The 72,089-nt window shown below is 44.7% G+C and overlaps 3 pseudogenes; all 3 read right to left on the reverse strand.

The window, feature by feature from the left end:
• Positions 1 to 9,577, reverse strand: part of LOC148007138 (sperm motility kinase Y pseudogene) — a 22,489-nt pseudogene extending 12,912 nt beyond the window's left edge.
• Positions 9,578 to 29,901: 20,324 nt separating this feature from the next.
• On the reverse strand, positions 29,902 to 30,504 carry LOC148007139 (sperm motility kinase Y pseudogene; annotated as a pseudogene).
• A 12,320-nt stretch (positions 30,505 to 42,824) lies between these two features.
• Positions 42,825 to 44,366, reverse strand: LOC148007140 (sperm motility kinase Y pseudogene; annotated as a pseudogene).
• Positions 44,367 to 72,089: the final 27,723 nt, after the last annotated feature.

Here is a 72,089-nt window from a genome sequence, read left to right on the forward strand (position 1 = left end):
TTCACAGGATCTGCACTGTTGCAGCAACTGTAATTTCAATTTTTCAAAGTCATTGCTGGTTATTAGATTTGAGGCTGAATGAAATGTGATGCTACTTTTGACAGCATAAGAATTTGTTCTATAGCTCTTGTGATAAATGCCGTGTGTGCTAGGACCAGTAACCTATGGAAGACTTCATGAGCTCATACCACTCTCCACCTCACTTTGTGGAAGCTGGTGTTTTTAGAGTGTGATAAACTTCAGGTGCATGGATTCATTCAGCTGCACCACGCTCTATAGTGTGCTACACAGCAGTCATATTGAGTCCTTGCTGGGAAGAGAAGAAATCCAGAAGAGGGAGAAGGCTTGGGTTGGGGGAAGAATCATAAAATACTTAGAGGATATAAGAAGGTAAGAATTATGGGGAACTGGAAAACAGAGCCAGAGGAAGAATGAGCACAGAGCAAACTGGGAAGGACAAAGTACAAAGGCACATGGGTTTTGCCATCTGCGTGTTCTCTGGACAATCTCCCTTGGCCTCATTTCTGGGAGAAAACTCTTCCTCCACCCCCTTGTAATGTTTCATTCTTGAAGGAAAGCAGCAACACAACTTCATCAGTGAATTTCCCCATTGGAATTGGTTCATCCTTTAATGCCTCTGGGAAATCCCCAGCTGGGGATTGTCCTGCTCTCTGCTGAGAGACAGCAGGAAAGTAGGTTGTCCTCTGTTTTCTCGTTGCTACAGCTCTTCTAAGTGTGGATGATTGTTGAGTGAAGACACAGGACACTTCTGGTTTGTATGTATGCTTTGTTCACTGTGGGTGTTGTCGGGAGTGTCCTGAAAAGAAGAAGGGCATGCCCAATGGCTCTTTGCTTCCTCTTTGACTAGCCTTATGATCATAGAGATACACTAGGCCATTGGAAGATGAGGAGAACAATGTGTCTATGTTGTGTTCACTTCTATTCCTATTTAGTCCTAGAGGGAAATCAGCAAGGGTAGAGAATGGGACCGTAACTGGACAAAGCTGCTGAGCCTGTGTTGTGAAGCAATTCCTGTGAATAACTTGCTGTTACATTAAGCAATAGGATGCCATGTTCTGGTTATACCTTTTTGATGCAATGAATCTATAATATTTTACCTAAAACCTCAATATATTACGTTTCTTCCTCTTTAGAGTATCTGGCATGGGAGGGATCACTTCTTCATAAGGATTTGTGAACCTCTTCCAGTTTTCATTGACCAGGGGTACATCATCACCTCTGAGACTGTCAGCCCATAGTTTGGATTGACTTTTATTAAGAGGCTAAGCTGCCTCTTCTGACACCCCACAGTGAGCAGGGTACACACCTGCTACAACCTGTCTTCTGAACTGTTGTATGACAACAGAGTCAAATACAACAGTGAAATATAAGCCTACTCCTAAGATGCATACGTTGTTGTTTTTTTGTTTTTTTTTTTTTTTGCACCATCATAAAGTTGTCCTAGGAAGAGATCAGGTGCACCAATAGGGTAAGCACCATGCTGCCAGTTCAGCATTTGCCCAGGTTTGTCTTGAGTTGAAGGCCAAAGTCGATGCACTGAATTTTCCGTTCTTCTCTAACAAAATATAATCTGGTTTCAGGTCACTGTGAACTTATACAGTGCCCATAGCCATAGATAAAGCCTGCTAACATTTGCCTAAATATTTCCTTGGCTCCTTCCTCCTCCCCTGGAAAGATTTTCAGATGTATTTGTAAAGCTCTAAAATTTCAACCAGTTTCACGATAAGTTATTAGAATTGTCTCAGACTCAATTGGAGAAGCAAGATGATGTTGGGGTGGATGAAAAACTTCACTATATTTGCCATGGTCATGTTTGGCTGACACCATTGCTTCTTCTTTGCATGCACTTTGATAACTCCTGTAGCAGAACTTCCACTCTCCCAGCACCTGAACTATCCCAAGACCTCCACAGTCAAAGGACCAATATTGTGGTAGGGCGTCTGTGGTCAGGCAACTCCTCTGTCTCAGACCCTCCAAATTGCAAGACCTTTACGGGCACTGGAAGTCACTGTCCCTAAACTTCCACTGTTGGAGTACCTCAACTATAACAAGGACCTCTACTATTGTACAACCCCCTTGTCATAGCACGTCTATTGTTACAAAGTAGTCCACTGTCAAAGGACCTCCAGGGTCTCAGCTCTCCACTGTTACAGGATCTCTACTGTCTTAGGACCACTGCTGTTGGAGGACCTCCTGTCTCTCAGCAACTTCAGTTTGTTGGAGCTCCTCTATCAGAGGACATTTACATTTTCTGTACTTCCAGTGTCACAGCTGTTATAGAACCTCCATTCTCACAGGACATCCAGTGCGTCAGTACCTCCACTGTCCAAGGACTTTTATATTGTAGGACCTCTACTGTCCTACAGAATGTCCACTGTCGCTAGATTTCCACTGTCACAACACCGCAACCATTACAAGAACTGCAATTTTGGCATGACCTCCAGTGTTCCAGCCCATCCAGTGTCATAGGACCTCCACTATCACAGGACGTCCACTGTCTCAACAAGGCCAATTTAAAGGACCTCTACTATAACAGGATTTCCACTGTAGCTGGACTTACACTGTTGCAGTACCTCAACTGTTGCAGGACCAACAAGGTTGCAGGACATAGACCCTCTCAGCAGCTAGAATTTGCAGGACCTCTACTGGCACAAAAATTCCACAGTTGCTGGAGCTCCACTGTCACTGCAAATGCACTGTCTCATGATATTCACTGTTGCTGGACCAGTAGTGTGGCAGCACATCCATTTTTGCCAAGCCCCTCCACTGACGCAAGACTTCCACTTTTGTAGCACCTTCACGGTCCAAACAAACCAACTCCTGCAGGATCTCCATTGTCTCAGGGCATTCACTAATGCCAGCTCTCCAATGTTGTAGGATATCCACTTTCACAACAGCTAGAATCTTGCAGGACCTCTACTGGCAAAGACAGTCCACTGCTGCTGGCTCTCTACGGTCAGTGCCAATGCATCGATTCATGACCTCCATTGTCACAGGACCTCCACTTTTGTAGGACCTTCACTGTCCAGGCAAACTGCAGGATCTCCAGTGTCTCAGGACATTTACTGGTGCAGAGCCTCCCTTTATTCCAGACTTCAACTATTCCAAGGTCATCTACACTGTCTTAGGACCTCCAATATTGCAGGACCTCAAATGTCCCAGGACCTCAGGTGACATAGCACCTCCATTGTCCCAACACCCTTACTGTCTCAGAACCTCAATTTTCCCACGACCTGTTCAGTTGCATGACCTCCAAAGTTGGAAGAACTGCACGGTATGAGAGCCTCAACTGTTGCAGGACCTCCAATGTTGTAGGAACACAATATTCCTACACTGGACCTACACTGTCCATCACCTTCACTTTCCTAGCACCTCCACTCTCACAGGACCTACACTGTTGCAGGAACTCCATTGTCTGAGCACCTGCATGTCTCAGGACCTCGAATGATCCAGAACCTCTAATGGTGCAGGACCTCCACTGTCACCAGACTTCCACTGTCTCAGGACATCCACTCTATCACCAACTAGACTTTTGCAGAACTTCTACTGGAACAGGATCTCCATTGTGGCTGGTCTTACATTGTCTAAGGCCTCCACTATCACAGACTTTCAGATGAATTTGTAAAGCTGTAGAACTTCAAAGAGCTCCATGAGAAGGTATAGACGTGTCTCAGACTCAATTCCTTGGTGAAGCAATATGATGTTGGGGTGGATTAATATCTTCATTATATTTGCCATGGTCTGGTCTGGGTGGCATCCTTGCTGCTTCTTTCCATGCATTTTGATAACCATTGTAGCAGTACTTTCACTGTCCCAGAACCTGCACTACCCTAAGAACTCCCTTGTCACAGGACATCCACTGTGGTAGTACCTCGGCTGTCAGGAAACTCCACAGACTCAGTACCTCCAAACTGCAAGATCTCTACTGGCACAGGAATTCTACTGTCCCTGAACATCCACTGTCACAGCACTTCAACTGTTTCAAGGACCTCTATTGTCGCAAGACCTCCTATATCACGGTTATAAGGACCTGCATTGTCAAAAGACCTCCATTGTCTCAGCCCTTCCACTTTCTCAGGACCTCCAAGCTGCAGGAACTCTACTGGCACAGGTTATCCATTCACACTGCTTTTCCACTGTTGCAGGACCTCAACTGTTATAAGGACCTCCGCTGTGGCAGGACTTTCAGTGTCTCATCAACTTCATGGTGAGCAACACCAATGTGCAAGACCTCTACTAGCACAGGATATGCACAGTATCTATACTTAGACTGTTGCAGTACCTTAACTGTTGCAGGACCTCCAATTTAGAAAATGCACTCTTTTAGCAGCCAGACTTTTGCAGGACCTCTACTGGCACAATAATTCCTCTGTTGTTGGACCTCCACCATCAGTTCAATGGCACTGACTCATGACATCCACTGTTGCAGGACCTCCAATGTTGAAGGATGTTCACTGTTGCAGGGCATTCCCTGTCAAAGGACCTCTGTTGATGCGGGATCTCCACTTTCACTGTTCTAGCAAACCAACTATTGCAGAACCTACAGTGTTGGAACAACTGCATTCTATCAGGACATTTACTGTTGCATGACCTGTATTGTGGAAACACCCCCATTTTTACCAGATCTCAGCTGTCCCAGGCCCATCTCCACTGACTGAGGACCTCCAATAATGCAGGACATCCAATATTTCAGGACCTCAAATGTGCCAGGACCTCAACTGATGAAGGATCTCCAATATCGCAGCACCAAAACGGTCACAGGACCTCCATTGTCCCATCACCTTTACTGTCCCAGCACCTCCACTCTCACATGACCTACAATGGTGCATAAACTCCAATGTCCGAGCAACTGCACTGTCTCAGGACCTCGATTGTTCCAGAACCTCCAATGGTGCAGGACCTCCACTGTCACCAGATCTCCACTGTCTTAGAACATCCACTCTATCACCAACTCGACTTGTGTAGAACCTCTCCTGGCACAGCATCTCCATTGTGCCTGGTTTGACATTGTCTCAAAACTTCAGCTATCACAGGAATTCCACTGTAGCAGGGCCTCCTCTGTCTAAAGACAACCCCTATTGCAGGACCTTTACTGTGCAAGGAACTCCACTGTTGCAGGACATCCATTCTTGCAACACCTGCATTGTCTCAGGACCTCCACTGTACCAATCCCATCTCCAATGTCTCAGGACGCCCACTCTTTCAGGACCTCCACTGTTGCATGATCTTGAATGTAAAAGGACCTTCGCTATCTCAGTGCCTCCACTGTTGCACGAACTACAATGTCTCTCAGTGCCTCCACTGTTGAAGGACCTACAATGTCACGGGTGCTGCACTGTTTTATCAACACCACTATCACTTATTACAAGGCTTTGCTGGTTATTTATTTTGAAGCTTAATGGAGAATGATGTTACTTTTGACAAAATAAGAATTTGTTCCAAACCGCTTGTGATTAATTGCCATATGTGCAAGGATCAGTTGCCCCTAGAAGATTGCATGAATCCACAGGCCTCTAGACCTCACCTTGTGTGAACCGTTTCCTTTTGGTGGTGATACCGTCCTGGTAAAGGCATGGGGTAACAGGACAACTCTGACGTCTGGGGTACACATCAGTCATATTGAGTCCTTGTTCGGAAGAGGAGAAATCTAGAAGAGGGAGAAGAATTGGCGGAAGAATCATACAGTACTTAAAAAGTTAAGACAGAAACAATTTTGCAGAAATGGATACCAGAGACAGAGCTAAGCAACACAGAGCAAACTGGGTAGAACAAAGCACAAAGGTACCTGTCCTTGCCTGCCTGCCGCTTATTTTTTGGATGCTGTCTCCAGCCCTCATTTCTCAGGAGAGATACTGTCCTGTCCCAGGAGAGTTTTCTTGCTTGATTGAGCACAGGAACACTGCTTCATTTGGATATTCCTAATTTCTTGGACCATCCCTTGAATCCTCTTAGCCAGCCACTGATGGGGACAGACTCGCCCTCTCCTCATGCACAGAGAGATAATAGGTTGTCTTCTGTGTTCTCATTGATGCTCCTGTTCGGCCTGAGGCTGCTTGTTGAATGAAAGAAGAAGACACTCTGGCATGTATGTTTTGTCCAGGTCATCTGTAGTGGCCTGAGAAGAAAGCCAGTCCCAGTGGTTCTTCAGAAAGCTCTATGACTAGAATATGGACAAAGGCATAAATGAGGCCATGGGGTTGACAAGTCCAATGTGTCAATGGTGGGTTGGTTTCCACTCCTCTGCAGTCCAGTCCTAGAGGGACAGCAGCATAATCATTAAGGGTAGGGAATGGAGCCATTACAAGACTCACTGTCTGAGCCTGGGTATGAAGCCAGGCATCAGAATAGCCTGTCCTTCCAGTAAGCAGTTGGATGCCATGATCCGCTTAGACTTTCTTTGATGTAAAGAATCTTTATGTCTTGTGTTTTGAATGGAACATGTTGCACTACATCCAAAATTCCAGGGTGTGGCCTGAGAGGTATCATTTCTTCATAGGGATTTGGGAAACGCTCCCAATCTTCTTTGAAACAGGGGTGCATTATCATGTCTGTGACTGCTATTTCTGGGTTTGACTGTTATTAAATGCTAAGCAGGTCATCTAGCTCTCTTGAAACCCCACAGTGGTCAAGATGCACACCTGCCACAACCAGTCTTTTCAGCTCTTATATTAAAACAGAGGTAACTTTTTCAGCTACCATAAAATGTAAGACTAACATTCATATGTGGTTCTTTGGACCATCATAAGTATAACACAGGAAGAGTTCAGGGGCATCAAAAGTGTTAGCACTGTAGTACAGGTTCAGCATTTGCTCTGGTTTGTCTTGGGTACTAAGGCCAATGTCGATGATTTTGACTTTATTGTTCTTATCCAACATTTTATTTGTTTTGAAGTCCTGTATTTATTCTGTGCCCCTGACAGTAGATCCAGGCTGCTAATATCTGCATAAGTATTTCCCATGCCTTGTCTTTCACTATGTAGCCATACTTTCAGATACAGTTATGAAGACATTGAGCCTCACACAGCTCCATGACAAGGTATCTACTTGTTATCGTCTCAATTATTGAAGATGATGTTGGAGTGGTTAACCACAATTGTCATCATTGCCATGATCATTATTGGATGGCATAAGTGCTTCTTCCTAACAACGACTTGGAGGCCACTGTAGCAGGACATCCACTGTCTTAGCACCTGCTTTTTCCCCACACCTCCACTGTGCTGACTGTCCAAGCCTATTTTGTGCTGTCTTGCCTGGGAACTTCCTGCCTTTGCAGAAGGAAGTAGGATGCCATGGTCTGGTTATAATTTTGTTCAGTTGAAGTGTCCTTAGTTTCCGGCACTTGGAATCCTATATATTCCATTGCTCTTATACTTACAGGGTCTGGCCTGAGGGGGATCAGTTGCTCATAGGGATTTGGGAACTGCGTCTAGCCTTAGTTGAACTAGGGTTGCATCATGACCACAGTGACTTTTGGCCTATATCTAGGGTTGACTGTCATTAGGAGGCTAAGTAGGTCCTTCTGACACCACACCAGAGGCACCACACACTCCTGCTACAACCTGTCTTCTCAACTCTAGAATGAAGAGAGAGTCAAATGGAAACTTTCTGACTGCCATGAAATATAAAACTCCACATAAGCGTCAAATTTAGTTCTTTGGAACGTCATAAAATTTGCCAAAGAAGAGTTCAGGAACACAAAAAGTATAAGTACTGCAGTGCTGGTTCATCATTTACCCTGATTGGAATGGGATACTAAGGCCAAAGTTGGTAATTTTGACTTTCCCATTGATGTACAACACAATATTCTTTGGCTTTAGGTGCCTGTGAAATATTGTGTGCCCAAAGTAGTAGCTCATCACAGCTATTATTTACACAATATTTTGCTGGCCTTGCCTTGCTCTAGGTAGCCATACTTTTGGGTGTATTTGTAAAGCTGTTGCCCTTCAACCAGCTCCATTATTAGATGTATTGTTTTGGTCTAAATTACTTGAAGAATCGAGATGATGTTGCGGTGATCAACCATCATCATCACTTCCATGGTCATTGCTGGCTGGCATTATTTCTTCTCTAATACAAGGACTTTGTTGGACACTGTCACAGAAACACCAGTGTGGTAGAAACTCTGTTGTCAAATCAACTCCACATTCTCAGGGCCTCCAAATTGCAGGGCCTCTCCTGGCACAGGACATACACTTCCCCTGTACTTCTACTCTCACAGAGTCTCAACTTTTCAGGACCTGCACTATTGTAGGACCTTCTCTGTTGCAGAAAATTGATTCTCTCAGCAACTAGTATGTTGCAGGACCTCAGCTCGCAGAGAAATTCCACTGCCGCAGGACCTGCAATGTCAATGTAAATCTAGAGTCTCAAGACCTCCACTGTTGCAGGAGCTCCAGTGTTGTAGGATGTCCAATTTTGCAGGGCCATCACTGTCAAAGGACCTCCTCTGTCACAGCCTAGACCTTCAGACTTAACTCTAAAACTAGTGGCATTCAAGTAGCACCATGACAAGGTATTATCTTGTCTCAGACTCAATTCCTTGCGTAGTGAAATGAAGTTAGAGTGGTCAAAAATTATCATCGTTACAAGCACTTTGATGTGCACTGTAGCAGGACATCCACTGTTCCAGTGTGGCTTCTGTCCCAGTACCTCCACTATCACTGGACCTCCAGTGTCATAGGACCTTCTCACTAACAGCGGCTGCATTGTCAGGACCCTCAATTTTCAGGACATCTACTGTCACAGTATGTGTACTGTTGCTGGACTTTCATTGTCACTGCACCTAAACTGTCACAAGGTCATCCAATGTCACAGAGCAGTGTCACAGCACCTCTACTCTCCCAGGACCCCACAGTCACAGGACCTCCAATAACTTAGGAAATCCAAGTTCCATTACCTCAACTGGCACAGCGTGTCCACCCACTGATGTTGGACTTTCACTGTGGTAGCACCTCAACTATCACATGAAGCCCACTATTGAACGACCTCCACTTTTCAGGACATCTATTTCCTCTGAAACTAGAATTGGCAGGACCTCCTCTGTCACAGTACGTCTACTGTCGAAGCACTTCCACTATCACAGGACCTCTAGTGCTGCAAGGCTTTCACTATTATAGCATTTCTATTGTCGCCACACCTCTACTGGCTCTCCTACACCTGTACTGTCCCATCACCTCCTAGGTCAAAGATCCTGACTCGTGCATCAATTGAAGTTTTTCAAGACCTCCACTGTAGCAGCATATCCACTGTCCCAGCTGCTACTCCACTGTCAAAGAACCTGAAATGTCTTAGGAACTCCACTGTTACAGGACCTCAACTGATGAAGCACCTCAACTGTCACAGTACCTCCACTCTTGCAGTACCTCCAAAAACTCAGCCACTCCACTGTCACAAGTCTTCCAATTTGAAGGAACTCGACTGTTGCAGCACCTCCACAGTTGTCGAAGCACCATTGATATGGCACTGGGACCTCCATAGCTTCTACTCTATATTCTGAGGACCTCAACAGTTGAAACACATCCACTGTCCCAGGACCTCCATTGACAATGGACCTCATTGTGTCAGGAACACCACTTTTGCTTGGTCTGTCCCTAAAGCCTCTGGGTTGGCACTAGCTGAGGACAGACTTTCTCCCTACTGAGGCATACAGGGGAGTAGATTGGCTTCTGTGTTCTTATTGCCATTGTTCTTCTCAGTGAGGCTGATTATTTAGTGTATTCAGGCGACACTGGAGGCATGGATGCATGTTTCTCCAGTGTGGGTGTCATCTGGGGTGGCCTGAAGAGAGAAGGGCAGCACCAGGTGCTCTTATGCCTAATCATGGACTAGTTTATGGCCGCAGGGAAACAGAAAGCCATTGGAGGATGATGAGACCAGTGTGCTTAGGGTGGGGTAGCTTCCACTCCTCTTGAGCCCAAAGGGAATGAATCATTTTCATCAAGGGTAGGGAATAACTGAACTCAATGTGTGAGCCTCTGTTGTTCAGCCTTGCACCTGGAGAACTTGCCAGGACAGTAAGCAACATGATCCCACGGGTTGATTATACATTGTAATATCTTAGGCTCTGGACTCAGTATGTTCCATGTTGTCCACAATTACAGGGTCTTGTGTGATGGAGCTCAGTCCTCATAGGGATTTGAGAAGGCCTTCCGGTCTTCCTTTAACCAGCGGTACATCATCACATCAGTGACTGTCATCCTATATTTCATGTTGAGTATCATTAAGAGGCTAAGCAGGTTATCCATCTCTTCTAACACCCAACAGGTGGCAGAATACAATTGCCACAACAAGTCTTTTCAAATCTAGTATGAATACAGAGTAAAGATCTTAACTTTTTAAGTACCATGTAAAACTAAGGTCCAAATGTCATTTTGTGGACTATCATAAAGTTTGCTGGGCAAGAGTTCAGGAATTCCAAATGACAAAGCACTACAGTGCCAGTTCAGCATTGCCCTGGTTCAACTTGTGTTCTAAGGCGAAAGAAAGTCTATGATTTTAACTTACCCATTTATGTCCAACATAATCTTATATGGTTTGAGTTCCCTGTGTACTATACCGTGCTCATGGCATTAGCTCACAGTTGCTCTAATTTGCCTAAATATTTGCCTGACTTTATCCTCCTCTACCTTACCCCCATTTTCTGGTGTTTTCATAAAACTGTTGTCCTTCAATGAGCTCTTACTTGGGGAAATAAGATGCTGTTCAGGTGGTCGACCATCATCATTGTCTCTGCCTTGGTCATGAGTGGCTGGCACCATTGCTTCTTTAGAAGCAGTTTGATGGTCATGGGGCTGCCAGGGAGCTGATGGTGTGGTATTGGGACCTTGGTGTTGCTCCTGTGTCCCATGGTCCTTAAGTCTTTGTATTGACAGTGGAAGTATACCTCCTCAGAGATTCTGCTCAGGTCTAGGGTGTTGTAACTCCTCCTTACTATGTGTAAGCATTGTAGTTAAAAACTACAAATATTCCCTAGAAATAACTTAATAAGAATAGAATAAAAATGATGAAAAAGATGTAGTGAAATTACTATATGTGTTAACTCAAAATGAGCAAAATGTCTTGTGGATTGCTCTTTGTATTTTTGCTTTCCCAACAGGGTGGACCTGTAGTGCAATAGATCACATATTCAGATGATGTCAGGTGAAATAGTAATTAGCCAAATAAAGGTTACTTCCTCTGATTGGACAATGGAAGGAAAAGGTAGAGCAGAATGCATTGGAAAAGGGAGAGAAAAAAATAGAGATGGAGGATGTGGGCAAGAAGGAGATGGAGGAGGAAGAGGTTGAAAATGGAGCAGACCCCTGTGGCCTGGAGGAGCCACAAATAGCTAGAGATTTCATAAATGGGCAACAGAGTAGTGTAGAGGTGTATTTGTCCAATCTTATCGTACACTTTGTCGTTATATTTTTGAGTTTTCTGTTCCTTCCATTGGCGTTTTTGGTTTGGAGATTTACCCATGTAAATCTGGTTAGTATAAACCTCTGGTATTTTCATTTCAAATGACAAAGGCAAGTCCTGTGAGAGGAACTTTACCCAGCCTTCTGCAGGCCAGCCAGAGGGTGTGGGTGGGATGAGAAATGCAACAGCACTCCAGGCACTTCAGTTAAAATTTGTTTGGTTAAAGTAGCAAACTAACAGCAGGAACCAAGACAAGATGGCTGCATAGAACTAGCCATGTAGGGTGAACCTAACCACTGATACCAGAGCATAGAATGAATTAGCATGGGTTTAATTTAAAACTACATGCAATAGATGACGTCGAGTGTGGTAGTCAACAATCCACTAGGGAGTTAGGATTCTTGTCCTAGGGATGAGAGAATTAGATTCCTGAATGAGCAGAGATGAGTCAAGGGACTCCAGCACATGGGAATCTTAAACACAGGGATAGACAGACCCAAATCAGGCTCTGAGTTCTCCTCCTGTAAAAAGAATCAGTATAATGAATGGCTCCAGGCAGAGAGGGAAAGTAAAGGGTGCCTGCTTTTAATAAAGTTTGGTTTAGTTGTTGCTAATTTGGTTTAATTGGATAGAAGAGGACACAATTTTGGCCTCAGTCACCTGGGGAATTCCTCCTGAGGTTCAGAGCTAACTCAGGGAAAATGGGCCCAGATTATCTGGGAGCTCCTGCTGTGCAGGGAGAAGCTGAGCTAACAGAAAAACTAAAACCTGCAAAGCAGACAACAGAGATTGGATGAGGATAAAATCCTCTAGGAAAGTCTCAGTTTCTCACAGGATGCTCCTGTTCTCTCAAAAGTGGGTTCAATATCCTGGCCTGGCAGATTAGAAAAGGCCAGAAAGAAAGGTTTCTACTGTGCTTGTTTGGTTTAGTTACTTTGTTGAGAAGTTAATTTTCAAAATGTGTGTGATTTTGAATTTTCTGGTTATTTTACTATTTTTCTGGGAAAGATGTCAAGCTAAAAATCTTTCTGGTTACTGGCTAAAGGACATGCTAGTTTGGGAGAAAGACCTTATGTTTCTGCTTATAGGAAAAGTAATTAGGCCCTGGACTCCTTCCAGAGTTCTCTGGATCAGAAAGGGCAGAGGGAGCCACCCTGAAGAACTAGAAAATTCTAGAGAACCAAACAAGAAAGGTAAAGATTCCTTATGCCATCCTTCACAAGGCATGAGCAAAGACTTAGGATTGGTTATTATTAAATTTGGCTCATAAAAAGACTATCTTTTCACATGCTCAAACAAAGAGCAATTTCATCTTGAGTAGTCAAGGTATTTTATGTTAAACTGGTTCACAATCAGCTTAGCAATCAAGCCTTAGGATGCAGAGTAACAAGTGCATAGAAGTAGCCATGGAGGCTGCATGAAACTCTGATGCCTGTGTTTAGCCAGACTTAGTGCTGGGTTATTTTAAAATTGCATGTAGCATAATGTGCTTGAAATGAACTAAAATCAAAGTTAGAAAAATAGAATATATATCATGGAAAGATATCAGGGAAAAGGCTAAAAACAAAAATCCCAAGTAAAATCCAAACAAATAACCAACTTTATAATCTGTTCAGCAGAGTCATGAAGCTCTCTAGAAGGAGACAAGAGAGGATGCAGCTGTTGGGCTATCTCAGGCAAACTCTGCACCAGAGCACCTGTTCAAAGAGATTGGGGCATCATTCCTGTATCATGGATGTTTACTGGGAGAATTGAATGAATTAACAGCTGAGTTGTGGAATTCTATAGATCTATAAAATAATCCGCAGTGGATAATACAAAGTTATGAAATATCTTCCAGCTTCTTAATCAGAACTATAAATTTTCAATGTAGCCCATGGATGCTGAGGGTAACTGTGATTTCAAGGTCATTTCCAATCATCTATGTTAAGTGTTTTGACTCAAGGAAAGTGGCATTGCCATAGATGAAATCAGTTAAAGGCATATTTATTTCGGCTTTGCCAAGTAACTGGACAAAAGTCAGTTCAAAAAGTTGCCATTATTGAGTGTACTTTTTTCCTCTCAGTTACTTCATGTATTTTCTCACTTATTTAAATTTCCATACATCTATACAGTAAAATATGGTCTTATCAACCCTAACTTCTCTCCTCCAAATTCTAAAAGATTCCTCTCAGAATCCCCCTTTTGACTCTATAGCCCTGGTTAGTCTGGGACTGGCTGTGTAAATCAGATTAGTCTAGAACTCACAGAGGTCCACCTGAATCAGATCCTGGGTTAAAAGTCAGCACCACTAAACCACCCCTCTGTGTGTGTGTGTGTGTGTGTGTGTGTGTGTGTGTGTGTGTGTGTGTACAGAAATACACATAAACACATTTTTTTGTATCTCATTAAGCCCTGTTAGACCTGGTCAGGCTTGCATACTGTGTGTACAGCTGTTCACTGGGAGTCGTACCAATGGCCTTCCCCCAAGGAAGAATGAATTTCTATCAGCTGCTGTTAACTGCAGCTCCTCATTTGATGCAAGGGCTTATAATTACTTCTCCCACCCATGCATGATGTGCAGACAAATGCCACATCTGTCACTTTACTCGGTTAACATGTACTAATAAAATGTTGTGGTGTTTTCAAATTTATACGTATATATATACGTATATATATATGTATGTATATATATTGTGCATGTATAATGACACATCGTATATACTCGTAGTGGCTATTCCTGGTTGTGAACTTGACTATAAGTGGAATGAACTACAACCCAGAATTGTAAAGCTCACCTTTGATCCTGATGTTGAGGCTGGGAGATACAAGTTTCTGAACTGCATCTTGGCATGGAGATCATGAGGCAAAGTGGCTAGGAATCTCAGGAGCTTAAGGCAAGGAGGTCTCTGAGTTCAAGGTCACCTGGGACAAAGCAAGTCCCAGATCCAGCTGTGGTGGTACGCACCTTTAACCTGGGACGCACCTTCTGCTGGGGATTTACATGAGGACATTGGAAGAAGGAAGAATCTCTCTTTTTCACCTGCCTGTCTGCCTGCCTTGTGGGACTGAGCCACTGCTAGATCCTTGGACTCCCATTCATACCTGCTGCTGATCATGGTTGGGGAGTTGGACTACAGACTGCAAGTCATCAACAAATTGTCTCTCTGTACAGAGATTACCCATAAGTTCTGTGACTCTAAAGAACCCTATATAAGACAATTCTCTTTTATAATATATAATTTCTATTTATATATTAATGTACAATGTAATTTATTATTTTATTCATAATTTTATTACATACATCCATATATTTATATGTAAATAAAACACAGGTTGTATGCCTATGAAACAGTAACACGCTGCATACTTGATGACTGCTGCCTTGTCCCTACTCCCTACTGCAGGGGAGAAAATGGACCAGTCTCACCAATGAAAAAGGTAAACTAAAATGTTAACTACTGGGTGGAAATACAGATGGTGTGCATATAATTAACATCTTCTTGATTCCTTCTTTAGAAATTTTTCTTCATTTCTTGAAGTCACTTTTTATGATACATTATTATATGATATACTATCTCACAGTTATTATGGTAAGTTATTTTTATTGTTAGTACAACAGTATACACATAATGTTTGCTAATTCCAGTAATGTCCGGGTAAGGCTTCATGCACATGACTGCATTGTATAATATTTCCCTATGTGATCCAAAAACTCTTTTGTTGTTATATTATGATCTCTAAGCAGAATATTGATGATCCTGAAATTATATACCATACCTAAGATTTTTCTCAAACATTTCATTAGCTTTCCATAGAATGCTATTGTAAGTGCATTTGACTGTTCAGTTCCAGGGTATGAATTCCAGTAGAGTACTTTCTGGATAATATTTCCTTACAAAATGCTGTTAACTGCTTCCTCCAAGAAGTTAATTTCTTGTTTTAAAATTTATAAATTATGTTTAAATGGAAGATAGAGAAGGCAGATGCTGGATTATTTAGTACCAAGCTGGTTTTCTGTCCTGATGTGGGTAAGGGCTGGTCACTTGTTATGTTTCTCATTCCTTTAGATTTGTAGCTGTTTTAGACTTTATAAATAATCATTTTGAGTATTCCAAGTCCATAGGCATTCTGACCCAATTGTCCATTTTACAGGAGTATTTTTCTTAGAAGTTTGGAACCATAAAATAGAAATTTTCCTAACTAGTCAAGATTCCAGGGTATATGTGGGTAGGATTTTGCTCATTTCCTGCTGTGTGATTTCATTGTGCTGTTCTGACCTTGTTTTTGCATAGGGTGCTGGCCGGTATAAACTGGAAATGTATGTTAAGTCGTTGTCCAAGGCAGTGTTGCAGATGTGGCCAGTATTTGTTTTAAAGGAATCAGTGAAGGGCATTCTGCACTCGAGCTTTGTGAAAAAGTGTGCAGATGCTCATGGCTGTGGATGCTGTGTGGTGTGAAGAACACTGCAGTTCATTGAATATGGTGTGAGGAATGCTGCTGTGCACTGACTGTGTGGTGTGAGGAATGCTGCTGTGCACTGACTCTGTGGTGTGAGGTATACTGCTGAGCACTGACTGTGTGGTGTGAGGAATACTGCTGTGCACTGACTGTGTGGTGTGAGGAATGCTGCTGTGCACTGACTGTGTGGTGTGAGGAATGCGGCTGTGCACTGACTGTGTGGTGTGAGGAATGCTGCTGTCTACTGACTGTGTGGTGTGAGGGATGCTGCTGTGCACTGACTGTGTGGTGTGAGGAATGCTGCTGTGCACTGACTGTGTGGTGTGAGGAATGCGGCTGTGCACTGACTGTGTGGTGTGAGGAATGCTGCTGTCTACTGACTGTGTGGTGTGAGGGATGCTGCTGTGCACTGACTGTGTGGTGTGAAGAATGCTGCTGTGCATTGATGCTGCCTTTTTTCCCCACTGTTTTTTTTTTTATTAACTTGAGTATTTCTTATTTACATTTCGAGTGTTATTCCCTTTCCCGGTTTCCGGGCAAACATCCCCCTCCCTCCTCCCCTTCTTTATTGTTGTTCCCCTCCCCATCCTCCCCACATTGCCACCCTCCCCCCAACAATCTAGTTTACAGGGGGTTCAGTCTTAGCAGGACCCAGGGCTTCCCCTTCCACTGGTGCTCTTACTAGGATATTCATTGCTACCTATGAGGTCAGAGTCCAGGGTCAGTCCATGTATAGTATTTAGGTAGTGGCTTAGTCCCTGGAAGCTCTAGTTGCTTGGCATTGTTGTTCATATGGGGTCTCCAGCCATTTCAAGCTCTTCCAATTCTTTCTCTGATTCCTTCAACGGGGGTCCTATACTCAGTTCAGTGGTTTGCTGCTGGCATTCGCCTCTGTGTTTGCTGTATTCTGGCTGTGTCTCTCAGGAGAGATCTACATCCGTCTGTCAGCCTGCACTTATTTGCTTCATCCATCTTGTCTAACTGGACGGCTGTATATGTATGGGCCACATGTGGGGCAGGCTCTGAATGGGTGTTCCTTCTGTGTCTGTTTTAATCTTTGTCTCTCTATTCCCTGTCAAGTGTATTCTTGTTCCCCTTTTAAAGAAGGAGTGAAGCATTCACATTTTGATCATCTGTCTTGAGTTTCATTTGTTCTAGGCATCTAGGGTAATTCAAGCATTTGGGCTAATAGCCACTTATCAGTGAGTGCATACCATGTGTGTTTTTCTGTGATTGGGTTACCTCACTCAGGATGATATTTTCCAGTTCCACCCATTTGCCTACGAATTTCATAAAGTCATTGTTTTTGATAGCTGAGTGATATTCCATTGTGTAGATGTACCACATTTTCTGTATCCATTCCTCTGTTGAAGGGCATCTGGGTTCTTTCCAGCTTCTGGCTATTATAAATAAAGGCTGCGATGAACATAGTGGAGCACGTGTCTTTTTTATATGTTGGGGCATTTTTGGGGTATATGTCCAAGAGAGGTATAGCTGGATCCTCAGGCAGTCAATGTCCAATTTTCTGAGGAACCTCCAGACTGATTTCCAGAATGATTGTACCAGTGTGCAATCCCACCAATAATGGAGGAGTGTTCCTCTTTCTCCACATCCTCGCCAGCATCTGCTGTCACCTGAGTTTTTGATCTTAGCCATTCTCACTTGAGTGAGGTGAAATCTCAGGGTTGTTTTGATTTGCATTTCCCTTATGACTAAAATGTTGAACATTTCTTTAGGTGTTTCTCAGCCATTCGGCATTCCTCAACTGTGAATTCTTTGTTTAGCTCTGAACCCCATTTTTAATAGGGTTATTTGTCTCCCTGCGGTCTAATTTCTTGAGTTCTTTGTATATTTTGGATATAAGGCCTCTATCTGTTGTAGGATTGGTAAAGATCTTTTCCCAATCTGTTGGTTGCCGTTTTGTCCTAACCACAGTGTCCTTTGCCTTACAGAAGCTTTGCAGTTTTATGAGATCCCATTTCTCGATTCTTGATCTTAGAGCATAAGCCATTGGTGTTTTGTTCAGGAAATTTTTTCCAGTGCCCATGTGTTCCAGATGCTTCCCTAGTTTTTCTTCTATTAGTTTGAGTGTATCTGGTTTGATATGGAGGTCCTTGATCCACTTGGACTTAAGCTTTGTACAGGGTGATAAGCATGGATCGATCTGCATTCTTCTACATGTTGACCTCCAGTTGAACCAGCACCAGTTGCTGGAAATGCTATCTTTTTTCCATTTGATGGTTTTGGCTCCCTTGTCAAAAATCAAGTGCCCATAGGTGTGTGGGTTTTTTTCTGGGTCTTCAAATCTGTTCCATTGGTCTATCTGTCTGTCTCTGTACCAATATCATGCAGTTTTTATCACTATTGCTCTGTAATACTGCTTGAGTTCAGGGATAGTGATTCCCCCTGAAGTCCTTTTATTGTTGAGGATAGTTTTAGCTATCCTGGGTTTTTTGTTATTCCAGATGAATTTGAAAATTGTTCTGTCTAACTCTTTGAAGAATTGGATTGGTATTTTGATGGGGATTGCATTGAATCTGTAGATCGCTTTTGGTAAAATGGCAATTTTTACTATATTAATCCTGCCAATCCGTGAGCATGGGAGATCTTTCCATCTTCTGTGGTCTTCTTCAATTTCTTTCTTCAGAGTCTTGAAGTTCTTATTGTACAAATCTTTTACTTGCTTGGTTAAAGTTACACCGAGGTATTTTGGTATTTGGGTCTATTAAGAAGGGTGGTGTTTCCCTAATTTCTTTCTCAGCTTGTTTCTCTTTTGTGTAGAGGAAGGCTACTGATTTATTTGAGTTTATTTTATACCCAGCCACTTTGCTGAAGTTGTTTATCAGCTTTAGTAGTTCTCTGGTGGAACTTTTGGGATCACTTAAATATACTATCATATCATCTGCAAATAGTGATATTTTGACTTCTTCTTTTCCGACTTTATCCCCTTGACCTCCTTTTGTTGTCTGATTGCTCTGGCTAGAACTTCAAGAACTATATTGAATAAATAGGGAGAGAGTGGGCAGCCTTGTCTAGTCCCTGATTTTAGTGGGGTTGCTTCAAGTTTCTCTCCATTTAGTTTAATGTTAGCAAGTGGTTTGCTGTATATGGCTTTTACTATGTTTAGGTATGGGCCTTGAATTCCTATTCTTTCCAGGACTTTTATCATGAAGGGGTGTTGAATTTTGTCAAATGCTTTCTCAGCATCTAATGAAATGATCATGTGGTTTTGTTCTTTCTGTTTGTTTATAAAATGGATCACGTTGATGGTTTTCCGTATATTAAACCATCCCTGCATGCCTGGGATGAAGCCTACTTGATCATGGTGGATGATTGTTTTGATGTGCTCTTGGATTCGGTTTGCCAGAATTTTATTGAGTATTTTTGCGTCGATATTCATAAGGGAAATTGGTATGAAGTTCTCTTTCTTTGTTGTGTCTTTGTGTGGTTTAGGTATAAGAGTAATTGTGGCTTCATAGAAGGAATTCGGTAGTGATCCATCTGTTTCAATTTTGGGGAACAGTTTGGATAATATTGGTATGAGGTCTTCTATGAAGGTCTGATAGATTTCTGCACTAAACCCGTCTGGACCTGGGCTCATTTTGGTTGGGAGACCTTTAATGTTTGCTTCTATTTCCTTAGGCGTTATGGGGTAGTTTAACTGGTTTATCTGTTCCTGATTTAACTTCGGTACCTGGTATCTGTCTAGGAAATTGTCCATTTCCTGCAGATTTTCAATTTTTGTTGAATATAGGCTTTTATAATATGATCTGATGATTTTTAGAATTTCCTCTGAATCTGTAGTTATGTCTCCCTTTTCATTTCTGATTTTGTTAATTTGGACACACTCTCTGTGTCCTCTCGTTAGTCTGGCTAAGGGTTTATCTATCTTGCTGATTTTCTCAAAGAACCAACTTTTGGTTCTGTTGATTCTTTCTATGGTCCTTTTTGGTTCTATTTGGTTGATTTCAGCTCTGAGCTTGATTATTTCCTGCCTTCTACTCCTCCTGGGTGTATTTGCATCTTTTTGTTCTAGAGCTTTTAGGTGTGCTGTCAAGCTGCTGACATATGCTCTTTCCTGTTTCTTTCTGCAGGCACTCAGCGCTATGAGTTTTCCTCTATACCACAGCTTTCATTGTGTCCCATACGTTTGGGTATGTTGTACCTTCATTTTTATTAAATTCTAAAAAGTCTTTAATTTCTTTCTTTATTTCTTCCTTGACCAGGTTATCATTGAGTAAAGCATTGTTCAATTTCTACGTATATGTGGGCATTCTTGCTTTATTGTTATTGAAGACCAGTTTTAGGCTGTGGTGGTCCGATAGCACGCATGGAATTATTTCTATCTTTCTGTACCTGTTGAGGTCCGTTTTTTGACCAATTATATGGTCAGTTTTGGAGGAAGTGCCATGAGGAGCTGAGAAGAAAGTAAATCCTTTTGCTTTAGGATAGAATGTTCTATAAATATCTGTTAAGTCCATTTGGCTCATGACTTCTCTTAGTCTGTCTACGTCTCTGTTTAATTTCTGTTTCCATGATCTGTCCATTGATGAGAGTGGGGGTGTTGAAATCTCCTATTATTGTGTGAGGTGCAATGTGTGTTTTGAGCTTTAGTAAGGTTTCTTTTACGTATGTAGGTGCCCTTGTATTTGAGGCCCAGATATTTAGGATTGAGAGTTCATCCTGGTGAATTTTTCCTTTGATGAATATGAAGTGTCCTTCTTTATCTTTTTTGATGACTTTTAGTTGAAAATTGATTGTATGTGATATTAGAATGGCTACGCCAGCTTGCTTCTTCTGACCATTTGCTTGGAAAGTTGTTTTCCAGCCTTTCACTCTGAGGTAGTGTCTGTCCTTGTCTCTGAGGTGTGTTTCCTGTAGGCAGCAGAATGCAGGGTCCTCGTTGCGTATCCAGTTTGTTAATCTATGCCTTTTTATTGGGGAGTTGAGGCCACTGATGTTGAGAGATATTAATGAATAGTGATTATTGCTTCCTGTTATATTTATATTTGGATATGAGGTTATGTTTTTGTGCTATTCTTCTCTTTGTTTTGTTGCCAAGACGATTAGTTTCTTGCTTCTTCTAGGGTATAGCTTGCCTCCTTATGTTGGGCTTTACCATTTATTATCCTTTGTAGTGCTGGATTTGTAGAAAGATATTGTGTAAATTTGTTTTTGTCCTGGAATATCTTGGTTTCTCCATCTATGTTAAGTGGGAGTTTTGCAGGATACAGTAACCTGGGCTGACATTTGTGTTCTCTTAGGGTCTGTATGACATCTGTCCAGGATCTTCTGGCTTTCATAGTTTCTGGTGAAAAGTCTGGTGTGATTCTGATAGGTCTGCCTTTATGTGTTACTTGACCTTTTTTCCTTACTGCTTTTAATATTCTTTCTTTATTTTGTGTGTTTGGTGTTTTGACTATTATGTGACGGGAGGTGTTTCTTTTCTGGTCCAATCCATTTGGAGTTCTGTAGGCTTCTTGTATGCCTATGGGTATCTCTTTGTTTAGGTTAGGGAAGTTTTCTTCTATGATTTTGTTGAAGATATTCACTGGTCCTTTGTGCTGGGAGTCTTCACTCTCTTCTATACCTATTGTCCTTAGGTTTGATCTTCTCATTGAGTCCTGGACCAATGTTTGGACCAGTAGCTTTTTCAGCTTTACATTATCTTTGACAGTTGAGTCAATGATTTCTATGGAATCTTCTGCTCCTGAGATTCTCTCTTCCATCTCTTGTATTCTGTTGGTGAAGCTCGTATCTACAGCTCCTTGTCTCTTCTTTTGGTTTCCTATATCCAGGGTTGTTTCCATGTGTTGTTTTTTGATTGCTTCTATTTCCATTTTTAATTCCTTCAACTGTTTGTGTTTTCCTGGAATTCTTTTAGGGATTTTTGTGACTCCTATCTATGGGCTTCTACTTGTTTATTTATGTTTTCCTGGAATTCTTTCAGGGATTTTTGCGATTCCTCTCTGTAGGCTTCTACTTGTTTATTAATGTTTTCCTGTGTTTCTCTAAGGGAGTTCTTCACGTCTTTCTTGAAGTCCTCCAGCATCATGATCAAATATGATTTTGAAACTAGATCTTGCTTTTCTGGTGTGTTTGGATATTCCATGTTTGTTTTGATGGGAGAATTGGGCTCCGATGGTGCCATGTAGTCTTGGTTTCTGTTGCTTGGGTTCCTGTGCTTGCCTCTCGCCATCAGATTATCTCTAGTGTTACTTTGTTCTGCTATTTCTGACAGTGGCTAGACTGTCCTATAAGCCTGTGTGTCAGGAGTGCTGTAGACCTGTTTTCCTGTTTTCTTTCAGCCAGTTATGGGGACAGAGTGTTCTGCCTTCGGGCGTGTAGTTTTTCCTATCTATAGGTCTTCAGCTGTTCCTGTGGGCCTGTGTCTGGAGTTCACCAGGCAGGTCACTTGCAGCAGAAAAGTTGGTCTTACCTGTGGTCCTGGGGCTCAAGTTTGCTCGTGGGGTGTTGCTTATGACCTCTCTGCGGCGGCAGCAACCAGGAAGATCTGCGCTGTCCTTTCCGGGAGCTTCCGTGCACCAGGGTTCCAGATGGAGTTTGGTGTTTTCCTCTAGCGTCAGAGATATGTGCAGAGTGCAGTCTCTTCTGGTTTCCCAGGCATGTCTGCCTCTCTGAAGGTTTAGCTCTCCCTCCCACGGGATTTGGGTGCAGAGAACTGTTTATCCGGTCTGTCCCTTCAGGTTCTGGTGGTGTCTCAGACGCAGTGGTCCTGCTGCACCTGGGCCCTCCTCTGCGGGAACCCAGAGGCCTTAAACAGTTTCCTATTGGGCCAGGGATGTGGGCAGGGGTGAGCAGTGTTGGTGGTCTCTTCTGCTCTGCAGCCTCAGGAGTGCCAACCTGACCAGGCAGGGAGGTCTCTCTCCCACGGGGTTTGGGAGCAGAGAGGTGCTGCGGGCCGGGATCCGCGGGATTGGGACTCCCGGTAAACCCCGGAAGTGCCCAGTCCTAGAGGAATTTTTGCCTCTCTGTGTCCTGAGTTCACCAGGCAGGTCTCTTGCAGCAGAAAATTTGGTCTTACCTGTGGTCCCGAGGCTCAAGTTTGCTCGTGTGGTGCTGCCTATGAGCTCTCCACGGTGGCAGCAACCAGGAAGATCTGCACCGCCCTTACCGGGAGCTTCCGTGCACCAGGGTTACACATGGTGTTTGGTGTTTTCCTCTGGCGTCAGAGATGTGTGCAGAGTGCAGTCTCTTCTGGTTTCCCAGGCGTGTCTGCCTCTCTGAAGGTTTAGCTCTCCCTCCCACGGGATTTGGGTGCAGAGAACTGTTTATCTGGTCTGTCCCTTCAGGTTCTGGCTGTGTCTCAGACGCAGCGGTCCTGCTGCTCCTGGGCCCTCCTCTGCAGGAACCCAGAGGCCTTATACAGTTTCCTCTTGGGCCAGGGATGTGGGCTGGGGTGGGCAGTGTTGGTGGTCTCCTCTGCTCTGCAGCCTCAGGAGTGCCCACCTGACCAGGCAGTGAGGTCTCTCTCCCACGGGGTTTGGGAGCAGAGAGCTGCTGCGTTTCGGTTCCGCGGGTTTGGGACTCTAGGTAAACCCCGGAAGTGCCTGGTCCTAGAGGATTTTTGCCTCTGTGTGTCCTGAGTTCACCAGGCAGGTCTCTTGCAGCAGAAAATTTGGTCTTACCTGTGGTCCCGAGGCTCAAGTTTGCTCGTGGGGTGCTGCCTATGAGCTCTCCGCAGCGGCAGCAACCAGTGACGCTGCCTTTTTTCTTTTCTCCCTACACCCTTCTGGTGGCTCAGGTTGGACAACTAGGTCCCATGACCAACTGCTCATTGTGGATGAATTTAGTCTGGATGGACTTTCTCAGGAAAGGTATGACTAATTGGTCACTTAAACGCGTCAACTAATTGGTTAGTTTTAGTGTACTGAAGTGATAGTTTGCATTTAATTTTGAAATTTGAATTCAAAAAGAAGTGATGTAAAAGCTCTTTGTGTTTACTCACCTTCACTATAACCCTAGTTCTTAGAGCACATGAATCTCATTTTGGGTTCACTCATAAGAATGTATATTAGTATAGAACATTTCATTAAATAATTATATAAATATGTACACATATACTTAGAGCTTGTAAAATCTTTAAATATCTTAATGTTTATGTTATAGAATAGAATATATTTACCTGTTTTATAATTAATTATCATAAGTGATGTGGACAGGACATAATCTTCTGAAAGTCTGGTTTATTTCCCCAAACAGCAAACAGGCTGAGGAACCTAAGCACAGGTATTCTGAACATAGACTCCTCTATGACAGTGAGCACTGTTTCTTTATATTTTCTTCCTAGGGCAGCAGAACTCATGACTACAACCAGTTCCATGGTTACACTGGAAGTTGCAAATCAAGGCATCCTCTCTCACTGCCTGTCCACCTGTCTTACCCAGCCATTGTCCTCCATGGTGCAGAGAGGTAAGAGCTAGTGACTCAAGCCAGGTTAGCCAACATATAGTAATCCTGTATTGAGATATGGCTCCTCCTAAAAGTTATCAAAATCTGGGGCTGGAAAGATGGTTCAGTATTTTACAACACCAGTGTTAGCTCACAACTGCCTAAAACTCTAATTTCAGGGGATTTGAAACCTTCTTCTAAGTTCTTTGGACACCAGTCAAGCATTCATGTGCACATATGCTGGGCAAACACTCATACACATAAATTATTTTTATAAAGTGAGACCCTAAAAGTCCCATGTAGTAGCTCCTACCACAGCTCTTGCTCAGTTTTCAAGGAAGAAGTTAGTTGAGACTGAGTGCATGATGCTGAGAAATACTTCTGGATCATGATACAGATCAGATCTGATGGTACGGTTTACTAGATATATTCACAGTCTGTTAGGTGCAGTATTGTGAATCCTCTTCTGCCCCTGACTCAGCTTTTATTTTTACTTTTTATTTTTTTCAGTTTTATTTTTATTACGCTACTCAAGTAAATTAATACTAAATTAATGAATCTGGGAAAATGAGAATTAGTTTAAATGAGTAAATAAAATGTGAAATGTTTTTTATTGAAAGCATAGTGTCAAAATTATAGTTTTTAGCAGAGCATTTAAAATACATGCTTTTTAGAAAACCATTTATTTATTTCCTTTACAATCCTGTCTTCCCAGTAACCCACCATACAAATCTTCCCTCCATCACACTTTTCCTGAAATGGCAAAGCTTGTTTCGGGGTGTCAACCCCCATGAATGCTTTTTAAAAGATTGTAAAACAGATACCTGAGGAAAAAGTATGCCTTTTATGCAGTTTTAAGCATCTGATTGTTTACTTCTTTACATTTCACAAGAACAGACCCCTCTACCTAGACCTGAAGTTAGGAGCTAAATTTCAGGAGTGACAATGCCACAAACAGCATGCATCAGTGTATAGAAAAAATCTTTTCATTCCTTTGTAGACACAGGAACAGCTGGCTACTTGGCCAGTGAGCCATAAAGCAGTGTCAGGTCTGGTTATATAACCATTCCCCAGTTTTTGTTACCTCCTCTGTGAGGAAGAAACATGCATGAAATTTTGCTAATATCTCTGGTGAGTCCCTAAAGTAGTATAGCTTCCTCTTTTCTTTTCTCAGCCTCTTACCCCTTCCAAGGAAGAGCTTCAGGAAGTTTTACCTACTTGAGCTCCACTGAGTAGAGGCTGGCAAGGGTCTCTAGTGTGACAGTGATATGTGGATCCAGAGGTCCTCAGTGGAATCTAGCACATGCAGCCAGGAGCACCTGAACTCTTCCTCCAAGTCAGTTGCCCCTGCTTCCACTCTGACCAAGAGTGGTCCTGGCCATTGTCAAACCCCAGCAGAGATGCTGGCCACCACTGTCACTGTCTCCCAGCCCATATGAATAGACCTCCCTCCACCACCTCCTCTACCACAGGTCCACTACACCAGATATTGGTGGCATTTCAGTGGATTTGCCACTCCCCCCTCCTTCTGCAATCAAGGCAGCATCCCAGTCTGCACAGGTGGCTGGGAAAAAAGAGTGAGGAGCAGCAGTGGTAGTCTGAGATATAGAAGGCCTGTCTGGACAAGGAAGCAGAGAGGAAGCACAGGGAGCAGGAGAGGAAAGGGCGACAGATGCACTCTCATTCCCTGAACTTGCTTCCTTCTCATCTTTGACCACACCGACCAAACCAGGAAAACCTTCCACACTGCAGAGGCCCCAAGAAACAGTCATTCTGGTGTTGTAGTCCCTGCAGCAGCCCCCCACTATTGAGCACAGGGATCTGCAGTTCATAACTATCAGTAAAGAGGAGTTGTCCTCTGGGGAGTCTGTCTCCAGACCCATAAAAATAAGATGTCAGGAAGAAGCTGGAGAAGCAACAGCAAATGCACCTTGGGGATATGCTAAGCAAGGAGATCCATGAGTTGCAAAACAAGGGGGACGGTAGTGCAGAGGAGACTGACTGCCTGTGTTCGCTTATGCTGGAGTGGCAGTTCCAGAAGAGACTTCAGGCCATATTTCTTGCGTTTCTCCCAGGTTCATTTCATAAAACGGTTCAAGAAGCACAACATTTGATGTTTCCATAGTAGAAATTTATAACAACAATGTTTTTGCCCTTCTGGCCTTAGACAGTTCTACAGTGGTGTCTATGGTTAAATGCCAGGCAGTGAGAACCCAGGAGTGACATTCAGAGGTACAAAGAATGACCAGCAGGTGAGGTGCTCCTGGGGCCCAGTGTCCTGAGTGCAGGTCCTCAACCTTACAGCTGCCCACTCCAGCTGTGCCTGGGATGGAGCCAGTGCTACCAACCTAGGAAGCAGCTCAGGGAGTGTGCTTAGTATGTGGCCCATTGCTTCAGTGCATGACAAGGTTAATCTGCAGGAGTAGCAAGGATTTTAGCCAGCTCGCGTTCTGTATCTGAGGAAGAACATGTCTTTAAGAACATCAAGATGCTCACCTCTAGCACACATCAGCTTTATATGTCAAAGATATCATAATAAAGCTGTTTAAAACATAAAAAGTTATAAGGTAGCTCAAGGGTAGGATTACTGACCCTGAGTATTATATCTAATTACACACACACACACACACACACACACACACACACACACACAGAAAGAGCTACAAAAGTTGGAAAAATAAACGAATCTTAAAAATATAAATAAATGTATAATTATTAAAATCTATATGAGAGTCAATGTTTATCACCCAGCATTGAGGAAGGGGCTTAGAGAAATGAATTATCCCCCTCCAACCTCAAAAAACATACGCACACACACAATCAATGACATGTGTAATTGTACCAGGAAATACCCGTATTTTATAGAATGCCATAATAGAAAGTAAGAACCATCTTTTTTGTTAAGGGTTGCCAATACATTCTTTTTCCAAGGTGTGTGCAGCTGTGCCAGTCTTGTTCACTATGGGATGGAACAGGTCCCTGACCTGTGAGCCTAGAGGTGAGCAGGGGATCTTTGCTCCATTCTGAGACTGAGAAAGGCAGGATGCCCACTCAAGGGTCCATAGCAGGGAAGGTTTTCAAGCTATGACAGTGCTGGAAAAGCCTATACAAGGCACACAGTTAGCAGTGATGTGTTTGCAGGGAGTCCAAGGAACCAGCTTTGTACTGACGCAGGTGGGCAAGCATTTATCATCCACCTCCCACTATGACAGCAATGAGAGTATTGCTTAAGTTTTATTTCATAGATTTGATCCCTGACCAAAATACCAAAAACTCCACCCTTAATGATGTAGCAAATAGAATAGTGGATGCTAGGCCAGGAACCTATGATGCTTCTAATACCATTGTGTATTTCCGAGCAAGGAAGGAGAGGTATCAATGGACAGCAGTCTGTTTCCCCACGAGTACTCTACCACTGAGTTAGTAGCCTTAGCCCTCCTCACCTCTAGAAAAAGGGTGTCACTAAGTTGTCCAAGCTGATCTTAAACTCATGATGTAGACCAGGCTAGCCTTGAAGTTCTGATCCCCCTACCTACTGTGTGTCTTGAGTGTCTGGTATTACAGGCCCGTTTCTCTATGGATTAGTAGCCCATGGAAGAGTCCATGATCCCATGAACCTCTAGTTCTCACCCTGTGGAGCTATTGGCCTAAGGGGGAGATGGAGTCCATCTGAAGGGATGGGTCAACAAGACAACTCTGTAGAGTGGGGAACTCATCATTCATATTGGGTCCCTGCTGGGAAGAGGAGAAGTCAAGAGGAGGGAGGAGATTGGTGTTGGGGAATCCTCCTCTTCCTCCTCTCTCTCCTCCTCCTCCTCCTTCTGCTGCTAATGCTGCTGGTGCTATTGCTGTTTCTCCTGTTGGTGCTGTAGCTTCTGCTGGTGTCTTTTCGTTGGCCATGTGTCTGAAATCTCCTCCTGTTTATACTCAGGACATGACAGAATTTCAAGATGGCACTGTGAGAGAAAAAAAGTCAATTTATTCTAAGCAAAAATCTTATGCGGTAGAATACTTAGATTACCATTTGGAGCTTTGATTGCCTTATTATTTTATCAAATCTTCTCTTCTACTTCTCAGTTAAGATTTTTGAAAGAAATCATTTAGAAATGTTACATATATATATATATATATCAATTGCTAGGTCTTAGGAATGAAAAAATCAGTATGCAAAACAATATGCATGCATGCAGGATTCTGACCATCAACAATAACCAACAAACTAGGTTGTTGATACTTATTCAGTGACAAACCTTGTTATTAATTTTAAGGCTTAAAGGAGTGGGATGTTACATTTGAAAACATAAGACTCTGTTCTGCAGCACTTGTGATTGATGACCACATGTGCTAGAACCAGTAGCCCATGGATGATTCCATGAGCCCATGAATCTCTAGTCCTCACTCTGTGGGAGCTATTGGCCTAAAGGGGAGCTGGAGTCCATCTGAAGGGATGGGTCAACAAGAAAACTCTGTAGAGTGGAGAATTCATATTGAGTCCCTGCTGGGAAGAGGAGAAATCAAGAAGAGGGAGAAGGCTTGGTGTTGGGGAAACCTCATAAAAGAACTTAGAGAAGATACAAGGTAAGAATTGTGGGGAAAATGGAAACCAGAGACAGAGGAAGGACCAGCATAGAGCAAACTAGAAAGGACAAAGCACGAAGGTACCTGAGATGTGCCTGCTGCTTGTTCTCTGGACTCTCCCTGTGGCTCATTACTGGGGTGAGATTCTGTTCTGCCCCAGGCGAGGTTTCTTTCTCCTTGGCAAGCAGCAACATAGCTTTATCAGGGCATTTGCTATATTCCTGGTCCACCCCTTAAAACCTCTGTGCCTGACCCTGCTGGAGATGTGCTTATCCTCTAATGGGGCTCTGTGGGAGAGTAGATTATCTTCTTTTATTTCCTTGTTGCTACTCTTCTCAGTGAAGATGCTTGTTGTTTGAATGTATGGGACACTCATGGCACATTTGTGATAGTGGTCCTGTGTAGGTGTCATCGGTAGTGGCCTGAGACGACCAGCCACAGTGGTACTTCTTCCTCCTTTTGGATGAACCTTCTGGCCATAATGAGATACGTGACCTTGGGAGAATGACACCTGCAAGGTGTCAAGGACTGGCAGGCTTCCACTCCTCTTTCTTTGTAATCTAAAAGCAGCAGCAGGATCAAGGCTAGGAAATGGGGCTGCAATGGGACTCACTTGCTGTGCCTGGGCTGTGCAGCCATACCCCGGGAGAGCCTGCTGTTGTAGGAAGCAATAAGTTGCCATTTCCTCATTATATTTTCTTTTTATTAGGGAGTATTTTATTACAGAGGCTTGAAATCCCATGCATTTCATCGCACCCAAAATTTCAGGGTCTGGCCTGAGGGGAAGCAGTTCTTCACAACGAACTGTGAACCTCTTCCCGTGTTCTTTGAACCAGGCGTGTTTCATCACCTCGCTGGCTGTTGGTCTATACATTGGATTTACTGTTAGTAATTGACTAAGGAGGTTCTCCAGTTCTTCTGAAACCCCACAGGGGGCAGGATACACCCCTGCAACAACTTGTTTTTGTAATTCTTGGATGATCACAGAATCAAATGGGAGCTTTCTCACTACCATATAATACAAGACCACTCCTATTGTCCACATATCATTCTTCATCCCGTCATACAGAAGTCCAAGGAAGCGTCCCGGGAACCGAAAGAATACGCACCGCAGTGCTGGTTTAGCATTTGTCCAGGTTGTGTTTCGGTGCTAAGCCCAAAGTCGATGACTTTGACCTTTTTGTTTTTATCAATCATTATATTGTCCACTTTCAGGTCTCGGTGAACAATCCCCTTTCCATGGCAGTAGCTCACTGCTGATAATATCTGTTCAAATATTTGACGGGCCTCATCCTCCTCTATGTGCCCTGACTCTCTGATGTACTGGTAGAGTTGTTGGCCTTCCACCAGCTCCATTATGAGGTATATTCTAGTTTTGTTTTCAATGACTTGTAAGAGAGAAACAATGTTGGGGTGGTTGATCTTTCTCATTATGTTTTCTTCTGTCATGGCTGGCCGGAACCACTGCTTGTTCTTTCGGAGAACTTTGACCGCCACTCGGGTTCCTGTGAGCTGGTGGTGGGCCAGGAGGACCTTGGCATGGCTTCCTTTTCCAATAGTCTTCAGTACTTTATATTGGGAATGAAAGGTTCCCTCCTGAGAGATACTGGGATCGGGACTAGAAGGTGGTAACTCCTCCTCAGTCTCTGTAGGCATTTTATCAGTACTAATGCTACCTCAAAATAACAAACAAATGGAATCAAATAATGAAAAAGATGGAGCAATTCAGGAACTAAAATTACACATGTGGAACCTAAAAGAAACAAATGAAACAAAAAGAAAAAATAATAACAAAGAAAAGACTAGACTAGAAAAATAGAGTAAAATTATGAACAGGGGGAAATATGAAGAATCATAAGTAAAAGCCACCCAAATAACCATCCCCAAAAGAGAAAGCCAAGAGCACACAAATACTAAACGTAATGATGAAAATAAAAATCGTCATATTACAATAGGATTGGGCGGCCAAAGCTGATCAATACTGTGAATGGATTGTTTGAAGAAAAAGGTCAAATGAAAGAAATGAGAGGAGAAAGACTGAGTATGAGTCAAAACAAACAAATGTAAAAAGCCAACACTTAAGGGAAAACTCCATTGAATTTCAGGACCTAGTGAGCCACAAAAATCCACAACTCTCCAGAGCAAAATACTGAAAATTAAAATTAACCAACCACAAGGAATAAGGCAGTTAAATATCAGTGAATAGTAAACCTTAAACAAAGGCCGAAGAGTCAAAGTGTCACAAAGGGCAAATTTGTATCAAGTCTAAGCCAATGATTGCTTGTACTCAATAAATGGAGAAACAGGAATAATGTAAAAGGATGAAACCGCAGGGCATTGAAAATGGAGATAGAGTTAATCATCCGACTGCAGAACCGTAAATAATCAAAGCAGTAATATAGCATGTGAGAACATAAAAACCACCACCAAAATGAATCCAGCAATCCATAATAAATAAATAAATAAATAAATAAATAAATAAAACAAAACCACAATAAGGAAATAGCCAGTGGTCTTGAGAATTTATGGCCTAATTCTATCTCTTAAAAACATAGAAAAAAAATCAATCCATAAATAAGCAGCCAGCTGTCTACGTAGGCCTTTAATCTGATATTATGGGGTTGGCATATCAAATTCCTGGGAGCCACTGGAGAGCCAAGACAGGTACTTGGGCAGCTGCAGGCCAGTGAGAGAGCATGTCTTGAAAATGAGGTTGAGGACCTGCCTCAGGAACAGGAGCCAGCGTGACTTCTAGCCTCTACACTCTTTTACACTGAGGTGCAGGTAATATAGATACAAGGGGCAAAGGGGGATGGGCACGTGCGTGCACACACAAACACACACGCACACACACACACACACACACACACACAGGCACACACACAGACAAACACCCAGATTCATACAAAACACACTCACGTAGGAACAGGCACACACATACTTACACACAAGTAAACCTGGAAAAATGCACATCACAGACACACACACACACACACACACACACAGGGACACACACACACACAAAAGAAGTGGTACACACATACAAACATACACACAAACAAACCTGTAAACTCACACACTCCTACATATACTGACAAACACACAAGCGAAAGTGTACACACACTCACACACAGGCAAATCTGTCAGCACACACTCTCTTACACACACTGATACATACACATATACACAGTACAGTAAAATCCAATACAACCACACACAGCTCACAAGATACAAATAAGTCGCAGAGGGCTCCACTCCACACCTCCTCTCAAAGCACTCAAAGAAATCCAGGCCTGGCAACAGCTTAACATCTGTTGGCTGGGACGCCTCACAGTCGCTCCTCATGAGGTCACAATAGGACCTGTCATGACATGGTTGGGAAGGGCTTCAAGGCTCTGGCTTCTGTGGGCTATGGAGAGATTTAAGGCTTTTAGAAATCAAAGCCTGTAAGATGTTTACATCTCCTCGGTTCTCTGTTTTGAATGTTTTCTATGCCTCCTGCATCAAAGTCGTCATGTCTACACTCAGGGTGTCACTTTTTCATTGAATTCTGAATGATTAGCCTCAAACTGATGGTACACTGTTAAAAAAAATAAAAAAAAAACAAAGCTGTGTTTCTAAACTGACCCATCAAGATGACACTGATTTCATAAATCCTCAGAAAGGCTCTACGTTATCATCAAACACCTGAGACAAAGCTGCAGGGATAGGCAGAGCACTTGCCTCCCAAGGGTAAGGAATTGAGTTTCAATCCCCAAAACCCCCATCAATGTTGGATGCATCAGCAAAGCCCATAAGCTCAACATCTGTGGAGTGGGGAGGGGTTGGGGCTTGAAGACAGGTGGTCTGACATGCAGGCGTGAGGACCTGTCAGAGGATGGCCCCTGACAGGACATGGGGTAGTGGTATGCATGGACACCTAGGCACATAAGGGGGTATGCATACACAGGCAGACACTTCCTATCACACAGAGGTTGGCATGATGTATAGAAAACCAAGTCCATCCTGAGTGTAGGGCTCACTTTAAATATTAAGGTCCAGTGATGGAAGAGGCATGTAGGAGGACAAGGAGCTCTGTGCAACCTGGGACCAGAAGGAACAGAGTGGCTATGCTGACACAGTTGAAATGAATTCTCAATCACAGTCTGTGACAGCCAGGTCACAGGACCCAGTCTGCTGTGTTATTTGTGAGCAGCCAGTGCAGCCAGAAGCTAACTATTGAGCACTGACTGGCCCAAGCCCAGAAAGGGTCTCTGTTTCTCAGAGTGCTGGGGGCAGTGCAGTGTGTAGCGCTTTCCTTCTGAAGACTCTTCTGGGGTTTGAAGTCCCCTGTAGAGGACTCTCATGGCTGCAGACACTAAGCCTGGGAGGAAAGATCCACATCTGTAGAGTTCACTGAAAGGCCTGAGAGCAGAAAAGGAAAGAAACAGCAAAATGTGCCACCTCTGCTCACTGTGGTTCAGCTTCTGCCTTTGCAGCTGAGCTCAGGTGCCCTGGAGTCCTCCCTAGCCTGAGTCAGTGATCTCAAGTTTAAGTCCCTACTTCCTGGTTTGTAGTATCAAACAAAGCACAGTTTCAGGCAAGAAAAGCTGTGAACACCATCTAGACATTGTTGTCTACATTTGAGGGGGACTGTTGAGCCCCAAAGGGAGCAAGGGTTACAAGGTCAGGTATTATAGGAATGGCCAGGGTTGGAATCCAAGTTCCAATCTCCCTTTGCTCTGGGCAGAGGGTAGGCCTGGCAATTGGTTCCTGCTGTGTACATGGGGAGAATCAAAGGGTCTTATGGGATCGCTGGCACAGACCTGCCCAAGCATGGCTTAGGGAGCCTCACACCAACTCAATATTTGATGTGTTCCCAGTTTTGTCTACCACCCTCAGCTGTGTGCCATTTTCCCTGCCTCCTGCAAGGGACCCTAAATATCTTCCTATAAAAGGCGATCAAGGAGGAGTTGCACAAGGACAGGTGGGGCTCTGTGGGGAGGTTCACATGGGCTAACACATTAGAGGGCCACAGTCCCTGGATTGATGCTGGATGGACACCCTCCTCTGACATCCAACAGGGAGATCTTCACAGAGATCAAGAGAAGGCTTCTCTGAATAGCTGTGCAGAGCACCTCCGATTCATGGACTTAGGACTGACACCCATAGGATGCTTTTGAGGAGCCGATTGTGATTCAAGGGCTCATCTGCCTGGGTCCATGTGCCTCTAGAGATGAGCCCAGGACTTGGCTGTGGCTGGTTATGGGGTCAGATCAGAGGACGGAGGGGGCTTGTCCTTGGCTCCTGGGAGTAGAGCAATTTTTCTTTCCCTGCCCCTACTTTTTTTGCTTTTCTTTCCTTGGCATAAGGAGGGACTGGAAGAAGTCTGTCTATGGGGAGTGAGGCTGGCTGGGAAACTGCTCGCTGTTCTACATTGTCATGCAGCTGGGGGCTCTGGGTTGTTGGCAGGATAACATCTGCACCATTCCAGTCTGCTTCTCTCCACTTTATCCATGCATCCCTGTCCCAGGGCTGGGAGACCTGGATACAAAAGTCCCACCTGTAGCTTCCAGTCCAGGGATGGAGTCCCTCAGTGAATGGATTCCAGATGGTTCTGTGTAAAGCTGCATCAAACAGGGTAGTTACTGAACATGTGGGTACATGGAGGAGGATACTGCACTGCACCCACCCACATTTCATATAAAACCAATCCTCATGCTCTGGTACTAATTGGTTCTTTTTATACCTTTCACCATTTTTGCTATTCACTGTACTGTTAAGGGTGATTTTTCGTTGTTTCACTTCTGCAAAAAGACAGAGTTTAGCATTGGAGACTCCCTACAGCCTGGCTGGAAGGGAGGCCTACACCCATGTGTCCTTTTAGGAAAAAGCTCTTTCATAGGATGCCTCCCTGAGTCCCAGGATGTGTGGAGGGCTCTGTGCCCTACCCAGGGTTGACCTCAGTATATTAATGGGAGCAGAGGCTTCTCTCTGATAGAACAGTACCACCCTCCTGCAAGATGTCTATGATGGTTTGTATATGCTTAGCTCAGGGAGTGGCAATATTAGGAGGCGTGGTCTTCTTAAAGTAGGTGTGTCACTGTGGGCATGGGCTTTAAAACCCTTTTCCTAACCACATGCAAGCCAATCTTCCCCAAGCAGCCTTCAGATGAATATGTAGACCTCTCACTTACTCTGGCACCATGACTGCCTGGATGCTGCCATGCTCCCAGCTTGATGATACTGGACTGAGTCTCTGAACCTGCAATCCTGTGTCCATTAATGTTGTCCTCATAAGAGCTGCATTGGTCATGGTGTGTCTGTTCTCAGCAGTAAACCCCTAACTGAGACAATGTCAATGTTCCCTGCTCCAGCTTCCTGGCTATAGAAGCTTCACACATGACCGGTATTCTCTTGGGATATGGGCCTAATAGGCTCTAGGCTGTCTGCTTGATCTGAGAGTGTTAGGACATCCTGCTCCTAAGGGCATTGTTACTGTTCCCATGCAATACTGTGAAAACATCAGCAGGCTCATGCTTTCTTACCCCCCTGAACACAATGCTGCCTTTTCCAGGAGTGGATCCAACATATCTCAGAACCTCCTCAGGAACTATGTGTTACCCAAGGATTACCTGCACTTGCTTACACACCCCTATTCGGTGTCCTGAAAACTTTTCAAAGCCCATTCATCTGAGACTGGTGAGTTCAGGACAGTAGTCCCAAGTGTCTTGTCCTATGCTGACAGTTCATTCTCATGAGGCATCACTTACCCTTGACAGAGGATTTTTCCAAGGGGCATTGGATGTGCAGGAGAATTGTGTGTGCTGACTCCTGTCAGATCAGCACAGGATACCATCAAGGCCCGATTTGCTCTTGATTTTGGAACTCATGGTCTTGGCACTGTCTTGTTGTTATTTAGGTCCCTGTCAGTCCCTAATTGAATTTTAGCATGGGAACCCAGGGCAGTTGTCTTCAAAGATATTCCTAGTATGGGCCACATCTTCACCTTGCCAGACATAAAGCACAACAAAACACCAGGCAGGCAGAGTACCCTCAGGGGCTGGAACTGGCATGTGCAAACACTCTGGCTTGACCTTGGTCAGCACAGATTCAGAGAACATCTTCTACGTAGGAAGATCTCCTTCCTCCTCTCAGAGTTTAGGACATCTAGAGGTAGGCTAAGGTGCTGGCACAATGTGAGCAGAGGCAGCACTCTGGGCTTGTTCAGTGTCAAAGCCTCCCTGCCACCCCTGTATCACAGTCACAGCAGCCCATCTCATGAGAATTCTAGGGCTGCTGATATCATGGATGAATAATCCATGTTCTGCTGCTAGTTTCTTTGCTTCCACATGGACAACTGAGAGAAGGGATTGATTAACTGTAGGTGAGGAAGCCCTGCAAATATCTACTTGGTGTTAATAAAGACAATGGGTTCTGACTGGCAAGATCTTTGAATTAGATTTTGAAAAATGCCACCTAGGAACAGTTAGTAGGTACTCTCAGGAAGGTGCAGCATGATGGGCACAATGGGACAGTATCCCTGAGGCTGGTGCAGTGGGACAGGGTCGTTGGGGCAGGTAAAACTGAGTAGGAAACGTGAGCCAGGAACAAACGAGCAGGGACCCTGGTTCAGTTACAACAGAGCAGGAATCCTGGGGGAGATGCAAGGGGGCATGAGTCCTGGGGAAGGGATCTTGTAGTTGTGGCCCTGTGGCATGTGCAACTGGCAGGGACCCTGGGGCAGGTGCACTGTGACGTGCACCCAAGCTGGAATGTTCAGACAGGTGTGTGTTTGCTTCATGCAGCTGCTGTCTGAAGTAGAGAACACTGGCAACTGCCCCAGAGGGGATTTTGGGAACTCCTTCCAAGAATCCCTTAGCTCCTAACTGAGAAGCTATACATTCCACAGATGGACCTTTATTGAGATGAGCAGATTCTAAGGGAGCTGCCTTGAATGAACAGCCAAAGAAAGCAGAAATGAAGAACAAGCAATTGCAGCAGACATGTTCAGTGTGTTTTCGACCAGAAAAGTAGGACTGGAAGAAACTGATTAAGTCAAATCACTTCTCTGTCTATCCATCCATCCATCCATCCATCCATCCATCCATCCATCCACCCACCCACCCACCCACCCATCCATCCATCCATCCATCCATCCATCCATCCATCCATCCATTTCCCTGAGGGAAGTCAGCTTTTATTTCTGAGTAGGTCAAAGCAGTGCTCCCTTGTGGTGACAATTAGGTTTGCAGGCAGTGAGATAAGTGGGTATTTATTTATTTATTTATTTATTTATTTATTTATTTATTTCATGATCTGCGATAGACTGCCACTTGTGGCCAGTCCCATCTGCATCAGCTGTACCATAAACCCAGTCTCAGTGTGACACAGAAAAGGCCTAATTGGAAAGTATGTCCTCTCTCTAAGCGACACTGTATAATAACATACTCTGGACTGCAGGTCAGTCAAGGCCTGTGTTTAGGAGACTTGTGGACAGATGAATGCCTGTGAGTCTGGACTTAGGCTCTGTGGAGGGCTCAGGTCACCTGACTGTCCTGAAGCTTCCCACTGTGATTTATTTCCCTCCTACAGAGCCAGACACCTGAGCAACTGCATTTCCTGGTTATCCCCTAATCCTCTTACACTGTGTAGTGTGTTCAATCTCAGGGAGGGCCTGGGAATCTGAGAGACACCACTGAGCCCTCTGGGCCTGGCTGACTCAACCTGAGGCTACTCTGTGTGTCTTCAGTTTGCTCACCCTCCAGAGACCACAAAAGTCAGCAGTGAGCTTGCTGAGAGGTCAGGAACCTCCATATTGACCCAAGAGCAACTGTCCTCTTTTACAGGTTCATCCACAGAGCTTGTAATTCTGATTGGTGCAATAGTCAGGAAGAGTGAAAGATGTCATCTCCCAAGGACAAGTGCTGTGCTAGTGGACACTGAGGAACTTCAGGGATCAAACCCTTCCCCATTCTTCTCCAGCCTCTCTTGTTCTTCGTTGAGATGTTTCCTGCAGATCTAAAAGATCCAGGCAATCCATGACATGGGTTTGAACATAATCTCGACATTTTATTCATTGCCTGATAACTAAGACTAGGTAAAATTTATTTATTCATTCATTCATTCATTCATTCATTCATTCAATCATTTGTTATGCATACGTACAGGGTAGCTGTATTTAGAAAGACCAGAGAGGGCATCAGATGTCATTAGAGACATTTGTGAGCCTCCATGTGTTTGCTGGGATTTAAACTCAGGACCTCTGAAAGAGCATTCAGTGCTCTTAGCCACTTATCAATCTTTCCATTTTCCAGGCTAACTTTTTTACTTCCAATAATGTCTTCTTTATTCAGGTTACATCCTTATCCCAGTCACTCTCCCTCTTCCCTTCCCAGTCCCTCCTTACAAATCCTTTCTACCATAATGCTCTCCCTTCTCTTTGGACAAGGGGAGAGTCCCTGGGTACCACACCACCCCGGGACATCTAGTCCCAGGTGGCCCGAGCACATTCTGCCACACAGATTTACAATCAGGCAGTCCAGGTATGGGGAACAGATCCAATGGCCGGCAACACAGACTGAGACAGTCCTGGATCTACTTGTCAGATGACCCACATGGAGACCAACTGCAGATAGCTAACCCGGCTATGGGGTTGGTTGCACAGGCTCTAGCATACTCCATGGTCCAAGGTATCTGACGGTAGGGGACTTCTTGTAGTGTTTTAACCCAACCAGTTTCCTTGTCACTCTCCCCCCACTCTTCCACAAGACTTCCCGAGCTCCATCTGAGGATTGGCTGTGGCTTTCAGCTGCTGAGTGAAGCCTCTGGAGACAGGTGTGCTACTTTTCTGTCTGCAAGTAAATCAGAAAGAATATCATAAATAGCGTCAGAGGTTGTGTCTGTCACATGAGACAGATCTCACTTTGTGTCAGTCATTGACTGGTTGGTCCCTAAGTATCTGCTTTACCTTTATCCCTACACACTTATTGGCAAGACAGATTTCGAGTTGAAGGTTTTGTGAATGTACTGATGTCTCCTTCCTCTTCTAGAAGTGTTTCTTGTTACAGGAGGTGGCCATTTCGTTTTCATGCTCTGGTAAGCCTGCAAGGGAGGCTTTGTGTTGGGTCCAGTAGTTAAAAGCTAGACCTGGGAAGAGGAACGGCAGAGTTGTGATCTAGGACTTCCTGCAGCAGCCAGCTCTGGGTCCTGGGAGCCTAGGCAGGCTCTGCAGTCATAGAGCTCCATCCACTGCCCAAGTCCCATCCTGACACCTTCTCCATCTCTATTAAGACCATTGTAATTCTGGCATAGTCGCTCTGTCCTGGGCCCGATAGGCCATCCTACCCTGGAAGAACATAGAGTTCAAGGACGGCCAAATTTCACTTAAGCAAACTTGTTCTCAGACTGTGTGGTTGCTCTGTCTTAGCTCTCATAACACACTTTCCTCTACGTTGCCTTAGGCTGTATCCTCCAAGCATCCCTCCATGCATCAGCTCCATATCCTGACGAACCTACCTTAGGGTCCCTGATAATTCCAGATACTTTAATGTTCTCCCAAGATGGACTGTGGCCTCTGGTGTGGCTCACATTGATCCTAGAAGTTCTTGGGAGCCTCCATGCCATGGCATAGGATGTCTCTGAATCCGCACTGGCCTGAGGGATTCCATCTGGCACAGGATTCTCTCCCTATTGTTGAATTTTGGCTCTTACGTTTTTCAGGAATGGCTCTGCATGTGGTCAACACACACTACCCTGGAAGACCAGAGAGTTCAAGGACGGCCAACTTTCACTTAAGCAAACTTTTTCACAGAGTGTGTGGGTCCCATCAGCAGAGAGTAGCCTCCACATTGCAATGATGTGCAAACTTCTGCCTTTCAGCCATGATGGACTTTAGGATCTACCCTGAGGACCCTCCACAAGCCACAGGTGGGTGATGTGTAAATTGGGCATGTTATTGGGTCAGGTCTTCAGTGCAGTGCCTTAAGCTGACAGCCTTTTGGGAGGGCATATGCTTCTCTATTAAATGAACTGGTTCCACTGTTGGCCTGGACTCTGCTGTGTCTGCCGCTCATGCTCTCCTCCAAGTCTCTAACTGTCCCTAACTCTCCTTGACTGGCTGGTCAATCAGTCTTCATACCAGTCTAGAGCCATTCTATAAACACAGAGCCCAGACTGTCCTCTGCCGACGTTTAACGGGGCTGCTGGTTTAGTGTCCTGGGTTCCCTATGGGGGTTCAAACTCAAGTTTCTTAGGTCCCTATGTGTCTGACAAAAAGCCTTTAGAACAAGGTAGATGTGAAGAAATCAGGAAATAAACTCCTGCAGTACTTCTTGTCTACCACTGGAGGGCTCTACACTTTTCTGGTCCTGGTGTGCTACTCAGCAAACCCTCTCACTGGAAGGCTCTGTGCCTGAAGCAGAGAACCTCTGCTAAACACAATGTTACCAAGAAACTGGCTGTATCTTCACGGCAGCCTGTAGAAGATTCTCCACGACCCTGAGGACCCAATTGGGAAAACTTAGGTAGGCAGGGTGTGGGAGCCACCAGGGCTGTATGGAGACCTTACCCAGAATTTAATCTCCAGCTGTGCATTCCGATTAACATGACCCACACTCCTATGAAGGTCTCTGGGTGGCTCCTGATATGAGTTGGGGGAGGGGGGAGGACAAGGAAGCTGGGTCAAGACAGAAGCACTGTCCTTACTCACTGCGTCTGGGCTTGTTCCTGCCCTAACTGGGAAGCAGGAACCAAACACCCACTCCTCATGGGACTGTCCGTGATGAGGCCAGCTGAGGATCTGAACTGTCAGCAAGAAAGACAGGAGCTGTATGTGCCACAAACCAGAGCACAGTGTCCCGCATAAGCCCATCTCTCAAATGATGCCATCTCCTCCCCAGAGTGGCTCCAGTCTGGGTTAGGAGTGGGTCATGTATTCCGAGCTCTCTGCTACCCCTGCAAACACAGCAATGGTGCCTTCTCATGCTCATCTATACTGAGCCTAGGGAGCAGCCAGAGGTCATACTCATGGGAATTCAGACTCAGTTCAATCTGCTATCCTGTAGCCCATGAGTCTGGACTCAACTTTAGTGGTCAAGGCCAGTGGTTTTTTTCCTGGACAAGACTTTGAGAATGTTAGTGACACATTGTATGCCCTTGGCTGGCCTTCACTCTAATAGCACTGAGTGACCATTCCAGCCTGCCCTCAGGGATTCATATCAGCATTGGCCAGATCAGGCTCTTTGCTACCTGTTCCTATAGCTCACCTCCACTGTAGTTCATGTGTCCTGGCTGCTGCAGCTGCTCCAGAAGCTACCAGATGTCTTCCCACAGAATCCTGTAGTCCCTGTGGGCTCATCCACAGACATCTCACACTCTCCCTGCTTGGAGTTAGGCTGGATGCCTGCTGTGTGGGAGCTGCCTTGGCTTGTGGAGCAGAGTCAGAAGCAGTGGAGGAGATGTTGTCTGTTGCTCTTAATGTCCTCAGTGCCCAGGGCTTGCCTGTGGTGTGGTTGTGGTCCAGCTCCAGTTAATCACTGATATAAATTCAGCCCGTAGAAACTGCGTACCCCATGTGGCACTGGGTGGACCATGACTGAGGGAGAACCATGCAATCCAGGACCCTGTTGGGATCAGGGAATATTCCAGGTCCCCTCTCACGCAGGATGCAAGGCTAGGAGCTCTGTGTGCCCTGACACAGGGGCATGGGACCGTGACTCCCATGAAATGCTCCTTCATACCTATTACATCATCAGCTTTGAGAAGGTCTTCCTCAGTAAGAACATTCCACACTGCTTGCCTCTGCCATCTGGCTCTCTTTTCCAGGGCTGCATGCCCTCAGGAACATTGACATGTCTTCTATGAAAATTAATATTCTGTTAAATCATTTTGATAAACAGTTCTCAACATGATATCTGTGTCCAGAAGTAGTCATCAGCAATTCTCACGGGGACAGGGAATCAAAATCTTCCCCCTGCTCTTCATCCTCCTCTTTCTCCTCCTCTTCCTTCTCTTCCTCCTCCTCCTCTTCTTTTTCCTCCTCTCTTCATCTTCCTCCTCCTCCTCCTCCTCCTACTACGCTCCTCGTTCTCCTCCTCCTGCTGCTGCTGCTGTGCCTAATGCTGCTTCTGCTATTGTTGCTACTCCTGTTGCTGCTGTAGTTTCTGCTGGTGTCTTTTCCATTGCCATGTGTCTGAAATCACCTACTGTTTATACTGAGGACATGAAAGAATTTCCAGATGACACTGTGAAATAGACAAGACAATTTATTCCAAGCAAAAAAGACAGTGAGGTAGAATTCTTAGCTTACCATTTGGGGCTTTGATTTGCCTTACTATATTATAACTTCTTTTTTCTACTTCTCAGTTGAGGTCTTTGAAAGAAACCATTTAGAACTACTACCTATAAAATTCAATAGATCACTAGGTCTTAGGAACAAAAAAAAACAGTATGCAAATCTATATGCATGCATGCAGGATTGTGACCATCAACTATAAACCACAAACTAGGTTGTTGATACTTATTCAATGACAAACCTTGTTAATTAGTTTTGAGGCTTAATGGAATGGGATGTTACATTTGAAAACATAAGACTCTGTTCTGCAGCACTTGTGATTGATGACCACATGTGAAAAGATCAGTAGCCCCTGGAGGAGTCCATGAGCCCATGAAACTCTTGTCCTCACCCTGTGGGAGCTATTGGCCTAAGGGGGAGCTGGAGTCCATCTGAAGGGATGGGCCAACTAGAAAACTCTGTAGAGTGTGGAACTCATCAATCCTATTGGGTCCCTGCTGGGAAGAGGAGAAATCAAGAAGAGGGAGAAGGCTTGGTGTTGGGGAAACCTCATAAAGAACTTAGAGCAGATACAAGGTAAGAATTGTGGGGAAAATGGAAACCAGAGACAGAGGAAGGACCAGCATAGAGCAAACTGAAAAGGACAAAGCACAAAGGTACCTGGGCTATGCCTGCTGCTTGTTCTCTGGACTCTCCCTGTGGCTCATTTCTGGGGGGAGATTCTGTTCTGCCCCAGGCGAGGTTTCTTTCTCCTTGGCATGCAGCAACACAGCTTTATCAGGGCATTTGCTATATTCCTGGTCCACCCCTTAAAACCTCTGTGCCGGACCCTGCTGGGGATGGGCTTATCCTCTAATGGGGCTCTGTGGGAGAGTGGGTTGTCTTCTTTGATTTCCTTATTGCTACTCTTCTCAGTGAAGATGCTTGTTGTTTGAAAACATGGGACACTCACGGCACATTTGTGATAGTGGTCCTGTGTAGGTGTCATCGGTAGAGGCCTGAGACGACCAGCCACAGTGGATCTTTTGCCTCCTTTTGGATGAGCATTCTGGCCATAGTGAGATACGTGACCATGGGAGGATGACACCCGCAAGGTGCCAAGGACTGGCAGGCTTCCACTCCTCTTTGGTTCTAATCTAAAAGCAGCAGCAGGATCAAGGCTAGGGAATGGTGCTGCAACGGGACTCACTTGCTGTGCCTGGGCTGTGCAGCCATCCCCCTGGAGAGCCTGCTTTTGTAGAAAGAAATAAGTTGCCATTTCCTCATTATATTTTCTTTGTTTTAAAGAGTGTTTTACTACAGAGGCTTGGAATCCAATGCTTTTCATGGCATCCAAAATGGCCGGGTCTGGTGTGAGGGGAAGCATTTCTTCATAGGGACCTATCAATCCGTTCCAGTGTTCTTTGAACCAAGGGTGTTTCATCGCCTTTCTTGCTGTTGGTCTAAAGTTGGGATTTACCCTCAGTAATTTACTAAGGAGGTCCTCCAGTTCTTTTGAAACCCCACAGGGAGCAGGATATACCCCTGCCACTACTTGTCTTTGCAGTTCTTGGATGATCACTGAATCAAATGGGAGCTTTCCCACTACCATACAGTACAAGACCACTCCTATAATCCACATATCATTCTTCGGCCCGTCATACCGATGGCCAAGGAGGAGTTCAGGGGAACCAAAGGAGTACGTGCCGCAGTGGTGGTTTAGCATTTTTCCAGGTTGAAATTGGGTGCTAAGCCCAAAGTCGATGACTTTGACCTTTTTGTTTTTATCAATCATTATATTGTCCAGTTTGAGGTCTCGGTGAACAATCCCCTTTCCATGGCAGTAGCTCACTGCTGACAATATCTGTTCAAATATTTGCCGGGCCTCATCCTCCTCTATGTGCCCTGACTCTCTGATGTACTGGTAGAGTTCTTGGCCTTCCACCAGCTCCATTATGAGGTATATTCTCGTTTCCTTTTCAATAACTTGTATGAGAGACACTATGTTGGGGTGGTTGATCTTTCTCATTATGTTTGCTTCCATCATGGCTGGCTGGAACCACTGCTTGTCCTTTCGCAGAACTTTGACAGCCACCGGGGTTCCTGTGAGCCGGTGGTGGGCCAGGAGGACTTTGGCGTTGCCCCCTTGCCCAATTGTCCCCAATACTTGGTATTGGGAATGGAAGTTGCCCTCCTCAGAGATACTGGGCTCCGGTGTAGGGGTTGGTAACTCCTCCTCAGTCTCTGTAGGCATTTTATCAGTACTAATGCTACCTAAAAATAACAAAAATGGAATCAAATATTGAAAAAGATGGAGCAATATAGGAGCTAAAATTACACTTGTGGTACCTAAAAGAAACAAACAAAAAAAAAAAGAAAAAAACAAACAAAGACAAAGTAAAAACTAGACTAGAAAAATAGAGCAAAATTATGAAAAAGTTAAGGGGAAAATATGAAGAGTCATAAGTAAAAGCCACCCAAATAACCAACCCCAAAAGAGAAAGCCAAGAGCACACACATACTAAATGCAATGATGAAAATAAAAATCGTCATACTACAATAGGATTGGGCGGCCAAAGATGTTCAGTACTATGAATAGATGTTCATTGAAGAAAAAAAAAAAACAGATGAAAGAAACGAGAGGAGGAAGAATTAGTATAAGACAAAACAAACAAATATAAAAAGCCAACACTTAAAGGAAAACTCCATTGAATTTCAGGACCTAGTGATCCACAAAAATCCACAACTCTCCAGAGCAAAATACTGAAAATTAAAATGAACCAACCACAAGGAATAAGGCAGTTAAATATCAGTGAATAGTAAACCTTAAACAAAGGCTGAAGAGTCAAAGTGTCACAAAGGGCAAATTTGTATCAAGTCTAAGCCAATGATTGCTTGTACTCAATAAATAGAGAAACAGGAATAATGTAAAAGGATGAAACCGCAGGACATTGAAAATGGAGATAGAATTAATCATCCAACTGCAGAACCGTAAATAATCAAAGCAGTAATATAGCATGTGAGAACATAAAAACCACTAAAAAATGAAACCAGCAATCCATAATAAATAAATAAATAAATAAATAAATAAATAAATAAAACAAAAAACAAAACCCCAATAAGGAAATAGCCAATGGCGTGGCAATATGTGACCTAATTCTTTCTCTTGAAGTCATCCAAAAATCAATCAATCAAGAAATAGGCAGCCAGCCATCTACATAGGCCTTTTAACTGATATTATGGGGTTGGCATACCAAATGCCTGGGAGCGACTGGTCAGCCAGCCCAGATACTTGGGCAGCTGCAGGCCAGTGAGAGAGCCTGTCTTGAAAATAAGGTTGAGAACGTACCTCAGGAACAGCAGCCGGGGTGACTTCTGGTCTCTACACTCTCTTGCACTGAGGTGCAGGTAATATAGATACAAGGGGCAAAAGGGGATGGGCACGTGCACACACAGACACACACACACACACACACAGGCACTCACACAGGCACAGGCACACATACAGGCACACACACAGAACTACACAGAAGTGAACTTATACTCACACAAACTCTTACACCCAGATTCACACAAAACACGCATACTTACACACAAGCAAAGCTGGAAAAACACACGTCAGACACATACACACATACACACAGGGATACACATACGCACAAGAAGACATACACACATACAAACACATACACACATACAAACCTGTAAACTCACACACTCCTACATATACTGACAAACACACAGGCAAAAGTGTACACGCACTCACACACAGGCCAATCTGTCAACACACACTCTCTTACACACACTGATACATACACATATACACAGTACAGTAAAATTCGACACAACCACACACAGCTCACTAGATACAACCAAGTCGCAGAGGGCTCCACTCCACACCTCCTCTCAAAGCACTCAAAGAATTCCGGCCTGGCAACAGCTTAATATGTGTTTGCTGGGCCGCCTCACAATCGCTCCTCATGAGGCCACAATAGGACCTGTCAAGACATGGTTGGGAAGGACTCTGAGACTGTGGCTTCTATGGGCTATGGAAAGACTTTAGGCTGTTAGAAATAAAACCCTGTAAGATGTTTAGCTGTCCATAGTTCTCTGTTTTGAATGTTTACTCTGCATCCTGCTTTAAAGTCCTCATGTCTACACTCAGGGTGTCACGTTATCTTTGAATTCTGAAGGATTAGCCTCAAACTGATGGTATAGTTTTCTTTTTTTAAAGACAAAGCTGTTTCTAAACTGACCCATCAAGAGGACACTGTTCTCATAAGTCCTCAGAAAGGCTCTAGGTTATCATCAAACACCTGAGAAAAAGCTGCAGGACTAGGCAGAGACTTGAGTTTGAATCCCCCAAACGCCAAATGGATGCATCAGCAAAGCTCATAAGCTTTCTCTGTGGAGAAGTTAACATGGACCAACAGATTAGAGGGCCAGAGCCCCAACCCATGCTGGGTGGATACTCTCCTCTGACATCCAACACAGAGATCTTTGTACAGAGATCAGGAGAAGGCTTCTCTGAATAGCTGTGCAGAGCACCTCAGGCTCAGGGACTCAGGACTGACACCCATAGAATGCTGTAGTGGAACCCTTTGTGATTCAAGGGCTCATCTGCCTGGGTCCCTGAGCCTCTAGAGATGATCCCAGGACTGGGCTGTGGCTGCTTATGGGCTCAGACAGGGAGGTGCCAGGGGGTTTGCCCTTGGCTCCTGGGAGTAGAGCAGTTTTTCTTTCCCTGTCCCTGCTTTTTGAACTTTTCTTTCCTTGGGAAAATGGAAGGACTGGAAGAAGTCTGGCTATGGAGAGTGAGGCTGGCTGGGAAACTGCTCGCTGTTCTCCATTGTCATCCTGCTGGGGGTTTGGAGTTGTTGGCAGGTTAGCCTCTCCACCATTCCAATCTGCTTCTCTCCATTTAATCCATGCATCTCTGTCTCTTCGCTTCGTGACATGGTTGCACAAGTCCTACCTGTAGCTGCCACTCCAGGGCATAAGTCCCTCAGTGAGTGAATTCCAGATGGTTCTGTCTAGAGAGAAATTGTACAGGGTCGTTGCTCAGTATGTAGGAACATGGAAGAGGATACTGCACGGCATCCACACACATTTCATATAACATCAATCCACATACTCTGGTACTCATCGGTTCTATTTACACCTTTCGCGATTACTGCTATTCACTGTACTGTGAAGTGTGAATTTTTATTATGTTTCACTTCTGCAAAGGAAGAGACAGTGTTTAGCACTGGAGATCCAAAGGCCTAGCTGGAAGGGAGGCCTTGACACACAGGTGTGCTCCTGGGAAATAGCTCTTTCATAAAACACCCCGTTGAATCCCATGATGTATGGATTGCTCTATGCGCTATCTAGGGTTGACCTCAGTGTATATATATATTAACTTGAGTAATTTTTATATACATTTCCAGTATTCCCTTTCCCAGTTTCCGTGCAAACATCCCCTTCCCTCCTCCCCATCCTCCCCCCCTTGTCGCCCTCCTCCCAACAATCTAGTTCACTGGGGGTTCAGTCTTAGCAGGACCCAGGGCTTCCCCTTCCAATGGTGCTCTTACTAGGATATTCATTTTCCATGTTCCCTTCCCCAGCTTCCAGACTTTAGATGACTGGATGCCCTGACTGATTTTTACACAGGATAAAGTCGGCTACATTTGTGTTTGATTATTAACAGTGCCTCTGGAACTAAACTCAGATCATCAGCTATTCCTTTCACCTCTGAACCATCTCAAAAGCTCACACTATATATTCTGTTCTGTCCTCAGTGTACCATGTATTGCTATAATCACCAGCATTGTTAAAGCAAGCCAAAGGAGATTTATAAAATCTTCAGATTTTGAAATTTACATTCACACAAAGCTTGTGCTACACATCATTAATCCCCCTTTCATGAGAGAGAAGGTCTCTTTACTGTCCAAACCACCCTTGTGTACAGGGTGAGTTTTAGGACAGCTTCAGTTTGTGGTAACACTCTGTCTCAAATTAAGCACACAACAGCAACAACCCAAACACACTCACACAGAAACACATGCATGGAACACACACACACACACACACACACACACACACACACACACACACACCGAGCACTTTCCAGTTGCTACCCTTCCCATTCCTCAAGTGAGCATTCAGTGTAACTGTACTTTAATCTCACCTACCTCAGTCCTTCCAGTCTGTAGGCTTCTCTTAAACCCTCAGGAATTGGCAACTGACATCAGGCCGGTTTCTGCTTGCTGGTGGGGAAATTGGGTTGTGTTGCTTTGTTAATCTGTACTCCCTCAGCCATCTTCCCCAGGCCCTGAGAAGATTCCATTAACCTCCTTCAGAGTACTTCAGTGTTTTTAAGTCATACTCAACAAAGTAAGAAACCATTTGGTTTGATTGCAGCATTTAGGATTGTGTTGAGTAGGTACCAGCAGAATGTACACTGTTTATGAAGTAGGTCTGTGAGTAAGGGCTAGGTGTAATTTTATCTGCTGAGTGAGTGAGCGTTTGCTCCATATCGTTACCCATTTTGGCTTCTTTGGTATTTTTATTCCTATAGACTAAACGGTTTGAGTTTGTGTTGGCTTCTTCTGTGATTTTAGTATCCAGCACCTCTGGACTTATCCTATAAGTATTACCAGATTAACAGGGCTGTTGATTTTCCATGGAGATGCTTGTTTACATTTTTACTTAATCCACATCTTATGTTCAAGAGGAGGGAGAGCAGCTTGCTGGCTTTGCAGCAACACACATTGACCCAGAGTGAAGGTTCTCTCTGTTACTGATTCAAATTCCTGAATCAACATGACATTTTGCATGAGCTATCCTCCACTGTCTCGGGCATTTGAGTACTCCTTTCCCAGTTGGTGACTCTGTTTGGGAAGACTCAGGAGGTGTGCCCTTGCTGGAGAAAGAATGCCAGTGGGGCTGGGCTTTGAGGTTTTAGTGCTCTGCACCACTCCCTGTGCACTCTCTGCTTTGTACTTGTGATTCCAGATGTGAGTCCTCTGCTTCCTGCTCCTTCCACCGTGCCCTGTAGTCATGGAACTTAACCTATAGTAACAGGTGGTCTGTGAAATAGGATCACTAATCGCCTACATGTTTTATAGTTTGCTGTGCTCATGGCATTTCTGTCACAGAAATACAAAGGTAACTAATGCAGAAGGGGATGTAATAGAGCTGTGTGATACCTGACCATGCCAGTTTGTGCTTGTTACTTGTTTTGGAAAATATGCAAGAATTCAGAACTTTGAACTAGAAGTGGCCCAGTGCTCTAAGAAGAGTTTAATGGGTGATACTGGCAGGAGCTTGGGAGTCAGGAGTGCCAAGACCTATCCAGAATGTGGAAGCCCAGGACAAGGGGATTCAGAAGGCAATAATATTTGTAACTGGCCTGGGATAATTTGTATGATGCTTTTACAAAAATGTGGCTTCCTTCAGCCCACATCGTAAAAACCTACCTGAGGCTAAATTAAAAAGTAATAAACAAATTTCTTCGATGAAAATTTGAAGAGAGCCCAGTATGGCCTCTGTTATACTGAGGTTATAGGACTTCAATGAAAAAGAGCAAATGGGGCAAATAGAAATGCAAAATGTATAGTTTACAGAGAAAAAGACACTGGGAAGATTAATATTATAGCCAATGCCTAGGCCAGAAGAGAGCCTGCAATTACTTAGGAGATTAGAACCTGAATAAGAGGCCATGTCTCCTCAGGTGATGACATCACTCAATTAACCTCGTAATCTGTGGTAGAAAGTGACTTACTTAGGGTTTTCCTGCTATTAACAGACACCATGACCAATGCAAATCTTATAAGAAGAACACTGCTTTGGGTTTGGCTTACAAGTTCAGCAGTTTGGTTCATTATCATCAAGGTGGGAGCATGGCAGCATCTAGGCAGACATGGTACAGGAGGAGCTGGGTGTTCTACATCATCATCTGAAGGCCGCTACTAGAAAACTGATTTTCATGCAGCTAGGACAAGGAACATAAGGGTCACATCAACAGTGACACACTTCCTCAATCAAGGCTACACCTATGCAATGAGGGCTCATCTGAAAATAGTCCCACTCCCTGGGCTGAGCATATTCAAATCAACACAGGAACATTAGGCATTTTCAGTTCCTGAAATCACCTGTGATCAGAAGCTGCTGCTACTGTGGGTCATGGGGCCCAGGGCTTTCCAGAAATCAGGCATCTTCTCATGTACTCTCATCAGTCACTGGGAGTAAGGAAGCTCAGCAAAGGACTGCTGTGTGGGCTGAGAAAACTGAGAAAGTCTGCTTGGGAAGGTGTGTCAATCTTCATCTCCACATGGAGATAGCATGGGGGTTACCTGACCTTACCTGACCAGTTTCCATGTTTGGTCCCCCTGGATCATATTCATTGTCAGGTAGGAAAGTGTTATTTGGCACCCAATGTCATGTTGTGCTTATCATTTACCCAAAGTTGATAGATGACTTAAGAATGTAGGCTTGAAAGGTATCCAGTTTCTAATCTGGGAAGGAGAACAGCAGGCCTGAGAGGAACAGGCCTCATGTGCAGAGGAATGTACCATCTGTACATGGTTGGGAGAAGCTCAGAGAAGGTTAGTCAAACCTGTCTATCCAGTAGAGGTTAGTTAACTGTGAAACTATCACTAACAGTAAAGGTAAGTTTGAACTCTGAGGAAGACAAGGTTTGTTGCCATTGTTTGTGGACCATGCTTCAGAGGTGATGAGACACAGAGAAACTGTGTCTTGGGTTCATGCCACGAAGCGTGCTAGCTGAGCACTTCACATCTTAAGTTGTGTATGTTATCAGGGCCCTTACACAAAGGTGATCTAATGACAGTGTCTTGATTTATTTGTAGCAATCACATGAATTTAAATTTCCTACTTGTTCTTGTTCTTAAAAACTCACTGATTAGTTTTAGCTGAGACTCCTGGGAGTCTTCTCTCTCACATGCTGTAAGTTTTAAAGATTTGGTGATTAACATAAATAACTATTCATAGGTCAACACAGGGCCCACACTGACCTCACCTTGCTATCTGGAACTGTTACTCCTGAGCCAAGGGTCTCAAGGGTCTCTGCCTCAGAAAGAAATGTGGTAAAGTGATTTCATAATCTATTCACATTCCTTGTGTCATCCAGAACATCTGCTAGAATGAGAGGATCCTTCCCTGCTCAGGACAATGTAGATACTGCTTCCCCTGGAGGAAAGAAAGGGCCACTACCTGCCTCTGTGGGGCAGTCCCTGGTGTTCACGGTAATGTCACCCAACAGTCCCACCTTGAATCTGCTGTTCCACTTGAGCATGGAGCCTCCCTTTTATTCTGGGAGATAAACAGGAGTCTCCAGCTAGGAACAGTGGTCCAAACATGAGGTTAAGTGAAGGCAGTTAGAATGGGGTATATACATTAAGGGTTTCTGATTGAATGGTTCTGAACTTAATGTACTTCCTACTAGATTCATCTGTAAGTGATATGTAAGCTTTGTATTAAAATGTACCTTTAGGTCCAAGATTTCATTGTAGGTTAATGCCCTACACTCTCTTAAAGATAATTTAAGAACTGCATAAAGAAGAGAAAATACTGATCAGAAAATGTTCCTAGGTGTACAGGACTGGTTTACATGTGCATGTCTCTGTGCTCAGCTCCAAGAGCACACAATATGCATTAAGAAAGTAGATGATAAGAACTCTCTTTCTTTCTCTCTCTCTCTCTCTCTCTCTCTCTCTCTCTCTCTACCTCACTTTCGATCTATCACTCTCTCATGGTTGTGTGTGTCTGTGTGTGTGTGTGTGCATGTGTTTGTGAATCTGTGTCTGTGTGTCTGTCTGTCTGTCTGTCTGTCTGTCTCTCTCTCTCTCTCTCCCTCTCTCTCTCTGTGTGTGTGTGTGTGTGTGTGTGTGTGTGTGTGTGTGTGTGTGTGTGTGAAGGTGAGCTGAGGGTCTGCATGCCGAGTTGGAAAAAGGATCCCATGTTGATTGACTCCCACCTTGACAAGTATCTTGTTGTTGGGATGACCAGCATGTGACTATTGGGACAAGATAGAAGTATTTACAAAGCCAACAGTTTTGACTGATTTATGCAAATTAGGGCAGATTTGAGAGTACACCTAAGAGTTTTAAACTTTGTTTGAAAAAACTAAACAGTGTTCTTGGAAGAGTTTCTTTGGAGTAGACCGCCAAAGGCCAAATTTTATCTGATTGCTGGTGAGCACCTGTGGGTTTTTGTGTTCCTTATGTAGTATCCCTTAGGTTTGGGTCAGACAATGTAAACCTTATCATTTCCACTGTTTTTAACATCTCAAATGATGTCCAACGTTCTAGGTGCCAATCCACAAATGCCCACTCCTACATCTTCTCCCTCCTCCCTCCATTTTGCCACTATGATTCTGCTCCTCAACTCACCCAACTTTTCGAAACCCACCACCCCAGCCTCCTCTACGTTCGAGCATCACATCTCCACAGGACCAAGGGCTTTCCATCCCATTGGTTTCAAATAATGTCATCCTCTGATATATATTGGTTGGTGGTCTATATTCTGGAAGCTCTGGGTCATCAGCCAGCATATATTGTTCTTCCTCTATTGCAGGACCTACTCAGGAACCCAGAGGCCTTAAACAGTTTCCTATTGGGCCAGGGATGTGGGCAGGGGTGAGCAGTGTTGGTGGTCTCTTCTGCTCTGCAGCCTAAGGAGTGCCCACCTGACCAGGCAGTGAGGTCTCTCTCCCACGGGGTTTGGGAGCAGAGAGCTGCTGCGGGCCGGGATCCGCGGGTTTGGGACTCCCGGTAAACCCCGGAAGTGCCCAGTCCTAGAGGAATTTTTGCCTCTCTGTGTCCTGAGTTCACCAGGCAGGTCTCTTGCAGCAGAAAATTTGGTCTTACCTGTGGTCCCGAGGCTCAAGTTTGCTCGTGTGGTGCTGCCTATGAGCTCTCCACGGTGGCAGCAACCAGGAAGATCTGCGCTGCCCTTTCCGGGAGCTTCCGTGCACCAGGGTTCCAGATGGAGTTTGGTGTTTTCCTCTGGCGTCAGAGATATGTGCAGAGTGCAGTCTCTTCTGGTTTCCCAGGCATGTCTGCCTCTCTGAAGGTTTAGCTCTCCCTCCCACGGGATTTGGGTGCAGAGAACTGTTTATCTGGTCTGTCCCTTCAGGTTCTGGCGGTGTCTCAGACGCAGCGGTCCTGCTGCTCCTGGGCCCTCCTCTGCAGGAACGCAGAGGCCTTATACAGTTTCCTCTTGGGCCAGGGATGTGGGCTGGGGTGGGCAGTGTTTGTGGTCTCCTCTACTCTGCAGCCTCAGGAGTGCCCACCTGACTAGGCAGTGAGGTCTCTCTCCCACGGGGTTTGGGAGCAGAGAGCTGCTGCGTTTCGGGATCCGCGGGTTTGGGACTCTAGGTAAACCCCAGAAGTGCCTGGTCCTAGAGGATTTTTGCCTCTGTGTGTCCTGAGTTCACCAGGCAGGTCTCTTGCAGCAGAAAAGTTGGTCTTACCTGTGGTCCCGAGGCTCAAGTTTGCTCGTGGGGTGCTGCCTATGAGCTCTCCGCAGCGGCAGCAACCAGTGACGCTGCCTTTTTTCTTTTCTCCCTACACCCTTCTGGTGGCTCAGGTTGGACAACTAGGTGCCCATGACCAACTCCTCATTGTGGATGAATTTAGTCTGGATGGACTTTCTCAGGAAAGGTATGACTAATTGGTCACTTAAACGCGTCAACTAATTGGTTAGTTTTAGTGTACTGAAGTGAAAGTTTGCATTTTATTTTGAAATTTGAATTCAAAAAGAAGTGATGTAAAAGCTCTTTGTGTTTACTCACCTTCACTATAACCCTATTTCTTAGAGCACATGAATCTCATTTTGGGTTCACTCATAAGAATGTATATTAGTATAGAACATTTCATTAAATAATTATATAAATATGTACACATATACTTAGAGCTTGTAAAATCTTTAAATATCTTAATGTTTATGTTATAGAATAGAATATATTTACCTGTTTTATAATTAATTATCATAAGTGATGTGGACAGGACATAATCTTCTGAAAGTCTGGTTTATTTCCCCAAACAGCAACCAGGCTGAGGAACCTAAGCACAAGTATTCTGAACATAGTCTCCTCTATGACAGTGAGCGCTGTTTCTTTATATTTTCTTCCTAGGGCAGCAGAACTCATGACTACAACCAGTTCCATGGTTACACTGGAAGTTGCAAATCAAGGCATCCTCTCTCACTGCCTGTCCACCTTTCTTACCCAGCCATTGTCCTCCATGGTGCAGAGAGGTAAGAGCTAGTGACTCAAGCCAGGTTAGCCAACATATAGTAATCCTGTATTGAGATATGGCTCCTCCTAAAAGTTATCAAAATCTGGGGCTGGAAAGATGGTTCAGTATTTTACAACACCAGTGTTAGCTCACAACTGCCTAAAACTCTAATTTCAGGGGATTTGAAACCTTCTTCTAAGTTCTTTGGACACCAGTCAAGCATTCATGTGCACATATGCTGGGCAAACACTCATACACATAAATTATTTTTATAAAGTGAGACCCTAAAAGTCCCATGTAGTAGCTCCTACCACAGCTCTTGCTCAGCTTTTCAAGGAAGAAGTTAGTTGAGACTGAGTGCATGATGCTGAGAAATACTTCTGGATCATGATACAGATCAGATCTGATGGTACGGTTTACTAGATATATTCACAGTCTGTTAGGTGCAGTATTGTGAATCCTCTTCTGCCCCTGACTCAGCTTTTATTTTTACTTTTTATTTTTTCAGTTTTATTTTTATTACGCTACTCAAGTAAATTAATACTAAATTAATGAATCTGGGAAAATGAGAATTAGTTTAAATGAGTAAATAAAATGTGAAATGTTTTTTATTGAAAGCATAGTGTCAAAATTATAGTTTTTAGCATGGCATTTAAAATACATGCTTTTTAGAAAACCATTTATTTATTTCCTTTACAATCCTGTCTTCCCAGTAACCCACCATACAAATCTTCCCTCCATCACACTTTTCCTGAAATGGCAAAGCTTGTTTCGGGGTGTCAACCCCCATGAATGCTTTTTAAAAGATTGTAAAACAGATACCTGAGGAAAAAGTATGCCTTTTATGCAGTTTTAAGCATCTGATTGTTTACTTCTTTACATTTCAGAAGAACGGACCCCTCTACCTAGACCTGAAGTTAGGAGCTAAATTTCAGGAGTGACAATGCCACAAACAGCATGCATCAGTGTATAGAAACAATCTTTTTATTCCTTTGTAGACACAGGAACAGCTGGCTACTTGGCCAGTGAGCCATAAAGCAGTGTCAGGTCTGGTTATATAACCATTCCCCAGTTTTTGTTACCTCCTCTGTGAGGAAGAAACATGCATGAAATTTTGCTAATATCTCTGGTGAGTCCCTAAAGTAGTATAGCTTCCTCTTTTCTTTTCTCAGCCTCTTACCCCTTCCAAGGAAGAGCTTCAGGAAGTTTTACCTACTTGAGCTCCACTGAGTAGAGGCTGGCAAGGGTCTCTAGTGTGACAGTGATATGTGGATCCAGAGGTCCTCAGTGGAATCTAGCACATGCAGCCAGGAGCACCTGAACTCTTCCTCCAAGTCAGTTGCCCCTGCTTCCACTCTGACCAAGAGTGGTCCTGGCCATTGGGAAACCCCAGCAGAGGTGCTGCCCACCCCTGTGACTGTCTCCCAGCCCATATGAATAGACCTCCCTCCACCACCTCCTCTACCACAGGTCCACTACACCAGATATTGGTGGCATTTCAGTGGATTTGCCACTCCCCCATCCTTCTGCAAACAAGGCAGCATCCCAGTCTGCACAGGTGGCTGGGAAAAAAGAGTGAGGAGCAGCAGTGGTGGTCTGAGATATAGAAGGCCTGTCTGGACAAGGAAGCAGAGAGGAAGCACAGGGAGCAGGAGAGGAAAGGGCGACAGATGCACTCTCATTCCCTGAACTTGCTTCCTTCTCATCTTTGACCACACCGACCAAACCAGGAAAACCTTCCACACTGCAGAGGCCCCAAGAAACAGTCATTCTGGTGTTGTAGTCCCTGCAGCAGCCCCCCACTATTGAGCACAGGGATCTGCAGTTCATAACTATCAGAAAAGAGGTGCCGTCCTCTGGGGAGTCTGTCTCCAGACCCATAAAAATAAGATGTCAGGAAGAAGCTGGAGAAGCAACAGCAAATGCACCTTGTGCATATGCTAAGCAAGGAGATCCATGAGTTGCAAAACAAGGGGGACGGTAGTGCAGAGGAGACTGACTGCCTGTGGACGCTTATGCTGGAGTGGCAGTTCCAGAAGAGACTTCAGGCCATATTTCTTGCGTTTCTCCCAGGTTCATTTCATAAAACGGTTCAAGAAGCACAACATTTGATGTTTCCATAGTAGAAATTTATAACAACAATGTTTTTGCCCTTCTGGCCTTAGACAGTTCTAAAGTGGTGTCTATGGTTAAGTGCCAGGCAGTGAGAACCCAGGAGTGACATTCAGAGGTACAAAGAATGACCAGCAGGTGAGGTGCTCCTGGGGCCCAGTGTCCTGAGTGCAGGTCCTCAACCTTACAGCTGACCACTCCAGCTCTGCTTGGGATGGAGCCAGTGCTACCAACCTAGGAAGCAGGTCAGGGAGTGTGCTTAGTATGTGCCCCATGCTTCAGTGCATGACAAGGTTAATCTGCAGGAGTAGCAAGGATTTTAGCCAGCTCGCGTTCTGTATCTGAGGAAAAACATGTCTTTAAGAACATCAAGATGCTCACCTCTAGCACATATCAGCTTTATATGTCAAAGATATCATAATAAAGCTGTTTAAAACATAAAAAGTTATAAGGTAGCTCAAGGGTAGGATTACTGACCCTGAGTATTATATCTAATTACACACACACACACACACACACACACACACACACACACACACACACACAGAAAGAGCTACAAAAGTTGGAAAAATAAACGAATCTTAAAAATATATAAATAAATGTATAATTATTAAAATCTATATGAGAGTCAATGTTTATCACCCAGCATTGAGGAAGGGGCTTAGAGAAATGAATTATCCCCCTCCAACCTCAAAAAACATACGCACACACACAATCAATGACATGTGTAATTGTACCAGGAAATACCCGTATTTTATAGAATGCCATAATAGAAAGTAAGAACCATCTTTTTTGTTAAGGGTTGCCAATACATTCTTTTTCCAAGGTGTGTGCAGCTGTGCCAGTCTTGTTCACTATGGGATGGAAGAGGTCCATGACCTGTGAGCCTAGAGGTGAGCAGGGGATCTTTGCTCCATTCTGAGACTGAGAAAGGCAGGATGCCCACTCAAGGGTCCATAGCAGGGAAGGTTTTCAAGCTATGACAGTGTTGGAAAAGCCTATACAAGGCACACAGTTAGCAGTGATGTGTTTGCAGGGAGTCCAAGGAACGAGCTTTGTACTGATGCAGGTGGGCAAGCATTTATCATCCACCTCCCACTATGACAGCAATGAGAGTATTGCTTAAGTTTCATTTCATAGATTTGATCCCTGACCAAAATACCAAAAACTGCACCCTTAATGATGTAGCAAATAGAATAGTGGATGCTAGGCCAGGAACCTTTGACTCTTCTAATACCATTGTGTATTTCCGAGCAAGGAAGGAGAGGTATCAATGGACAGCAATCTGTTTCCCCACGAGTACTCTACCACTGAGTTAGTAGCCTTAGCCCTCCTCACCTCTAGAAAAAGGGTGTCACTAAGTTGTCCAAGCTGATCTTAAACTCATGATGTAGACCAGGCTAGCCTTGAAGTTCTGATCCCCCTACCTACTGTGTGTCTTGAGTGTCTGGTATTACAGGCCCATTTCTCTATGGATTAGTAGCCCATGGAAGAGTCCATGATCCCATGAACCTCTAGTTCTCACCCTGTGGAGCTATTGGCCTAAGGGGGAGATGGAGTCCATCTGAAGGGATGGGTCAACAAGACAACTCTGTAGAGTGGGGAACTCATCATTCATATTGGGTCCCTGCTGGGAAGAGGAGAAGTCAAGAGGAGGGAGGAGATTGGTGTTGGGGAATCCTCCTCTTCCTCCTCTCTCTCCTCCTCCTCCTCCTTCTGCTGCTAATGCTGCTGGTGCTATTGCTGTTTCTCCTGTTGGTGCTGTAGCTTCTGCTGGTGTCTTTTCGTTGGCCATGTGTCTGAAATCACCTCCTGTTTATTCTCAGGACATGACAGAATTTCAAGATGGCACTGTGAGAGAAAAAAAGTCAATTTATTCTAAGCAAAAATCTTATGCGGTAGAATACTTAGATTAACATTTGGAGCTTTGATTGCCTTATTATTTTATTAAATCTTCTCTTCTACTTCTCAGTTAAGATTTTTGAAAGAAATCATTTAGAAATGTTACATATATATATATATATATATATATATATATATATATATATATATGAATTGCTAGGTCTTAGGAATGAAAAAATCAGTATGCAAAACAATATGCATGCATGCAGGATTCTGACCATCAACAATAACCCACAAACTAGGTTGTTGATACTTATTCAGTGACAAACCTTGTTATTAATTTTAAGGCTTACTGGAGTGGGATGTTACATTTGAAAACATAAGACTCTGTTCTGCAGCACTTGTGATTGATGACCACATGTGCTAGAACCAGTAGCCCATGGATGAGTCCATGAGCCCATGAATCTCTAGTCCTCACCCTGTGGGAGCTATTGGCCTAAGGGGGAGCTGGAGTCCATCTGAAGGGATGGGTCAACAAGAAAACTCTGTAGAGTGGGGAATTCATATTGAGTCCCTGCTGGGAAGAGGAGAAATCAAGAAGAGGGAGAAGGCTTGGTGTTGGGGAAACCTCACAAAAGAACTTAGAGAAGATACAAGGTAAGAATTGTGGGGAAAATGGAAACCAGAGACAAGAGGAAGGACCAGCATAGAACAAACTAGAAAGGACAAAGCACGAAGGTACCTGGGCTGTGCCTGCTGCTTGTTATCTGGACTCTCACTGTGGCTCATTTCTGGGGTGAGATTCTGTTCTGCCCCAGGCGAGGTTTCTTTCTCCTTGGCAAGCAGCAACAAAGCTTTATCAGGGCATTTGCTATATTCCTGGTCCACCCCTTAAAACCTCTGTGCCGGACCCTGCTGGAGATGGGCTTATCCTCTAATGGGGCTCTGTGGGAGAGTAGATTATCTTCTTTTATTTCCTTGTTGCTACTCTTCTCACTGAAGATGCTTGTTGTTTGAATGTATGGGACACTCATGGCACATTTGTGATAGTGGTCCTGTGTAGGTGTCATCGGTAGTGGCCTGAGAAGACCAGCCACAGTGGACCTTCTTCCTCCTTTTGGATGAACCTTCTGGCAATAATGAGATACGTGACCTTGGGAGAATGACACCTGCAAGGTGCCAAGGACTGGCAGGCTTCCACTCCTCTTTCTTTGTAATCTAAAAGCAGCAGCAGGGTCAAGGCTAGGAAATGGGGCTGCAATGGGACTCACTTGCTGTGCCTGGGCTGTGCAGCCATACCCCGGGAGAGCCTGCTGTTGTAGGAAGTAATAAGTTGCCATTTCCTCATTATATTTTCTTTTTATTAGGGAGTATTTTATTACAGAGGCTTGAAACCCCACAGGGAGCAGGATATACCCCTGCAACAACTTGTTTTTGTAATTCTTGGATGATCACAGAATCAAATGGGAGCTTTCCCACTACCATATAATACAAGACCACTCCTATTGTCCACATATCATTCTTCATCCCGTCATACAGAAGTCCAAGGAAGCGTTCCGGGGAACCAAAAGAATACACACCGCAGTGCTGGTTTAGCATTTGTCCAGGTTGTGTTTCGGTGCTAAGCCCAAAGTCGATGACTTTGACCTTTTTGTTTTTATCAATCATTATATTGTCCACTTTCAGGTCTCGGTGAACAATCCCCTTTCCATGGCAGTAGCTCACTGCTGATAATATCTGTTCAAATATTTGCCGGGCCTCATCCTCCTCTATGTGCCCTGACTCTCTGATGTACTGGTAGAGTTGTTGGCCTTCCACCAGCTCCATTATGAGGTATATTCTAGTTTTGTTTTCAATGACATGTAAGAGAGAAACAATGTAGGGGTGGTTGATCTTTCTCATTATGTTTGCTTCTGTCATGGCTGGCCGGAACCACTGCTTGTTCTTTCAGAGAACTTTGACCGCCACTCGGGTTCCTGTGAGCCGGGGGTGGGCCAGGAGGTCTTTGGCATCGCTTCCTTTTCCAATAGTCTTCAGTATTTATATTGGGAATGAAAGGTTCCCTCCTGAGAGATACTGGGATCGGGACTAGAAGGTGGTAACTCCTCCTCAGTCTCTGTAGGCATTTTATCAGTACTAATGCTACCTAAAATAACAAACAAATGGAATGAAATAATGAAAAAGATGGAGCAATTCAGGAACTAAAATTACACATGTGGAACCTAAAAGAAACAAATGAAACAAAAAGAAAAAAGTAATAACAAAGAAAAGACTAGACTAGAAAAATAGAGTAAAATTATGAACAGGGGGAAATATGAAGAATCATAAGTAAAAGCCACCCAAATAACCAACCCCAAAAGAGAAAGCCAAGAGCACACCCATACTAAATGCAATGATGAAAATAAAAATCGTCATACTACAATAGGATTGGGCAGCCAAAGCTGATCAATACTGTGAATGGATTGTTTGAAGAAAAAGGTCAGATGAAAGAAATGAGAGGAGAAAGACTGAGTATAAGACAAAACAAACAAATGTAAAAAGCCAACACTTAAGGGAAAACTCCATTGAATTTCAGGACCTAGTGATCCACAAAAATCCACAACTCTCCAGAGCAAAATACTGAAAATTAAAATTAACCAACCACAAGGAATAAGGCAGTTAAATATCAGTGAACAGTAAACCTTAAACAAAGGCCGAAGAGTCAAGGTGTCACAAAGGGCAAATTTGTATCAAGTCTAAGCCAATGATTGCTTGTACTCAATAAATAGAGAAACAGGAATAATGTAAAAGGATGAAACCGCAGGACATTGAAAATGGAGATAGAGTGAATCATCCGACTGCAGAACCGTAAATAATCAAAGCAATAATATAGCATGTGAGAACATAAAAACCACCACCAAAATGAATCCAGCAATCCATAATAAATAAATAAATAAATAAATAAATAAATAAATAAATAAATAAAACAAAACCACAATAAGGAAATAGCCAGTGGTCTTGAGAATATATGGCCTAATTCTATCTCGTAAACAAATAGAAAAAAAAATCAATCCATAAATAAGCAGCCAGCAGTCTACGTAGGCCTTTAATCTGATATTATGGGGTTGGCATATCAAATTCCTGGGAGCCACTGGAGAGCCAAGACAGGTACTTGGGCAGCTGCAGGCCAGTGAGAGAGCCTGTCTTGAAAATGAGGTTGAGGACCTGCCTCAGGAACAGGAGCCAGGGTGACTTCTAGCCTCTACATTCTTTTGCACTGAGGTGCAGGTAATATAGATACAAGGGGCAAAAGGGGATGGGCACGTGTGTGCACACACAAACACACACACACACACACACACACACACAGGCACACACACAGACAAACACCCAGATTCATACAAAACACACTCACGTAGGAACGGGCACACACATACTTACACACAAGTAAACCTGGAAAAATGCACATCAAAGACACACACACACACACACACACACACACACAGGGACACACACACACACAAAAGAAGTGGTACACACATACAAACATACACACAAACAAACCTGTAAACTCACACAGTCCTACATATACTGACAAACACACAAGCGAAAGTGTACACACACTCACACACAGGCAAATCTGTCAGCACACACTCTCTTACACACACTGATACATACACATATATACAGTACAGTAAAATCCAATACAACCACACACAGCTCACAAGATACAAACAAGTCGCAGAGGGCTCCACTCCACACCTCCTCTCAAAGCACTCAAAGAAATCCAGGCCTGGCAACAGCTTAACATCTGTTGGCTGGGACGCCTCACAGTCGCTCCTCATTAGGTCACAATAGGACCTGTCATGACATGGTTGGGAAGGGCTTCAAGGCTCTGGCTTCTGTGGGCTATGGAGAGATTTAAGGCTTTTAGAAATCAAAGCCTGTAAGATGTTTACCTCTCCTCGGTTCTCTGTTTTGAATGTTTTCTATGCCTCCTGCTTCAAAGTCGTCATGTCTACACTCAGGGTGTCACTTTTTCATTGAATTCTGAATGATTAGCCTCAAACTGATGGTACACTGTTAAAAAAAATAAAAAAAACAAAGCTGTGTTTCTAAACTGACTCATCAAGATGACACTGATTTTATAAATCCTCAGAAAGGCTCTACGTTATCATCAAACACCTGAGACAAAGCTGCAGGGATAGGCAGAGCACTTGCCTCCCAAGGGTGAGGACTTGAGTTTGAATCCCCAAAACCCCCATCAATGTTGGATGCATCAGCAAAGCCCATAAGCTCAGCATCTGTGCAGTGGGGAGGGGTTGGGGCTTGAAGACAGGTGGTCTGACATGCAGGCGTGAGGACCTGTCAGAGGATGGCCTCTGACAGGACATGGGGTAGTGGTATGCATGGACACCTAGGCACATAAGGGGGTATGCATACACAGGCAGACACTTCCTATCACACAGAGGTTGGCATGATGTATAGAAAACCAAGTCCATCCTGAGTGTAGGGCTCACTTTAAATATTAAGGTCCAGTGATGGAACAGGCATGTATGAGGACAAGGAGCTCTGTGCAACCTGGGACCAGAAGGAACAGAGTGGCTATGCTGACACAGTTGAAATGAATTCTCAATCACAGTCTGTGACAGCCAGGTCACAGGACCCAGTCTGCTGTGTTATTTGTGAGCAGCCAGTGCAGCCAGAAGCTAACTATTGAGCACTGACTGGCCCAAGCCCAGAAAGGGTCTCTGTTTCTCAGAGTGCTGGGGGCAGTGCAGTGTGTAGCGCTTTCCTTCTGAAGACTCTTCTGGGGTTTGGAGTCCCCTGTAGAGGACTCTCATGGCTGCAGACACTAAGCCTGGGAGGAAAGATCCTCATCTGTAGAGTTCACTGAAAGGCCTGAGAGCAGAAAAGGAAAGAAACAGCAAAATGTGCCACCTCTGCTCACTGTGGTTCAGCGTCTGCCTTTGCAGCTGAGCTCAGGTGCCCTGGAGTCCTCCCTAGCCTGAGTCAGTGATCTCAAGTTTAAGTCCCTACTTCCTGGTTTGTAGTATCAAACAAAGCACAGTTTCAGGCAAGAAAAGCTGTGAACACCATCTAGACATTGTTGTCTACATTTGAGGGGGACTGTTGAGCCCCAAAGGGAGCAAGGGTTACAAGGTCAGGTATTATAGGAATGGCCAGGGTTGGAATCCAAGTTCCAATCTCCCTTTGCTCTGGGCAGAGGGTAGGCCTGGCAATTGGTTCCTGCTGTGTACATGGGGAGAATCAAAGGGTCTTATGGGATCGCTGGCACAGACCTGCCCAAGCATGGCTTAGGGAGCCTCACACCAACTCAATATTTGATGTGTTCCCAGTTTTGTCAACCACCCTCAGCTGTGTGCCATTTTCCCTGCCTCCTGCAAGGGACCCTAAATATCTTCCTATAAAAGGCGATCAAGGAGGAGTTGCACAAGGACAGGTGGGGCTCTGTGGGGAGGTTCACATGGGCTAACACATTAGAGGGCCACAGTCCCTGGATTGATGCTGGATGGACACCCTCCTCTGACATCCAACAGGGAGATCTTCACAGAGATCAAGAGAAGGCTTCTCTGAATAGCTGTGCAGAGCACCTCCGATTCATGGACTTGGAATGACAACCATAGGATGCTTTTGAGGAGCCGATTGTGATTCAAGGGCTCATCTGCCTGGGTCCATGTGCCTCTAGAGATGAGCCCAGGACTTGGCTGTGGCTGGTTATGGGGTCAGATCAGAGGATGGGAGGGGGCTTGTCCTTGGCTCCTGGGAGTAGAGCAATATTTCTTTCCCTGTCCCTACTTTTTTTGCTTTTCTTTCCTTGGCATAAGGAGGGACTGGAAGAAGTCTGTCTATGGGGAGTGAGGCTGGCTGGGAAACTGCTCGCTGTTCTACATTGTCATGCAGCTGGGGGCTGGGGTTGTTGGCAGGATAACCTCTGCACCATTCCAGTCTGCTTCTCTCCACTTTATCCATGCATCCCTGTCCCTGCGCTGGGAGACCTGGATACAAAAGTCCCACCTGTAGCTTCCAGTCCAGGGATGGATTCCCTCAGTGAATGGATTCCAGATGGTTCTGTGTAAAGCTGCATCAAACAGGGTAGTTACTGAACATGTGGGTACATGGAGGAGGATACTGCACTGCACCCCCCCACATTTCAGATAAAACCAATCCTCATGCTCTGGTACTAATTGGTTCTTTTTATACCTTTCACCATTTTTGCTATTCACTGTACTGTTAAGGGTGAATTTTCCTTGTTTCACTTCTGCAAAGAGACAGAGTTTAGCATTGGAGACTCCCTACAGCCTGGCTGGAAGGGAGGCCTACACCCATGTGTCCTTCTAGGAAAAAGCTCTTTCATAGGATGCCTCCCTGAGTCCCAGGATGTGTGGAGGGCTCTGTGCCCTACCCAGGGTTGACCTCAGTATATTAACAGGAGCAGAGGCTTCTCTCTGATAGAACAGTACCACCCTCCTGCAAGATGTCTATGATGGTTTGTATATGCTTAGCTCAGGGAGTGGCAATATTAGGAGGCGTGGTCTTGTTAAAGTAGGTGTGTCACTGTGGGCATGGGCTTTAAAACCCTTTTCCTATCCACATGCAAGCCAATCTTCCCCAAGCAGCCTTCAGATGAATATGTAGACCTCTCACTTACTCTGGCACCATGACTGCCTGGATGCTGCCATGCTCCCAGCTTGATGATACTGGACTGAGTCTCTGAACCTGCAATCCTGTGTCCATTAATATTGTCCTCATAAGAGCTGCATTGGTCATGGTGTGTCTGTTCTCAGCAGTAAACCCCTAACTGAGACAATGTCAATGTTCCCTGCTCCAGCTTCCTGGCTATAGAAGCTTCACACATGACCGGTATTCTCTTGGGATATGGGCCTAATAGGCTCTAGGCTGTCTCCATGATCTGAGAGTGTTAGGACATCCTGCTCCTAAGGGCATTGTTACTGTTCCCATGCAATACTGTGAAAACATCAGCAGGCTCATGCTTTCTTACCCCCCCTGAACACAATGCTGCCTTTTCCAGGAGTGGATCCAACATATCTCAGAACCTCCTCAGGAACTATGTGTTACCCAAGGATTACCTGCACTTGCTTACACACCCCTATTCTGTGTCCTGAAAACTTTTCAAAGCCCATTCATCTGAGACTGGTGAGTTCAGGACAGTAGTCCCAAGTGTCTTGTCCTATGCTGACAGTTCATTCTCATGAGGCATCACTTACCCTTGACAGAGGATTTTTCCAAGGGGCATTGGATGTGCAGGAGAATTGTGTGTGCTGACTCCTGTCAGATCAGCACAGGATACCATCATGGCCCCATTTGCTCTTGATTTTGGAACTCATGGTCTTGGCACTGTCTTGTTGTTATTTAGGTCCCTGTCAGTCCCTAATTGAATTTTAACATGGGAACCCAGGGCAGTTGTCTTCAAAGATATTCCTAGTATGGGCCACATCTTCACCTTGCCAGACATAAAGCACAACAAAACACCAGGCAGGCAGAGAACCCTCAGGGGCTGGAATTGGCATGTTCAAACACTCTGGCTTGACCTTGGCCAGCACAGATTCAGAGAACATCTTCTATGTAGGAAGATCTCCTTCCTCCTCTCAGAGTTTAGGACATCTAGAGGTAGGCTAAGGTGCTGGCACAATGTGAGCAGAGGCAGCACTCTGGGCTTGTTCAGTGTCAAAGCCTCCCTGCCACCCCAGTATCACAGTCACAGCAGCCCATCTCATGAGAATTCTAGGGCTGCTGATATCCTGGATGAATAATCCATGTTCTGCTGCTAGTTTCTTTGCTTCCACATGGACAACTGAGAGAAGGGATTGATTAAGTGTAGGTGAGGAAGCCCTGCAAATATCTACTTGGTGTTAAAAAGACAATGTGTTCTGACTGGCAAGATCTTTGAATTAGATTTTGAAAAATGCCACCTAGGAACAGTTAGTAGGTACTCTCAGGAAGGTGCAGCATAGTGGGCACAATTGGACAGGATCCCTGAGGCTGGTGCAGTGGGACAGGGTCGTTGGGGCAGGTAAAACTGAGTAGGAAACGTGAGCCAGGAACAACCGGGCAGGGACCCTGGTTCAGTTACAACAGAGCAGGAATACTGGGGGAGATGCAAGGGGGCATGAGTCCTGGGGAAGGGATCTTGTATTTGTAGCCCTATGGCATGTGCAACTGGCAGGGACCCTGGGGCAGGTGCACTGTGACGTGCACCCAAGCTGGAATGTTCAGACAGGTATGTGTTTGCTTCATGCAGCTGCTGTCTGAAGTAGAGAACACTGGCAACTGCCCCAGAGGGGATTTTGGGAACTCCTTCCAAGAATCCCTTAGCTCCTAACTGAGAAGCTATACATTCCACAGATGGACCTTTATTGAGATGAGCAGATTCTAAGGGAGCTGCCTTGAATGAACAGCCAAAGAAAGCAGAAATGAAGAACAAGCAATTGCAGCAGACATGTTCAGTGTGTTTTCGACCAGAAAAGTAGGACTGGAAGAAACTGATTAAGTCAAATCTCTTCTCTGTCTATCCATCCATCCATCCATCCATCCATCCATCCATCCATCCATCCATCCACCCACCCACCCACCCATCCATCCATCCATCCATCCATCCATCCATTTCCCTGAGGGAAGTCAGCTTTTATTTCTGAGAAGGTCAAAGCAGTGCTCCCTTGTGGTGACAATGAGGATTGCAGGCAGTGAGATAAGTGGCTATTTATTTATTAATTTATTTATTTATTTATTTATTTATTTATTTATTTATTTATTTCATGATCTGCGATAGACTGCCACTTGTGGCCAGTCCCATCTGCATCAGCTGTACCATAAACCCAGTCTCAGTGTGACACAGAAAAGGCCTAATTGGAAAGTATGTCCTCTCTCTAAGCGACACTGTATAATAACATACTCTGGACTGCAGGTCAGTCAAGGCCTGTGTTTAGGAGACTTGTGGACAGATGAATGTCTGTGAGTCTGGACTTAGACTCTGTGGAGGGCTCAGGTCACCTGACTGTCCTGAAGCTTCCCACTGTGATTTATTTCCCTCCTACAGAGCCAGACACCTGAGCAAATGCATTTCCTGGTTATCCCCTAATCCTCTTACACTGTGTACTGTGTTCAATCTCAGGGAGGGCCTGGGAATCTGAGAGACACCACTGAGCCCTCTGGGCCTGGCTGACTCAACCTGAGGCTACTCTGTGTGTCTTCATTTTGCTCACCCTCCAGAGACCTCAAAAGTCAGCAGTGAGCTTGCTGAGAGGTCAGGAACCTCCATATTGGCCCAAGAGCAACTGTCCTCTTTTACAGGGTCATCCACAGAGCTTGTAATTCTGATTGGTGGAACAGTCAGGAAGAGTGAAAGATGTCATCTTCCAAGGACAAGTGCTGTGCTAGTGGACACTGAGGAACTTCAGGGATCAAACCCTTCCCCATTCTTCTCCAGCCTCTCTTGTTCTTCGTTGAGATGTTTCCTGCAGATCTAAAAGATCCAGGCAATCCATGACATGGGTTTGAACATAATCTCGACATTTTATTCATTGCCTGATAACTAAGACTAGGTAAAATTTATTTATTTATTCATTCATTCATTCATTCATTCAATCAATCATTCGTTATGCATACGTACAGGGTAGCTGTATTTAGAAAGACCAGAGAGGGCATCAGATGTCATTAGAGACATTTGTGAGCCTCCATGTGTTTGCTGGGATTTGAACTCAGGACCTCTGAAAGAGCATTCAGTGCTCTTAGCCACTTATCAATCTTTCCATTTTCCAGGCTAACTTTTTTACTTCCAATAATGTCTTCTTTATTCAGGTTACATCCTAATCCCAGTCACTCTCCCTCTTCCCTTCCCAGTCCCACCTTACAAATCCTTTCTACCATAATGCTCTCCCTTCTCTTTGGACAAGGGGAGAGTCCCTGGGTACCACACCACCCCGGGACATCTAGTCCCAGGTGGCCCGAGCACATTCTGCCCCACAGATTTACAATCAGGCAGTCCGGGTATGGGGATCAGATCCAATGGCAGGCAACACAGACTGAGACAGTCCTGGATCTACTTGTCAGATGACCCACATGGAGACCAAGTGCAGATAGCTAACCCGGCTATGGGGTTGGTTGCACAGGCTCTAGCATACTCCATGGTCCAAGGTATCTGACGGTAGGGGACTTCTTGTAGTGTTTTAACCCAACCAGTTTCCTTGTCACCTTCCCCCCACTCTTCCACAAGACTTCCCGAGCTCCATCTGAGGATTGGCTGTGGCTTTCAGCTGCTGAGTGAAGCCTCTGGAGACAGGTGTGCTACTTTTCTGTCTGCAAGTAAATCAGAAAGAATACCATAAATAGCGTCAGAGGTTGTGTCTGTCACATGAGACAGATCTCACTTTGTGTCAGTCATTGACTGGTTGGTCCCTCAGTATCTGCTTTACCTTTATCCCTACACACTTATTGGCAAGACAGATTTCGAGTTGAAGGTTTTGTGAATGTACTGATGTCTCCTTCCTCTTCTAGAAGTGTTTCTTGTTACAGGAGGTGGCCATTTCGTTTTCATGCTCTGGTAAGCCTGCAAGGGAGGCTTTGTGTTGGGTCCAGTAGTTAAAAGCAAGACCTGGGAAGAGGAACGGCAGAGTTGTGATCTAGGACTTCCTGTAGCAGCCAGCTCTGGGTCCTGGGAGCCTAGGCAGGCTTTGCAGTCATAGAGCTCCATCCACTGCCCAAGTCCCATCCTGACACCTTCTCCATCTCTATTACAGACCATTGTAATTCTGGCATAGTCGCTCTGTCCTGGGCCCGATAGGCCATCCTACCCTGGAAGAACAGAGAGTTCAAGGACGGCCAAATTTCACTTAAGCAAACTTGTTCTCAGACTGTGTGGTTGCTCTGTCTTAGCTCTCATAACACACTTTCCTCTACGTTGCCTTAGGCTGTATCCTCCAAGCATCCCACCATGCATCAGCTCCATATCCTGACGAACCTACCTTAGGGTCCCTGATAATTCCAGATACTTTAATGTTCTCCCAGGATGGACTGTGGCCTCTGGTGTGACTCACATTGATCCTAGAAGTTCTTGGGAGCCTCCATGCGATGGCATAGGATGTCTCTGAATCCGCACTGGCCTGAGGGATTCCATCTGGCACAGGATTATCTCCCTATTGTTGAATTTTGGCTCTTACGTTTTTCAGGAATGGTTCTGCATGTGGTCAACACACACTACCCTGGAAGACCAGAGAGTTCAAGGACGGCCAACTTTCACTTAAGCAAACTTTTTCACAGAGTGTGTGGGTCCCATCAGCAGAGAGTAGCCTCCACATTGCAATGATGTGCAAACTTCTGCCTTTCAGCCATGATGGACTTTAGGATCTACCCTGAGGACCCTCCACAAGCCACAGGTGGGTGATGTGTAAATTGGGCATGTTATTGGGTCAGGTCTTCAGTGCAGTGCCTTAAGCTGACAGCCTTTTGGGAGGGCATATGCTTCTCTATTAAATGAACTGGTTCCACTGTTGGCCTGGACTCTGCTGTGTCTGCCGCTCATGCTCTCCTCCAAGTCTCTAACTGTCCCTAACTCTCCTTGACTGGCTGGTCAATCAGTCTTCATACCAGTCTAGAGCCATTCTATAAACACAGAGCCCAGACTGTCCTCTGCCGACGTTTAACAGGGCTGCTGGTTTAGTGTCCTGGGTTCCCTATGGGGGTGCAAACTCAAGTTTCTTAGGTCCCTATGTGTCTGACAAAAAGCCTTTAGAACAAGGTAGATGTGAAGAAATCAGGAAATAAACTCCTGCAGTACTTCATGTCTACCACTGGAGGGCTCTACACTTTTCTGGTTCTGGTGTGCTACTCAGCAAACCCTCTCACTGGAAGGCTCTGTGCCTGAAGCAGAGAACCTCTGCTAAACACAATGTTACCAAGAAACTGGCTGTATCTTCATGGCAGCCTGTAGAAGATTCTCCACGACCCTGAGGACCCAATTGGGAAAACTTAGGTAGGCAGGGTGAGGGAGCCACCAGGGCTGTATGGAGACCTTACCCAGAATTTAATCTCCAGCTGTGCATTCCGATTAACATGACCCACACTCCTATGAAGGTCTCTGGGTGGCTCCTGATATGAGTTGGGGGATGGGGGAGGACAAGGAAGCTGGGTCAAGACAGAAGCACTGTCCTTACTCACTGCGTCTGGGCTTGTTCCTGCCCTAACTGGGAAGCAGGAACCAAACACCCCGTCCTCATGGGACTGTCCGTGATGAGGCCAGCTCAGGATCTGAACTGTCAGCAAGAAAGACAGGAGCTGTATGTGCCACAAACCAGAGCACAGTGTCCCGCATAAGCCCATAACTCAAATGATGCCATCTCCTCCCCTGAGTGGCTCCAGTCTGGGTTAGGAGTGGGTCATGTATTCCGAGCTCTCTGCTACTCCTGCAAACACAGCAATGGTGCCTTCTCATGCTCATCTATACTGAGCCTAGGGAGCAGGCAGAGGTCATACTCATGGGAATTCAGACTCAGTTCAATCTGCTATCCTGTAGCCCATGAGTCTGGACTCAACTTTAGTGGTCAAGGCCAGTGGTTTTTTTCCTGGACAAGACTTTGAGAATGTTAGTGACACATTGTATGCCCTTGGCTGGCCTTCACTCTAATAGCCCTGAGTGACCATTCCAGCCTGCCCTCAGGGATTCAGATCAGCTACCTGTTCCTATAGCTCACCTCCACTGTAGTTCATGTGTCCTGGCTGCTGCAGCTGCTCCAGAAGCTACCAGATGTCTTCCCACAGAATCCTGTAGTCCCTGTGGGCTCATCCACAGACATCTCACTCTCTCCCTGCTGGGAGTTAGGCTGGATGCCTGCTGTGTGGGAGCTGCCTTGCCTTGTGGAGCAGAGTCAGAAGCAGTGGAGGAGATGTTGTCTGTTGCTCTTAATGTCCTCAGTGCCCAGGGCTTGCCTGTGGTGTGGTTGTGGTCCAGCTCCAGTTAATCACTGATATAAATACAGCCCGTAGAAGCTGCGTACCCCATGTGGCACAGGGAGGACCATGACTGAGGGAGAACCATGCAATCCAGGACCCTGTTGGGATCAGGGAATATTCCAGGTCCACTCTCACGCAGGATGCAAGGCTAGGAGCTCTGTGTGCCCTGACACAGGGGCATGGGACCGTGACTCCCATGAAATGCTCCTTCATACCTATTACATCATCAGCTTTGAGAAGGTCTTCCTCAGTAAGAACATTCCACACTGCTTGCCTCTGCCATCTGGCTCTCTTTTCCAGGGCTGCATGCCCTCAGGAACATTGACATGTCTTCTATGAAAATTAATATTCTGTTAAATCATTTTGATAAACAGTTCTCAGCATGATATCTGTGTCCAGAAGTAGTCATCAGCAATTCTCACTGGGACAGGGAATCAAAATCTTCCCCCTGCTCTTCATCCTCCTCTTTCTCCTCCTCTTCCTTCTCTTCCTCCTCCTCCTCTTCTTTTTCCTCCTCTCTTCATCTTCCTCTTCCTCCTCCTCCTCCTCCTCTTCCTCCTCCTCCTCCTCCTATGCTCCTCGTTCTCCTCCTCCTGCTGCTGCTGTGCCTAATGCTGCTTCTGCTATTGTTGCTACTCCTGTTGCTGCTGTAATTTCAGCTGGTGTCTTTTCCATTGCCATGTGTCTGAAATCACCTACTGTTTATACTGAGGACATGAAAGAATTTCCAGATGACACTGTGAAATAGACAAGACAATTTATTCCAAGCAAAAAAGACAGTGAGGTAGAATTCTTAGCTTACCATTTGGGGCTTTGATTTGCCTTAC

Source organism: Rattus norvegicus, chromosome 1, assembly GCF_021556685.1.
Source record: "Rattus norvegicus strain SHRSP/BbbUtx chromosome 1, alternate assembly SHRSP_T2T, whole genome shotgun sequence".
In the NCBI taxonomy this organism is placed as follows: Eukaryota; Metazoa; Chordata; class Mammalia; order Rodentia; family Muridae; genus Rattus; species Rattus norvegicus.